Source organism: Lactuca serriola, chromosome 3 (assembly GCF_051521515.1).
Source record: "Lactuca serriola cultivar US96UC23 chromosome 3, Lser_US96UC23_V15, whole genome shotgun sequence".
In the NCBI taxonomy this organism is placed as follows: Eukaryota; Viridiplantae; Streptophyta; class Magnoliopsida; order Asterales; family Asteraceae; genus Lactuca; species Lactuca serriola.
This window is the reverse complement of record NC_136410.1, coordinates 208,667,249-208,739,337: the sequence shown is the minus strand read 5'-3', so window position 1 is coordinate 208,739,337 and position 72,089 is coordinate 208,667,249. Positions and strand designations below refer to the sequence as shown.

The 72,089-nt window shown below is 34.0% G+C and overlaps 1 pseudogene; it reads left to right on the top strand.

Annotated features, from left to right (window-relative positions):
- The first annotated feature begins 29,406 nt into the window (after positions 1-29,406).
- On the top strand, positions 29,407-34,367 carry LOC145094792 (ceramide synthase 1 LOH3-like; annotated as a pseudogene).
- Positions 34,368-72,089: the final 37,722 nt, after the last annotated feature.

Sequence of the window (72,089 nt, the reverse complement as noted above, 5' to 3'; positions counted from 1 at the left end):
CTTCACCAAATACTTCATTCTAGCTCTATAAATGGTCAACAAAGAATTGGAAACCTTTGAAATTCCAATTTGAGTTCATTTTGGACTAGGATTCCTTATTGGGCCTAATGGACTAATAAACTTCCAAATTATCCATCTTGAATCTAGAACTCTCTAATGGGCCCTAAATGGACCCATATACATGAAACATAATATTTTGGGCCTTAATGGGTCACAACCAAATTAATTTAGCCCTAATAGGTCATAAAAATTATACTTAGATTTATTTGGGACAAGCATCATCTAACTTAACTAGAATATGGGCTTAAGCAAAAAAAGCCCAAATATCTCCTCTTTCCCTCTCAAATCTCGGCCCAAGCCCACAAAGAAAGAAAGAGTTGACTTCTTCTTATTCCACCTCACAATTGTTCATGGGATAACCATGCATTTTTCTCATGTTCCTATGCATGGTCACTTCAAAACTCTCTCTTCTCTCCTCTCTTTCTTCCTCTCGGCCGAACCCAAACATACACACACACACACTTCACTCAAACTCTCTCAAAGGAAACTCTCTCCACTCCTCTCCAAATTTTCGAGATCTAGGAAGCTTTCAAGGAGATTTTCCCACAAACACATCATCTAAGGTAAGTTGATGTTAAATCTATGATCTAGCTACTTCATTTCATCCAAAAATCTCTTCTAAATCCATTCAATCTTGTGATCTTGCACCTTAGAAGCATCTAAGTTCGAAATCCTCCAAGAAGACTTGTTAGGATCGAAATTTCTTCTTCTATTCTTCTTCAAAACCGAAACTACAACTCAAAGTGAGCTTCATACCCCTCTTTTTCGATTTTTCATATGTTTTATGGGGGAGAATACAAGAAAATGTGTAGATTTATGTGTATGTATATGCTATGTGTGATTTTATACATGTATGTGTGTGATATTATATGTTTTTGTGATAAATATGTAACAAAAAGGGGTGATCATTCGAGATCTATGACATGAGAAAAGAAACAAACATAAACTAAGTTATTTTACACTAAACTAATTAAGAAAAATAGCTTATAAGGTTATGTGGGACGTATTCTAACATAAAACTCATTTTAGGACTTAAATTGTCAAAAATACAAAACTTGGGTTAAAAACTGTAAACTCACATTTCTTGAGGGTCAAAAAAGCCAAAACATTTTCTATAATCAATTTCCTGAATATTAGAATTTTCAAAGGACTTAAAATGCAAAAATTTAGCTTAATGGGCTAAGTTTGGGCTTTTCGGCCCAATAAGTCTAAAATTGCGTAAATTGAAGTTTTAAAGGGCTGAATTCTAACATTCTGTAAAACGGGGGACATGAAGTTAAATAAAACTATTTCAAAGGTCAAAAATGCTTTTAAATTCCAAAAAGGATAAAAAATGTAAAGTTTTTATATTTTGGGCCAAAACTGTGAAAATTGTGAAATTTGGGGTTCTAACCGAGAAACACCATTCTGGAAGGGCTAAAACTGTTTACTACATATACTTTGGGTTAAAAATGTCTTTTCAACAAGTTTATGATACAAAAGTGTCAAGAAAATGCTTTTAAGGACTAAAAATGAAATCTGTTTATATAAAGGACTAAAAGTGTTATTTTTCTAAAAGAAAGGTAGTGAAAAGGTCAAAGTCATACTTCTAAACAAATTAATTCATTAAGACAAATTACAAGATATCCGACTAGCGACAAAACGAAAAACAAATACGCCTTCAATACCAAATATCGTTATAAACGAATTGATTCGGTTTCGAATCAATACAAAACAACAAACGCTAAAACAAAACTCTCAAGTAGATATGTGATGACTAAGAAGAATAAATGTACAAACTTTGGGCTTACGAGTTTCAAATCATGCCTGTTGGGCCTTGCAAGCCCACCAACATGATCTTTGGGCCCAAAGGGATAACGCTTATATGTTATTGGGCCTTCAATGACCCAATATTTTATAAAAGGACTTTCAATAGTTTATGTGCTAGTGGGCCAAAGTGTCCCGTTAGAAAAGCTAGTAAGGTCACAGTAATCAAGTGCGCATTAAACCATTGTGTCTTTCACATCCACGACAGCCTAAGGTCCTTACGATAGTAGTGGGACATCATACTCCCCTTCTCTTCATTTGTTAAGGCTTATGAGAAATAAAAATAGACGAAAATTAGGATGATATATAATATGGATTAACCAATACTCATTCGTTAAGATAATACAAAAATCAGTAATTACGAATATATTTCAACATCGGAAAACATCGGGTTTTCCAGGGAATTCAATACTACTCGTTCGAAACTTTATAACAATATTACAAAATACCCTTCGTGTATATATATATATATATATATATATATATATATATATATATATGTTTTTAAAATCATTCATGCATCAACTTATGGATCTTCACACTTTGATAAACAAAAGTCTTTTCATAAAATATCGGATTTTATGGGTTTACAAAATACACAAATCATTTTACCACAACATTGCTTATGAACTCACCAACATTTCATATGTTGACGTTTTTCCAAAATAACTTGTATTCTCTGGTAACAGGTAAGCGGAAGATTTATAAGAAGTAATGTTAGATGTTATGTTGTTAAATGTACTCAAACTATTTAGGTTATGAATGTGTAGTGATAAAAAAATGTACTTGATGTAAACAATTCCAGTTGTAATATATTGATGCATGATGACGCTTATGTTATGATTCATGTATATTCATTGTGATGATTTTCAATTAATGTCACGCGAGCCCTCGGACGTTTCTGCCGTCTGTTTCGGGGGTGTGACACAGGGGCAATGAGTAAACGCATGTACTCACCGAGTCACACAAGTGCACTCGACGAGTCGGGTCAAAGTTTGACCGTTGACTTTTGTTACTTTTAGGGTTTAGTCAGTGTTTGGACTTATGAGCCATTAGAGGGGTAGAATGGTCTTTTACCCTTCTTAGAGAACTTATAGAGAGGGGTTAGCCTAGCCTTTAGAAGTTGTATTAATTAGAGTAATTATTTATGTGATTAGGCAGAGTTTCCCGAGCTGAGTCTTCTCACTATACTTTACCTAGAGTGGTAATTAGAGTTATGTGACAGAGTATATTGTATTTTATGTGTTATCTATGTGATTCTGTGCTATATGTGATTCATAGTTTACAGAGGGTCCAATGAGTTATGTGATAGAGTTAGGGCCAGAGGGTCCAATTGAGACACTTTGACCAGAGGGTCATACAGAGTTATAGCCTCGAGTGGCTAATATGTGTTGTATTTGGTATTTTGGGGAACTCACTAAGCATTTATGCTTATAGTGTTTGGTGTTATGTGTTTCAGGTACCAGTGAGGATCGCGGGAAGGCGTCGGCATGATCAGTACACACATGAGGAGTTTTTATACGTTATGATCTTGGGTTGTGGTATATGGATTGATATGTGAAACAATGAGATTTTATAATGTTTATGAATGAAAATATGTTTTAAAAATGTGACAAATTGTTTAAAAAATTTTGGGTGTTACACATTTAGAATAACCTAGTTATTCAAGGATTTAAACATGCTAATATAGAGCACAAGAATTGTATAATGAATGACTCATATCCAATATCTTAACTCATTACAATATACGTTGTCTTTATTGTTCCAATATCCAAATACTAAATTTGAATCAAACACATCTACTTATATCAACAAGGCCCTATAGCACCAACTTGACTTTCATGCTTTAGTTAATGAAGTAGCTTTGTTAAGTAGATTTGACAAGCTTGATTTGTATAAACTTTGTGAATACAGACATTCAGTTATATATATATATATATATATATATATATATATATATATATACATATATATATATATATATATCATATATAAAGAAAATAATTGAGAATGAATTAGATGCTTAAATATGACTTAGATACCAATACTTGTGTAATGGGATTAATCATAGTCATAATGAACTATACATTAAGCATCTTTGTATGTGGTTCTCCAAACCACAAGGTGCTCTAACTCTTATGTGTATCTGTAATTAAAATCTTCATGGAAATAGTATCCATGTAACTTTCACTTCATTCATAATGAGGAGACACCCGATTGTGACTGTGAGTCATCTCAATCTATTTGAAAATTTAGCACATATGTAACAATTTTAAACATAGCTTTCTTTCAAATACTTCGTATATTAGGAATATTTCTCTAGTTCTTGAAAGTAATTTAGAATGTTCCTATAAGTCATACAATGACTTGTTCTTAGATCATAATAGTATCATTCAACATGCTCTAAGCATACAACTTATTTGGCCTTTATGCATAATCATGACATATATGATTAATGCAACTGCAGCAACATATGGAATACAATCATCTTATCTAGTTCAAAAAAAAATTCAGATTTTTGGCAAAATCATGTCATATGGTTTTTGACAAGATGACTCTCTCAGAGTCCTTTATCTTAAGCTCTTTTAAGATCCTTGACAATTAATGTAATTTTACTTAATCCTTTAAGTTGCCATGATTTATCTATATAGATCTTTATTCCAATAATTAGTATGTCGACTACATATAAGACTAGGAATGTTACTGCGCTCCCACTAGCTTTGTAGAAAACGCAAGAGTCATATTGATTCATAATTAAATCACACTATGTAATTAACTTTTAAGAAATAAGATTCTTACTTTGAGATGTTAGCTTAAATCTGCGAATATTTTCATTCATGTATGTTTTCTCCTTTGAAAACTCACTTACTCTTTATAGTCAAACTAAATCCAGGAATATTAATCAAGCTCATACTTTATAATCATACATGAATGCATCTCTTTTGTGCTTTATTAGTTTCTGATCAACCATTGAGCAGATTCAACAACAATTGAAACGTGCTAGTTCGAAACTATGATGCATTTAGTTTATGGTTCTTTGGCTCTAAAATTTCCATGTACCTCCCACTTAGAAAAAGAACTTTCTAAGTACTTTTCTTATGGGATGACAATTAGTGGGGTTAGTAGAGACTTCATCCTAAACAACCATTTAGGATAATCTACATAAATGCAGTTAGTAGATGCTAGAGTGGTTAAGCTTATTGTCTAACATAAGCTCTATAACTCTATACCTTTCAGATAAGGATAAACCATTTTATCCTCAGCCTAATATAAGTATCTAATCCACTTGTTTGGTTGGAAATATATATTCAATATATATTTGTTGCAATAAGCATAATTCCAAAATTTTATAAAGTAAATAGTTATTTTAAAACATCATATAATAGACTGCAAGGTCTATGTTTTATCCTCTTCAAAAACTTGTACTATCGAGATTCAACCAGTGGCTAGGTGACCCTATCCCACTAGAGAATTCGAAGGCTACCTCGAACATCAAAAGATAGATACAAGTGATCAGGTGATCTTGTGCCACAAGAACCATACTAATGACAAGTGAGTGTTTTTGACAGAATGAGTTGTGAATCAATTCCACAACTCCTATGATGTTCCAAGAAGACTTAGTTCACAAAACTCATTTTCGTTATCACAACAAAAGGTTAATGATGATCTCATCAAGTTGTATTTCAATCTTCACTATGAAACAATATGAGCAAATTTCAGCAATAACGAACAAAAGTCATCAGTGAAATTGATTAAGTATCTATCACCAAATCTATTCATGGATTGAAAAGATTACATACATCATTTATGTGTAATTCTTTGTGAATCCTTTTGTTCTTTAACTACTAATATGTAAAGACACTTGTGAATCATCTTCCTATATGAATAGGATCCACATATATCAAATGAATCAAGATCATTTGCCTTCAAAAATTCCATCCTTTTGAGGTTTGTATATGTATTTCTTATTTATATAGTCATGATGATTATGACATAGATAAGTTACAATCAAATATCATTTAATCATTTAGATGTTATGATCAGAACTATCAATTTAATGAAAGCTTATAGATTTACTTCATAATTATCATTATGAGAAAGTATTATTTAGCATAAAATACATCGTTTCAGATCACGAATGTGAACATCCATTAAGCGATAAGTGAATCAAGATTTCTTCATAAATTTACAACTGTTACATGTCCCTATAAGAATAGGTACAAAACATCTAATTTTTAAATAAAGACTATAACAACACTTGTTATATCTTCAGCACGAAATGTCATTTGTTTGTAATCAATTTATTATTTCTTCCAATCTTCAACACATAACATTTATCAGTGTCACTTTAAGTATAACATACTCAAGTAAATGATGGAAAAATAAATAGTTCTATCATACAGATTGTCCAAGCCCGACTTCTTCAGCTCGATGAGATTAGAGGACAATTCCTCCTTTGGTGTCTAGTTTCTTCCATAATAGAAACAACACTAAACATTTGGTCCTTTCTTTATTTCTGGGTTTATGCTGTATCTCCCTTAACTGAACCATAAGTCTATTTGAGTACACAATCTCTTAGACTTCCTTTTATTCAATGCTTGAACCAACTTGAAGCACTTTCTAGTGTTCTGATTGAATATTTGCTTTACTTGATGAGACATCTTTTATGTTTCACAGTTATCCAAGACTTTTGGCAAGTCAAGGTTAATTACTCCAGTATGATGTGAGACACATCAATATCATCACAATAATACTTCCCTCAAAGTATCATGATCAGACTGACTGGCTTGTTAAGGTTATTCAAGTATGGGATCTTTTAGTATATATAATTTATATTCATCCTTAAGGTAGAACCTCAAGATATTATACCAATTATAGAAATTATAATCATCAAATGCTACTATCTCTTGAAACTCAACAAGAGAGTGGTTTTTGTAGGGCGTAAGAGTATTAATAGTTATTAACAAATTTTTAACAAAGTTTCATTTAGTATTTTCAATATTTAGTCTTTAAAAATTAATACATTTTATTGTTTCTTAAAACATTAATTTAATAAAGTCTAGGATCGAAGTAACGAAACAAGTAAATGTTTAGGTGACCTTTATCCCATAAACTTAATCAAACTGGGTAGCTAGCGATTACCAATTGCATACGATTTACAACTCCTAGATTATGGGATCCTAACCAATTATTACTTAGTTTGGCATGTTTATCGAACCTATTCCTCATACCTCTCATGCTTTGGTGACCGTTATCACACAATATTTCGATCAAGTCATCCTACTTGAAACAACATGTAGTATTGTAACTAACCAGTGACAAGGAGACCCTTTAGAAAACAGAAACTACAAAACTACCGCGAACATCATAATGATATCATAATGACTAGGTGACCCTGTAACACTAAGAGCATACAAATGATAATGAGTGTTCTTTAAAAGGACGGCATTGACTTGCTTTTTAAGAAAATGTTTTATATATGTTTTACAATTTATAGTTTATAAAAACATTATGAATATTACATGCATCCAACAATTCATGTACCCTTTTGTAAAATTCATATCACTTTATATGAGGTTATTTAGGTGCCAAATAAAACTTAATTTTATTTGCCATTAGCCGTGATCAATTATAAACTAAAATCCAATATTTTAAAGTTTAGTCGTAGATCGGTTTTAAGAACCAATATTTTAAATTTTATTTTCTACTTAAGACTTAGAGTTTTGGATGAGTTATAAAATTATTGTTTTAAATCTCCTTTTAACAATCAAAATTTGATGACTTCATGATTTTATAGAATAAACTCATTTTATCTTATAAACTCAATATTATGCATCTTATGATAAAAGTCATATTTTGATAAATCAAAACTTGGGTGATGATACTTATGTTTTAAATCTCATTTTGCGTGAATAAAACATAATATCAACATGTTGTGTTATGTTTGAAACACCAATATTATATATTAAGTTTCGAAGCAAAAAATAATCACTACTTTTATTGTTTGTTGTTATAACGCTATAAACCGATTTTAGTCCTTTTAATAAAAAATTCTTTATTTATTATAAATACATGGAGTTTATATAATGTTTAAACATCTTTTAAACAATTTCAAATATTTTAAAGTTGGTTATTTATAAGTTTTAAAATAAAATTATTTTCAACAAAAAAAATTGATTTTTAACCGGTAACCGGTAAAAAAACATTTTTATAAATATTCATTTATAAACATCTTATGCTATCTTTTAATATTTTTTACTCAAACTCCAAGTGATATTATCTTATGCTAAAATGTTGTTTGACATGTAAAACTCATTTGCATACACAAAACATAACATACAATAACATAAAATAGACGTCACATGCATGCATTATAATGTGTATAAATCAAGTCATGTCTAGTAATAATTTTTCTGAGCCATCACAAGAATTATTAAGTCTTTCCTAAAGGACTTAAGGGACACTTCAAAAGGTCTTCAAGCTCCCACTTGCCAAGTCAACTCTTGCTTGCAAAAGGACTTCAAATCTTTATGTTGTGAAAGTTGTAACACTTAAACCATTAAGACTATAATTAGGCCCAAAACCAAGAGTAGAAGCTCATGGTTGGGATTATGGTCTCAAGTGGTTAAGTCGTCCTCAAAATGGTCATTTCTTCATCTTGTTACATTTAAAAAAAGAAATACAACTAGTTTAAGTAATTTATTACAACATATCAACAAATGAAAAAAAATACATATTTATCTATCACATCTTATGAATAAATAAATTTCAACCAAACACAACACAAAGGTCCACATGGCTTGCTTATACACAACAACATATGAAATATAATAGCAAACAACTCTTTGTTTTTCTAAGGTAACTTTTATGTAACAGCCCGGATTTCCAGGCATCCTTTATTGTTTTGATTTTTGGTGTTTTGAGAGGGGACTTGGCGAGTTGGAGCTCAGACTCGCCGAGTAGGGTCGCGATTCTGGACGCGGGATTCGTCTGGACTCGGCGAGTCCAGGATATGGACTCGGCGAGTCAGCGCTGTTTAATGAAACCCTAATTTCTCGGGTTTGGGACCTATTTAAAGGGCCTTATGGCAGTCAATTGTACCCAACAGTCCATAGAGAGAAACCCTAGAGTGCTTTAGCGATTTGAGAGAGAAAGGAAGCATTTCTTGACCTTTGTGTGTTGTTTAGCAAAGAAGAGGGAGGTTCTAGCCAAGAGGAGGCAAAGGAGGTTGGTATTCTGTGGATTTGAAGCTTAGATCTTCGATCTAAAGGTATGATTTCGGTTCATCTTCTGTTTTGTGAAGTATGTTGGGTTTTAGGGTTTCTTGTGACCTTTGTTGGGTTGATTGGATGGCCAAATAGTCCCTTGCTAGTGATGAGGCTTTGGATCTGGATCCATAGAGGTCCAGAGAGCCTCATTCATCAAGCTTTATGAAGAACAATGGAGGTTATGACCTTGAGTTGTGGTATTTGTTGATAATTCTTCATATATGGTCATATAGAGGTTGTATGTACACCAAGATAGGGGCTTTACGTGGTGAATCAGTCTAGGAAGGCCAGATCTATGAGTTGATGGGACAGATCTGACCTTAGAAGCGAGTTTGAGTGATTGCATGGCATGGACTCGCCGAGTCCGATGAGCAGACTCGGCGAGTAGCTTGAAGATTGCCCTAGATCCGCCAGTGAGTGGTCCAGTCGAGTCATGGGTTGACTCAGTGAGTCAGGGCGAGTTAGGAAGGGTGGTCAGTGGAACTCGGTGAGCTGAGTCGGGGTGGCCCCGCGATTCTGCCAGGTGGAACTCGTCGAGTCAGGGGGAGTACTCGACGTGTAAAAAGGGAATCCTAGAGAGTTGGTGAAAACGTCTAGACTCGCCGAGTTGCCCTTGTGCACTCGCCGAGTCCGGTCAAAGTTGACCGTTGACCGTTGACCGTTGACCGTTGACCAGAGTTGACCTGTATTGACTTCTTAGGGATAGTCAACCTTAGAGATAAAAAGTGTTAATTAGAGTCATGTGATGTTATAGGAGGATTAGAGCTCGGAGGATCGAGCACGAGGGATTTCCAGGATTCGTGAGATACCGAGATACGCGAGGTGAGTCTTCTCACTATACTTTACCTTGAGTAGGTAACAAGAGTTATGTGACAGAGTATTTGTATGTTATGTATGCTATGTGTTGTACTGCATTATTTCTATGTGATTTATGTTGTGCATGTTTACAGAGTTAGAACCGGCAGGTTCCTAGAGTTAGAACCTAAGGGTTCACAGAGTTTGGGTGCACGGACCCATAGAGTTATAGCCTCGAGTGGCTAATATGTGCTTTATGTGTGGTATTTTGGGGAACTCACTAAGCTTCGTGCTTATAGTGTTAGTGTTGTTGTTTCAGGTACTAGCGATGACCGTGGAAAGGCGCCGGCTTGATCCGTACACACTCAGGGGACTTTTGATATATATTTATGTGATCTTGGGATTTGTATGATACGAATTGGAATTTTAAACTTAACGTTTTGTGAAATTAAATGAGAAATGTTTTTATATTTTCAAAAATTATTTTGAAAATTCACGGTGTTACAAGTTGGTATCAGAGCCTTGGTTTGAGGGATTCGAGTACACCATCGGGCGTATTTGAACTCAAACTCAGGATTTGAGATGTATTTTCAGAAAAAAGAGTAAAAGATTTTTGAAAAACGCAGAGCAAGAGATGTGTGTACGATCAGTCAGCACCCGAACGGTGATTTCCCAAAATACCTTTACATTATGTGATATTGATATTGATATGATGTATCTGCATGCTAGAGTAGGCGAGGTATTACTATTAGGATTAGAGTGGCCTGATTTGTGATGCCTTAGTCTAGGGAGAGGTGAGCTGCTACGAGATGCTTGAGAGTGAGTAGGTAGCAGTGAGGGGCTTATAAGAGATCTATTAGAGAGTGGTTTACGCATGATAGAATACTTGGGACTTGGGATCCGAAGAGGAGGACTTGGAGTGTATTCTGGTGCGGTGCGGACAGTAGTATTGGGCCCGTACTACTGGAAGCACCGGAGCGGTGTGCAGCCCAAGTAAGAATCTTTGGAATGCCAAGAATCAAGGAGGGAAGAGTTGACGAGTGTGAGTATGCTCGTGTGGATTCTAATTTATCGTATGTTGTATTTCAGAGGTAGATCATGGTGAGGACACGTTTGATGCCCGAGAGCAGTGGTACCAGTGAGGAGGAGATCCGCCAGATCATTCAGGAGGAGGTGGCTACGGCCATCAGGGCAAAGATACCGGAGATGTTTGGGTCTATAAAGACCACATTGATTGAGACATTTGATGAGCGTTATGCCGCTCTTTCTGAGGTTGCTGCTGCAGCAGCTACTGCAGCGATTGCTGCTGCGAGGCCGCAGGGTGGTGATGCATTGCTGTTCCGCGAGTTCAGCAACACAAAACCACCAGAGTTTGATGGTACTCAGGATCCGGTGGCAGCTATGAGGTGGATATCTGATATTGAGGGGTGTTTCTTCACTTGCTCGTCTCCTGAGCATTTGAAGGTTCGGTTCGCGCTGAACCAGCTTCGCTTGGGAGCGAAGGACTGGTGGATGTTTGTGACGGCGCATTATACGCCTGCTGAGCTTTCGGCGGTGACCTGGGAGACGTTCACCACCATGTTCCGGGATGAGTACATTCCCAGGTGGAGAGGGAGCGTTTAGTACAGGAGTTTCTGACCCTCGAGCAGGGTAGTGAGTCAGTTACAGCGATCACGAGGATGTTCCATGAGAGGGCGATGTTCTGCCCTGAGCACGTGTCCACTGAGCAGGCACGTATGAGCCGCTACTTGAGCATTTTGAGGCGGGATATTCGGGAGTTCGCTGCGAACTCCTCGTACCGGACATTTGCCGAGCTTCAGGCAAATGCCCGGAAGAGGGAGATTGAGCTTGAGACTCAGGCCAGGGAAGAGGCGGAGTCTCAGGGGAGGGATCGGCGACCGACACAGTCGCAGCCGACAGCCAAGCGGGCCAAGCCCGCTAATTCCAGACCAGGGAGCCAGAAGGCCCGCACTTGCGGGAAGTGCGGCAAGGGTCATGACGGAGTTTGCCGAGCGGGGTCTTGCTACAAATGTGGCAAGGAGGGGCACATGGCCAAGGACTGCCCCAAGGGGTTTGCAGTGTGTTTTCACTGCAACCAGACCGGACACCGGAAGGCCGAGTGTCCGCAGTTGCGCGGAGCATCTCAGGGATCTGCTCCTGCCGCCATCAGAGCTACAGAGAGTCGGCCTGTGAAGGCCGAGGCACCGAGAGCTCGAGGGAGAGCCTTCCAGCTGACTGCGGAGGAGGTCCGCGCTGCGCCCGATCTTGTGGCTGGTATGTTTCCTTTCATGTATTTATTTTGATGTTGAGATATTATGCTTATGTTATGTTATGCGTAGGTACTTTCGTTGTGAGCTCTGTACCTGCTTTAGTGTTATTTGACTCGGGTGCGAGTCGGTCTTTTGTATCTTTGGCCTTTAGTCAGCATATCAGTGTTAGTCGTGAGGCATTGGGTCGAACTCTGAGAGTTTCCATAGCTGACGATAGAGTGATTTGTGCCACGGAGGTTCTCCGGGGATGTGTGTTAGAGATTTTCGGGGTTGAGTTTCCGATTGATCTGATTCCTATTGCGGTGAGTGATGTCTGTGTCATTGTGGGCATGGACTGGTTAAGCCGATTCGACGCGGTTATCGACTGTGAGCGTCAGCTGGTGGCCATACGAAACCCTAGTGGAGGAGTTCTTTCAGTGTACGGCGAGGGTACACGTTCAGGATCAGCTTTTTGTTCGGCCGTTAGGGCGAGGCAGTGTCTACAGCAGGGTTGTAAGGGTTTTGTAGCGTATGTGATGGATACGCGAGCGACTTCCGAGCAACCGAGTTCAGTTGAGGAGGTACCGGTGGTGCGTGAGTTTCCAGATGTTTTTCCCGAGGAGTTGTCGGGTGTACCTCCTGTGAGGCAAGTGGAGTTTGGTATTGATTTGGTTCCGGGGGGCCGCGCCTATTGCTAAGGTGCCTTATCGTCTTGCACCTCCAGAGATGCAAGAGTTATCCTCGCAGCTTCAGGAGTTGCTGGGGAAGGGATTTATTCGGCCGAGCAGCTCGCCGTGGGGAGCACCTATTCTGTTCGTCAAGAAGAAGGATGGTTCACACCGGATGTGCATTGACTACCGGGAGTTGAACAAGTTGACGGTCAAGAACCGTTACCCGTTGCCGAGGATCGACGATTTATTTGATCAGTTGTAGGGAGCATCTTGGTTCTCCAAGATCGATTTGAGGTCAGGATATCATCAGGTGAGAGTGCGGGATGAGGACGTCCAGAAGACAACGTTCAAGACGCGTTATGGGCATTATGAGTTTGTGGTGATGCCTTTTGGGCTCACCAATGCCCCGGCTGTGTTCATGGATCTCATGAACAGGGTATGCAGGCCGATGTTGGATCGGTCGGTGATTATATTTATCGATGATATTCTGGTATATTCAAGATCTAGAGAGCAGCATGAGGAGCATTTGAGGGAGGTCCTTGGGGTTTTGAGATCGGAGAAGCTTTATGCAAAGTTCTCCAAGTGTGATTTTTGGTTGCGGGAGGTCCAGTTCCTTGGACATCTCGTTAATCAGGAAGGGATATTGGTCGATCCGGCCAAGGTTGAGGCGGTGATGAGTTGGGAGGTGCCAAAGTCACCCTCTGAGATCAGGAGTTTCCTTGGATTGGCGGGGTATTATCGGAGATTTATCAAGGATTTCTCCAAGATCGCAGTGCCACTCACCAGATTGACCCGGAAGGGTGTCGCATTCTCATGGGGTCCCGAGCAGCAGACCTCCTTTGAGACACTTCGCCAAAGGTTGTGCGAAGCCCCGGTATTAGCCCTCCCGGAAGGGATGGAGGATTTTGTGGTATATTGTGATGCATCTATTTTGGGGCTGGGTGCGGTGTTGATGCAGAGGGGTCATGTGATAGCATATGCATCGAGGCAGTTGAAGCCTCATGAGACGAGATATCCCACGCATGATCTAGAGTTGGGGGCAGTAGTGTTCGCCCTCAAGATTTGGCGTCACTACTTATATGGGGTTCGGTGTATGATATACACGGACCATAAGAGTTTGAAGTACTTGATGGATCAGCCCAACCTAAATATGCGGCAGAGGAGGTGGTTAGATGTGGTCAAGGATTATGATTGTGAGATCCTGTACCACCCGGGCAAGGCCAACGTGGTGGTCGATGCGTTGAGCCGCAGGGCGGAGAGCACTCCACTGCGAGATTTATGTTTGAGATTGACCGTGATAGCTCCGGTATTGGAGGCCATTCGTGGGGCACAAGCCGAGGCTGTGCAACCGGAGATGCAGAAGAGGGAACGGGTCGTTGGTTTGGTTTCAGAGTTCGTTATGGATGGTCGAGGGCTTATGACTTTTCAGGGTCAGATTTGGGTACCGTTTGTGGGCGGTACACGTACTACTTTGATGGAAGAGGCTCATCGGTCGAAATTTTTGATCCATCCGGGGGCTACGAAGATGTATTTGGATTTGAGGAAAGAGTATTGGTGGCCCTATATAAAGAGGGACGTCGCCTGGTTTGTTGAGAGGTGCTTGACCTGCCGCAGGGTTAAGGCCGAGCACCAGAGACCGCATGGCAAGTTGCAGCCATTGGAGGTTCCCGAGTGGAAGTGGGAACAGATCACTATGGATTTCATCACCAAATTGCCGAGAACTGCCAGAGGAGTTGATGCAATTTGGGTGATTGTGGATAGGTTGACGAAGAGCACTCACTTCCTTGCCATCAGTGAGAGTTCTTCAGCGAAGAAGTTGGTGGAGATATATGTGAGAGAAGTGGTATCTCGGCATGGGGTGCCGATCTCGATCGTTTCAGACCGTGATGTGCGTTTCACTTCCAGATTCTGGAAGAAATTTCATGAGGAGTTGGGTACTAGATTGCATTTTAGTACCGCATATCATCCCCAGACAGACGGTCAGAGTGAGCGGACGATTCAGACACTTGAGGACATGCTTCGAGCATGTGTGTTGGATTTCGGGGGTAGCTGGGATGCGTATTTACCCTTGGCAGAGTTTTCCTACAACAACAGCCATCATTCGAGCATTGGTATGCCACCCTTTGAGCTGTTGTATGGTAGGAGGTGTCGGACCCCCATTTGCTGGGGAGAGGTTGGGCAGAGAGTGATGGGCAGTACAGAGATCGTGCTTCAGACGACAGAGCAGATTCAGCAGGTCAGATAGAGGTTATTCACCGCCCAGAGCCGACAGAAGAGTTATGCAGACAAACGCCGGTCCGAGCTTGAGTTTCAGGTCGGCGACTTCGTTCTCCTGAAGGTCTCTCCCTGGAAAGGAGTGATTCGATTCAGGAAGAGGGGCAAGTTGGGGCCCCGGTATATTGGGCCATTTCGTGTGATTGCGAGGGTAGGTCGGGTAGCCTATCGTTTGGAATTGCCAGCAGAGTTGGGGCAGATCCACGACACTTTTCATGTGTCGCAATTGAGGAAGTGTATAGCCGATGAGTCGGCAGTGGTTCCATTAGAGGATATTCAGGTGGATGCGAGCCTGAATTATGCCGAGAGACCAGTAGCCATCAGAGATTGGAAAATCAAGGTTCTGAGGAACAAGGAGGTACCTCTGGTGTTGGTTCAGTGGCAACACCGGAAGGGATCGCAGATGACCTGGGAGCCGGAGCGCGAGATGCGGGAGCAGCATCCGGAGCCATTTTCAGAACGAGACTTCGAGGGCGAAGTCTAGTTCTAGTGGGGGAGAGTTGTAACAGCCCGGATTTCCAGGTATCCTTTATTGTTTTGATTTTTGGTGTTTTGAGAGGGGACTCAACGAGTTGGAGCTCAAACTCGCCGAGTAGGGTCGCGATTCTGGACACGGGATTCGTCTGGACTCGGCGAGTCCAGGATATGGACTCGGCAAGTCCGCGCTGTTTAATGAAACCCTAATTTCTCGGGTTTGGGACCAATTTAAAGGGCCTTATGGCCGTTAATTGTACCCAACAGTCCATAGAGAGAAACCCTATAGTGCTTTAGCGATTTGAGAGAGAAAGGAAGCATTTCTTGACCTTTGTGTGTTGTTTAGCAAAGAAGAGGGAGGTTCTAGCCAAGAGGAGGCAAAGGAGGTTCCTATTCTATGGATTTGAAGCTTAGATCTTCGATCTAAAGGTATGATTTCGGCTCATCTTCTATTTTGTGAAGTATGTTGGGTTTTAGGGTTTCTTGTGACCTTTGTTGGGTTGATTGGATGGCCAAATAGTCCCTTGCTAGTGATGAGGCTTTGGATCTGGATCCATAGAGGTCCAGAGAGCCTCATTCATCAAGCTTTATGAAGAACAATGGAGGTTATGACCTTGAGTTGTGGTATTTGTTGATAATTCTTCATATATGGTCATATAGAGGTTGTATGTACACCAAGATAGGGGCTTTACGTGGTGAATCAGTCTAGGAAGGCCAGATCTATGAGTCGATGGGACAGATCTGACCTTAGAAGCGAGTTTGAGTGATTGCATGGCATGGACTCGCCGAGTCCGATGAGCAGACTCGGCGAGTAGCTTGAAGATTTCCCTAGATCCGCCAGTGAGTGGTCCAGTCGAGTCATGGGTTGACTCAGTGAGTCAGGGCGAGTTAGGAAGGGTGGTCAGTGGACTGAGTCGAACTGGGACTCGCCGAGTTGTTCTTGGAACTCGGCGAGTTGAGTCGGGGTTGCCCCGCGATTCTGCCAGGTGGAACTCGTCGAGTCAGGGGGAGTACTCGACGTGTAAAAAGGGAATCCTAGAGAGTTGGTGAACACGTCTAGACTCGCCGAGTTGCCCTTGTGCACTCGCCGAGTCCGGTCAAAGTTGACCGTTGACCAGAGTTGACCTGTGTTGACTTCTTAGGGATAGTCAACCTTAGAGATAAAAAGTGTTAATTAGAGTCATGTGATGTTATAGGAGGATTAGAGCTCGGAGGATCGAGCACAAGGGATTTCCAGGATTCGTGAGATACCGAGATACGCGAGGTGAGTCTTCTCACTATACTTTACCTTGAGTAGGTAACAAGAGTTATGTGATAGAGTATTTGTATGTTATGTATGCTATGTGTTGTACTACATTATTTCTATGTGATTTATGCTGTGCATGTTTACAGAGTTAGAACCGGAAGGTTCCTAGAGTTAGAACCTGAGGGTTCACAGAGTTTGGGTTCACGGACCCATAGAGTTATAGCCTCGAGTGGCTAATATGTGCTTTATGTGTGGTATTTTGGGGAACTCACTAAGCTTCGTGCTTACAGTGTTGGTGTTGTTGTTTCAGGTACTAGCGATGACCGTGGAAAGGCGCCGGCTTGATCCGTACACACTCAGGGGACTTTTGATATATATTTATTTGATCTTGGGATTTGTATGATACGAATTGGAATTTTAAACTTAACGTTTTGTGAAATTAAATAAGAAATGTTTTTATATTTTCAAAAATTATTTTGAAAATTCACGGTGTTACATTTTATATAACCAAAATGCATAAAAAATGGTTATATATAAAAATAAACAACTTAATCAAGAAGTTGCCAAATAAGACAAATATGGAATTTTATTAACCAAAAGAAATCCATGCTTGTTTTCCAAAAACCAAAATCTATCAAACATAAAAAATCATTCTAACATATAAAATATGGCTCTAATACCATTGTAGGGTTTTGATACAAAATATAAGATTGTTTTTCACAAAAAACCGGCAACGGAAGTTTTCAAAACTAACTAGCTTATTTTTAGTTCATAACAAAACCAAACCATCATGGATCCATTTATAGAGGTTAGAATTTAATAAAAACAACCAAATAGTGTTTAGGATGATAACCTTTAAAGCCTTTGAAACCACTTGGTTTTGGGGCGTTGATGAAGATAGCAAAAATCAAAGAATATGATTTTTCTACAAGTATTCACCATCAAGAGTAAGGCACTTGGAATGCTAGTTCCTTCTTGTATTCTTAAGTGTCTTAAGCCTTTGAGTTCTTAGCTCAAATAAGAACTAAAAGGATACAACTCAAGAGAGATTTTAAACCACCAAACGAACTTCAAAATAAAGAAAGGGGAGGAAGAGTAGAGAGAATTTCGGCCATATGCTTCAAGAGGAAAAATAAGACCAAAAAATTACTTATTTCTCATGCATAAGGCCATCTTATATACTCCATGCAAGGTAAGGGCTTTACATTAAAATAATATAAAGCAACTCTTCTCGTTTCAAGAAGCATTGGGCAATATATGGAGGTTGACAAGCAGCCTCCATAATATAATATATATTTCGGCCATACATCGTTCTCAAAAGAGGATGGATTCCTTATTTTTTATAAACTCTAAATTTATAAAATATAAACTTTGTCTTTAGGTAAAAAAACAAAAGAATCTAACTAGTCTAAGATGTTATGCATTACTTATTAATTTATACCATATGAAATAATAACTAGTTATAGTATCTTATAATTATTATTTTCACAAAACAATGATTATTCCCTAATTATAATACAAGAATAGATATTATTTATTAATAATCATATTAATAATAAATACACAAAATGTGCCAATTGGATAAAGGTGTGACCCTATAAGCTCATATATTATTACTAATATCGCTCTATAATGATTCTTGGGCATATAGATTCAATAGTTGGTCCATCAGGTTTCTATTTTTGGGCTAATGCTTTTATATTGGGTTCTTTTGGATGAAGGCCTACGAAGGGATTTGGGCCCAATTTGGAAGATTGGGCATAATTGGGCTTTAGGTGAACATTTTGGAATTGGGCCTTTTTATGTAGTTGGTTTGGGCCTTGTCCTTAGGCCAAGTTAGGTAAAGGGTAAAATGGTCTTTAACCCTATTTTAAATTGATGATTATAGATTGGAATCCAATTATTAATTGGATGTTATTTATATTGATAGCGTGGGGATTGTTGGACCAGCAACCAAAGATTTATCTGAGTGTTTCGGCAGCTAGAGGTGAGTTTTCTCACTATATCCATGGGTTGAACACACCAATGTCGGCCCCTTTCTTGTTATATGGAATGCTTGTTTTCTTTTTGATAATTGTATGAAAGGACATTCTGGGGTAGACCATAACACTTGTGTTTATGACCGGAATTTGGCCATCGGCATCACAAGGAAAGACCATGGAGGTAGCCCATGGAATTCGTATGTAAGACCAGGATTTGGCCCTCGGCGTTGCGAGAAAATACCATGAGGGTAGCCCATGGCACTTGTACGTTTTCTGTCGGTATTGCGAGAAAATACGATGGGGGTAGCCCATGACACTTGTCTGTTTTGTGTCTGTGGTATTTTGAGGAACTAACTAAGTTTTGTGGTTACAGTTTTATGGTTATGGTTTTAGGTACTTCCAGTTCGAAAGGAAAGGGTCCGATTTGATCGCGGCACATCCACCCATATTTCTGCATTATGACGATTTTGGGATTGTACTATGATAATTGTTTTCCTATAAAGTACTTTCAAATATTTATAAAAAGGGTAATGAATGTTTGGCTTAAAGATAATCAATTTTTTGGTTGAATTAAAATGAAAATTTTGCCTCATAATTTTTGTAACCTTACAACTTGGTATCACAGCTTTGTTTTGAGGGATTCATGCACACTCTCGGGTGCGTCTAAATTCAAACTTAGGAATTGACATTCTTTTGAAAGAAAATGAGTTTCTAAAAATTTTTGAAAATGGAACGAATTACAAAAACAATTTTATAAAGACAAAAGGGGTGTGGTGCATGTAATCAACCGAGCTCAAGTAAGTGATTCCCAAAATACCATACATGTATGTGATGATTATAAGTTATGAGATTGCATGCTAGATTAGGAATATCTTTTGGTATCATTAATTTCTAAGTGTATGCTTTAAGATTTTACACGATTAGGATCTTATAGCCCTGGACTGATTGATTTGGCCTTATTTACTGTTCCTCGTGTGGTTGTGGTCCTAAGGTCGAGTCTTTTATTCGACAATCTATTTGATCCTATTTTGTGTATATTTTGCATGCATAAGGCAACCGGTAGTGACATTTGAAGTTCATAGCATGAGTTGTAGTATGTGAGTTTGAATATTCTTTGGTGATTATATGGATTGGAGTGCTACTACATGAATGTTCTTGCTTTGTGCTTTGTGGAACTCTTAAGTGATGTGAGTTAGCTATTAAGTGAATATTTTAAGCCACATGTGACAAAGGCTAAATAATCGCATAGTGATGGATTTGACCCTATTGCGCAGCTCTCGTTTGAGTCCAACCGTTGTAGGGATGAGTCTTTTACTCGAGGGAGGATCTAAGCTTTGTTGCATGTGTTTGTAATCATGAGGTAGTTAATTGAAGTTATGGGGAGTTATTTAGGAGTTGATGGCAGGGTGAGGACGGAAAGCCTAGGAAGTGAGTCAGTGGTTTCAGTTGCGCGGTTTAGCGAGCATTTCGAGTATCAGTTTGAGAATGTGACTTAGAGGATTCAAGATGATTTTGGGGAAAGTGTGGGTAGGTGTGGAAGGTAATATTTGGCCTGTACTACTGAAAGCACATGATTCGTACTCGAATCGGGGAGAGTCTTGGAGAATCTAGGAAGCCAATGGGATGAGGATTCTTGAGTATGTTCTGATCAGTTGCATGCTGCTTTTTTTTCTTCAGTGTGGTGATGAACACTCAGGTGCAGGTACTCAGCCAATTGATGAGTGGATGCGGGAGTTCATCTCTGTCACACCCCCAACCCGAAACGGCGGAAACGTTCGGGGGTGGATGACGTCATATGGAGTATCACAACAATTGCATCATAGTAATTAAAGTAAACACAACCATTACATTTAATATATATATATATATATATATATATATATATATCCAAGGTATTTACATCTATTTGATTCATATTTATATACACCAGAAGTAGCAAAATATAAAGACGTGACTCTATATGCTCTGTCTTCTCAAAAGTCTGTTGAGGTACCTGTCTCCTGACTTCCTGATAATACAAGCGGTTTTGAAAAAGAGTATCAACATTAAGCTGGTAAGTTCATAAGCATGTTTACGTAATGAAAACCTATTAATGAATCAGTGAAAAATGTTTATATGTTTCTAAGAAAATCCAATACTTTCTAATGTATGAGTTTGTTACAGTGATCTATAAGTACGAAAACCCTGGCTATCACCAGTATGTATAGAATGTTCTGTTGGAAAAACCTGGTTACCACCAATATGTATAGTAGTTTCATTAATTAAAAAGAAAACCACGTGTTGTATAGTATTGTGTCTCTCTCTACTTGAAATCGCATAAATACTTTAAAGAGTAGTGATAATTATACTTAATTAATTATTTAGTATGGTAGTCCTGTATTCAGAAAGTAATAATGTATCTCATAAACTATATTTGTCATAGTTTATATGATAGTTAATGTGTAATTCTGAAATGATAAAACTGTGTATTGAAATCCCAAACTATACCTATAATAGTTTGCGTGTGTATTAAGTACTCGGTTCATGTATTATTCTTAAAACTATGCAATTATAGTTGTTTGTTGAAAACTTCCCTTATGCTCAGCATGTTACAAAAGGGATAAAATATATATATATATATATATATATATATATATGTTATAAAAATGTGGAAACCGTATAGTTGTACGTATCAATTGCATCAGTTTTTAAAAGTTTTGAAATCCTTTTGTATAAATTCATAAAATTATTTGTGTTTGGCTTGTACTCTCCCCCTGAAAACATTAAAAATCATAAAAGCACAGGGGTATAAACTCACTGTTAGTTGCTTGAAAGTGTCGGACAACGAAACCGGAAATGAAGACCCTCAGGTTGATGTATGCGTCACTTAACGAGATCCTAATAACAATTAAATACATATATGCATTTTATTAACGAAACCATTATTTATAGTGTTAGAAAAACGCTTGCTTTTGGTTTAGGAATGTTACCGGGACTCGATTGAGTCGGAAAAATGGGTTTTTCAGCAAAGTTCACGACTTGGGAAGGTTTGCGGCCGTGAAAGGGATTACGGACATGAGTTGTTCTCGGCCATGAACGGTTTACTGCCCTTAAAGGGTTCACGGTCTTTGAAGGTTTGACCATATAAAGATGTGACCTTATAAGATCATATATTATTAGTAATATAGCTTTATAATGATTCTTAGGCATATAGATTCAACAGTTGGTCCATCCAGTTTCTATTTTTGGGCTAATGCTTTTATATTGGGTTCTTTTGGATGAAGACCTACGAAGGGATTTGGGCCCAATTTGGAAGATTGGGCGTAATTGGGCTTTAGGTGATCATTTTGGAATTGGGCCTTTTTATGTAGTTGGTTTGGGCCTTGTCCTTGGGCCAAGTTAGGTAAAGGGTAAAATGGTCTTTTACCCAAGTTTAAATTGATGATTATAGATTGGAATCCAATTATTAATTGGATGTTATTTATATTGATAGCGCGGGGAATATTGGACCAACAACCAAATATTTATTTGAGTGTTTCGGGACGTGGAGGTGAGATTTCTCACCAGATCCATGGGTCGAAGACACCAATGTAGGCCCATTTCTTGTTAAGTGGAATGCTTGTTTTCTTTGTGATAATTGTATGAAAGGACAATAGGGTTAGACCATAGCACTTGTGTTTAAGTCCGGGATTTATCCATCGGCTTCGCAAGGAAAAGCCATGGGGGTTGCCCATGGCATTCGTATGTAAGACCAGGATTTGGCCCTTGGCATTGCGAGAAAAGACCATGAGGGTAGCCCATGAAACTTGTATGTTTTCTATCGGTATTGCAAGAAAAGTCAATGGGGGTAGCCAATGATACTTGTTTGTTTTGTGTATGTGGTATTTTTTGGAACTCACTAAGTTTTGTGGTTACGGTTTTTATGGTTATGGTTTCAGGTACTTCAGGTTCGAAAGGAAAGGGCCCGATTTTATCGCAGCACATCCACCCATATTTCTGCAGTATGACGATTTTGGGATTGTACTATGATAATTGTTTTCCTATAAAGTACTTTCAAATATTTAGAAAAAGGGTAATGAATGTTTGCCTTAAAGATAATTAATTTTTTGGTTGAATTAAAATGAAATTTTTACCTCAGAATTTTGGGACATTACAAGTTGGTATCACATCTTCGTTTTGAGGGATTCATGCACACTCTCGGGTATGTCTAAATTCAAACTTAGGAATTGATATTCTTTTGAAAGAAAATGAGTTTCTAAAAAGATATGAAAAAGGAACAAATTACAAAAAGAATTTTATAAAGACAAAATGGGGTGTGGTGCGTGTAATCAACCGAGCTCAAGTAAGTGATTCCCAGAATACCATACATGTATGTGATGATTATAAGTTATGATAATTGCATTCTAGATTGGGAATATATTTTGGTATCATTAATTTCTAAGTGTATGCTTTAAAATTTTACACGATTAGGATCCTATAGCCCTGGACTGATTGATTTGGCCTTATTTACTGTTCCTCGTTTGGTTGTGGTCCTAGGGTAGAGTCTTTTATTCGACAATCTATTTGATCCTATTTTGTGTATATTTTGCATGCATAAGGCAACCAGTAGTGAGAGTTGAAGTTCCTAGCATGATTTGTAGTATGTGAGTTTGAATATTCATTGGTGATTATATGGATTGGAGTGCTACTGCACGAATGTTGCTTGCTTTGTGCTTTGTGGAACTCTTAAGTGATGTGAGTTAGCTATTAAGTGAATAGGTTAAGCTATATGTGAAAAAGGTTTAATAATCTCATAGTGATGGATTTGACCCTATTGCACAACTCTCGTTTGAGTCCAACCGTTGTAAGGATGAGTCTTTTACTCGAGGGATGATCTAAGCTTTGTTGCATGTGATTGTACTGATGAGGTAGTTAATTGAAGTTATGGGGAGTTCTTTAGGAGTTGATGGAAGGGTGAGTGTGAAAACCTGAAAATTTTTACTTTGATATCTCAGTCAGTCAACTCAACTCAATTTCAGACTCACTCCTGCTATCATTTAGCACAATTTGGAGTCTGTTTGAGTGTTCTGAGCCCAATGCACTTATGGAATAAGTGTTAGGAAGTGCCTGCTAGAGCCTCTGTTGAACTAATCCAATCTTAACCTAATCAAAAGGAGTTAACGGCCTCAAGCACTTGAGTTTACGTCCGTAAACTCAAAGAGGGCCGTAAACTCCCCTTTATAGGCTCATATTCTTCAACTTACCTCATTAGTTCATTTCCACCACAAGAACACACCATTTCTCTCTCAACTATCATCTTGATCTTCATCCTAGATCTTCAAAAGTGGTAAGTATTCTTCCTTTTCTTGTTGATTCACCTCTTAATCTAGCATCCTCTCATGATTTCCTCCATGAAAATCATGTTTTCATGAATCTTCAAGTTTCACCAAGAACACACACTAGTGTTCTTGGCCAAGATCGACCATTTCAAGCCTCTACATCGTAAGTACTCTTCCGTACACTTGATATCTAGTTAGGACTCATGCTTAGAGCCTTGAAAACATCCAAAACACAAGGACAAAAGGAGTTTACAGCCAAGCCATCTCCCATGGCCGTAAACCCCTTTAAGGGTGCCATTTTGGCCGTCACTTCCTAAGGCTTGAAATTGAGGCTAGAACACTCCCTTGTGCTTTGTAGGACCTTAAATCAACAACAAACTCATCATTTAGTGAGTTTACTGTTGGATTAATGTCTAAGTCCATAACTATAATTGGTAAGACTTGACCTGACCTGGCATGGTCCATTTGGGTTGCATGGCATCGGGATAATTGGATAGACAAGATGAGGAAAAAGGATACTAGTGATTTTATATTAATATATTATAAGTTTAAATATATTAATATATATTCATATTATTTAATTAGTATTGATCAAGAATTAATTTATAATTAATTAAGTGATCAAAAGGAACTAATCAAATATGGACTCTTAGATATATATATATATATATATATATATATATATATATATATATATATATATATATATATATATATATATATGAAGGGCCAAGTTCATTTAAGTTGGGCTAAGCTTTCATGGATAGTCCATGGAGTGTTTAACCCATGGATCATAAGAAATGAAAGGTCATGGGTATTAGGGTTTAACCCTAATCTCTACACTATATAAAGAGGTCCTTGGTTGGTGAAATTGGCACTAGTGTGGGTACACAAAAGGGCAAGGCCGATTTCACTAGAGAGAACCAAGTATCCTTATTCTAAAGGTTATTCCTAGTGTTCATGGTGTTGTGTGAACCATTTGAGGTTTCACACTTGGGGTACTAGGCACTCAAGCTTCATGAAGACAAGCTACATCAATAAGGTATGTATTCTAACTTGTCTTATTACGCAAGTATCACAGATTGTATGCTAGATAGGGTAATACCTTGGAATATTCATATTTGCATGTATAATAGAGAAAACATAGATCCAAGGTATTTAGGGTTGCATGTAAACCTTAGGAGTGTTAGGATGCTCAAAACACAACAGTGGTATCAGAGTCTAGGCTTGCTCTCTCTTATACTTGATGCAAATAGATTTTTTGAAGCCAAGAATCTGTCAGGGCCTAAAACTCGACGAGTTCTGGAAGAAAACTCGACGAGTTCAAGTATTAGAGCATGAAATCGACGAGTTTGGCCTGCATACAGCATATTTTTGGGTTTCTTTGCTGGAATTGGACTAGGAACATTACCCTAAGATGTTTTTGAACTTGTAAACCTGTTTTTGATGTGGTAATGTTCATGCTAATCCAATTTCAAAGATAATTGTCAATAGATTCATGTTTTGTATTAGTTTAAGGATTAGGCTAATTACATGAAAAAGTTTGATTTGAATTATCTTGTTCTTATGAATTGCTTAGATTAATAAAAAAAAGTTAATTGATTATGTGTCTTTAACCCATTTTAATCTAAGAGTTGATTCTAAAATGTGTTTGTGTAACTTGTCCTCAAGTTACATGAAAGGTCACATTTAAGTTTCTTAAAACTCATAAAAGTTGGCAAAGGTTACAAAATGAAGAGTCTTGTCCTCATTAAATGGTTTTATGACTCCATAACTTGTCGTCAAGTTATGGAGGTTCAAGAGTCTCTTCATTAAATAATAAGAATGTGTAGCCTTCATTAGTTCCATAAGTTACAAAAAAAAAAGAGTTACATTCTTTAATAGTTTAAAGGCTTCCATAACTTGTCCTCAAGTTATGGAACTTGAAGAGTTTTAATTAAAACTACTTTAAACTCATAAGTTACGGAAATAATTAGTTTTGAATAGTTTCAAAACTTGCCCTCAAGTTTTGGAGTTTGAAAAGTTTTCACTTATGAATAATTTAATTCCAAGTTAGCCCTTAGAATTTTAAAAGTTAAAATTGAACCCTTATACTTTATAATATTATAAGTTAATAATATTTATATATATGTATAAGAGTAAAGTCAGTCTTGCCGTTAGTAGGCCTCATTCACGAAGTCGGTCTATAAGGGGGTATAAGGTTACTGCCTATAAAATGGCAGTTTAATGGGTGTCCACTCTCACCCACCACTTCCTTGACCGATGGAGGGTCGTTAGCCAAACAGCTAGGACAAGGACTAGAATTCTCCCTTTATTAAAAGTATTAATGATAAATACTAAGTAACTAAACTCTTATGAATACCCAATCTTAGTTACTTTGGAAAATGTGAATAAGGTGCTAATCCATGAAATTACACTTTGCACTTTGTTTAAGCCGTTAGTGGAGCGTGTGTGGTTAACCGGCACACTAACCTGGACTTAACAAGGTAGGTAAAGGGTAACTTAATATTTATCATAGTATCGGTGGAGCGTGTGTAGTTAACCACCACATCGATTAAGGGGTAAATATTAAGGGTACCAAGTATATTTGCATGGTTACTTCACACCTTGTTTTGTGATCCTCGGCATCCCTTTCAGAAAACCTGAAGGGCACACTCGAGATTGAAACATGCCATTGAAAAGTTCAATGAATCTCAAAAGAATCTGGGAGTTTCAAAAACCAATTAAAACCTAATAATACATTTCGTTTATCTTGGTGGAAATTGGTGAATCGTCATTCACCTACCTTCAAATATTCTATAGCTTGGATTACGGCATCCCTCTTCCAAGTTATAAAATATTGTGTTGGGTCCTAGCCTTAATATTTCATATTGGGTGTTATATTAAGGACTTTAGATCAACTATCTTGAATATCTCCCAAAAAATGTCTAGTTCAGACATCTATGTGTTGGATTAATGTCTAAGTCCATATCTATAATTGGTATGACTTGACCCGACCTGGCATGGTCTATTTGGGTTGCATGGCATCATGCATTTGGATAGACTAAAATGAGAGAAATAACACTTAAGGTTATTAATATATTATAAGTTCTAATATATTACTAAGAGTATTTAATTAGCATTGATCAATAATTAATATTAGATTAATTAAGTGATCAAAAGAAGACTAATTAAATATATGGGTTGATTGTGTATATCATCCATACTTGTATAGTGGGCTAAGACTCCATGGATTATCAAGTTGGGCTAAAACCCATAGGATGCTCCATGGATGCTCCATGGTGTATTTAAACCCATGGATCCAAGGAAATGGAAAGCCATGACAATTAGGGTTTACCCTAATTGTGACACCATATAAAGATCATATTCTTGGCAAAATCGGCCACTATGAGATGAGTGAAAAGGGCTAGCCGATTTTCATTAAGTGTGGATTTCTCTCTAATCTATTCCAAGTGTATTTGGTGTTGTGTGAACCTTTTGAGGTGTCACACTTGGGACACTAGGCACTCAAGCTTCATGAACACATTCTACATCAAAGAGGTATGTAACTCTAACTTGATATATTCATATGAATCAATGTTATTATGCTAGTTAGGATGAATACCTTGGAAAGTTCATATTTGCATGTATAATAGAGAAAACATAGATCCAAGGTATTTAGGGTTGCATGTACACTTAGGAGTGTTAGAATGCTCAAAACCCAACAGTGGATAAGCCTTCATTTCAATAGAAAATTAAAAATAAAAGAAATTAAATATTCTCTTACTTTTGTTCCTACAAATCCTCTTACCCATTTAAATTATGACGTGTGTTATATTAGTATACTAAAATATTATTAAATGAGCAGTAAATGTTACACATGTCACTATTTAATTGGGTAGGAATAAAAAGTAGGAACAAAAAGTATGAGGATATTTAATTCCTCTTAAAAATAATACAAAAGGTTAAAATAGGTATTCTCGGAAATTTAATGGTTTACAACTTAATTTTAGCATATGATGGACCAAATGTGCAATAAAATAAATCCTCCTACCTAATTAAATGATGTCATGTGTCATATTATTATACTAAAATATCATTAAATTTCATTAAATGATAATTAAATGTTACACATATCACTAATTAATTGGGTAAGAGGATTAGGAACAAAAAGTAAAAGGTTGTTTAATTTTCTCTAAAATAAAACCATAAAAACACTGTTGGAGAATTTGATAAATGTCATCACAACTATTAGGATAAACCTGGTCCAGATGAGATTAAATGCAAACTAAGCCCTGATGGAAACTATATGGTGCACATGCTAAGGCAAAGGATTGATCAAACACTACCCATCAACAATCAACAGGCGATGATCAAATGGAGTAAGCTTGTCCCATAAAGGTAACTTGCTTTGTGTGGAGAGCTATGCAAGGACGGATTCCTTCTGCGGTGGCACTATGTCATAGAGGCATTAATCTTGACTCGACTATATGTGGTTCATGCATTGACGGGCCTGAATGTGCCAACCACATTATCATTAGCTGCCCATTTGCGGTAATGGTGCGAGAGATGATTTTCAGGTGGTGTGGGATTAATTTGAGTGAAGTAAACGAAGTGGTGGATATTGTGGAATTTGCGGCTAAATGGGAAAACAATCTAAAAAAATGAAAGTGACTAATTGCTATCTGCTATGGTCTGATTTGGATGCTTTGGAAAAACATAAATGAACGGTTGTTTCAGGCGAGATTCTTTAACCCGCGTTAGGTTGTCGAGAACGTTAAGTCCACACTGTTTATCTGGATAAAAAAATAGGGGCAAAGGTGAATTTTGTAGTTGGGAAGATCGGATTGTCTCACCTTTTATTTGATGTAACTGTAATTCATTTACTGTCTTCTCTATTTTCATGTACTTGGTTTGGGGCCTCTATTAGCTACTTGCTATTGAGGTGCTCCCTTTATAATATCATTGCTGTTTCTAAAAAAAAAGTTAATAGTTTGATTGAAGTTGTAATGTTTACTATACCGTAAGGACCAGTTTTGTAACTTACACTTCTAATTATGAATTCACACCAAATCAAAATTTTCAATTCGTGTGGTGTGCAGATGTTGCTCGAAAGAGATTCATTGGCCGGAGACTTAGGAAACCAAAAGTAATTTTTATTAAAAAAAATAAATGTTCTATTACTTACTCCCACCGCTTTCCCCGCGCGTAGATTATTTAAAATCATAGTTTAAGCAACACCCTCTTGGTAAATCGCGACATAGCTGAATTCGATTGAAATTAGGAGTAAATAAATCATCTTGGAGAACATGGGTTTGGTTGACGTTTTGAAATCGATTGATTTTGAACACGAATCGTTCCCAACTTACCATGATTTTTTAATTCTTCCTCTGTTTGCCATATTCTTCCCATCCGTTCGATTTTGTCTGGACAGACTTGTTTTCCAGGTAATTGTTGTCTGATTCCATTAATTTTAACTAGTTGTTTAATCGAATTAGTTTACAATGACTAGTAGATCAACTACATGATTTGTGTTGAAATATTTTTTTAAAATAAGGTATGTAATTCGATAACATGCAACTTTAACACCAATAATATAGTACTCCATCAATTGTTTCCCTATTTGCGAAGCTGAATCAACGCCATGGATGACCATAATCTATAAATATGTAATTATGACTTTAAAGTTAGACCAACCCTTTTGCATAAACATTTATATAATCAAGTTATATGTTGCAGGGTGTGGCAAGGCGATTAATAATTAGTAAGGGATATGATATAGATCCAGATGAAAGAACAAGAAGATAAAAAAATTTAAGGAATCAGCATGGAAATTTGTATATTATCTTTCAGCAGAAATCCTAGCGTTGGTTGTAACTTATAACGAAGCTTGGTTCACTAAAACATCCAACTTTTACATAGGACCTGGCAACCAGAGATGGCCTAACCAGAAAATGAAGTATGTTATCTTATTACCAATATAAAAAACACGATTCATAGTAACACAAAACAAAAATATACAACTTTCAATTCCAATATAGATTGAGCTCATATTTCAAATGATATTATTGGGATGGGGCTTAACTATAGTAATTAGATTTTTGAATAATTTTGAATTTGATCTTTTAGGTTTAAATTGAAAGCTGTGTACATGTATGCCGGAGGATTTTACACGTACTCAATATTTGCTTTGATATTTTGGGAGACAAGACGATCTGATTTTGGTGTGTCAATGGGCCATCATATTGTAACACTCATACTTATCTTAACGTCTTACATATTGAGGTACTTTTTGTGACAATCAGTTTCTAGTTTTTATCTTTGGTGGTATCTTTGGTGTGTCAATGGGCCGTCATATTTACATTCTATATCCGAAGTACTAGTAGTATGGACCCGAATAAATCTGAACAATATTTTCTACTAATATTTATGATCCCATATGTCTTCATATATATTTTATTATTTGTATGTTCCTCATAGGTTTGCTCGTGTTGGATCGATTATTTTAGCTCTTCATGATGCTAGTGACGTGTTTCTTGAAGTAGGGAAGATGTCGAAATACAGTGGAGTGGAAGTGCTTGCAACGTTTTCATTCCTTTTGTTCGTATTGTCATGGTTGGTGCTTCGGCTTATTTATTTCCCGTTTTGGATTCTATGGAGTACAAGGTTAGATACGATGCTTATAGCACATAATTTAGAAATTTGACTATCTTACATGTGTTTTTACTTAACAAACTTATTGGAGAAATTATTTAATTCAAATCAGTTTTATATTAATGCTTTACACTCAATCTAGTAAAAACGACTTAAAAACAAACTCAATGAGAGATTTCTCATTAACTTCTATCCTTTTGATGAAATAGCTCTCTCTCTCTCTCTCTCTCTCCTCTCTCTCTCTCTCTCTCTCTCTCTCTCTCTCTCTCTCTCTCTCTCTCTCTCTCTCTCTCTCTCTCTCTCTCTCTCTCTCTCTCAAATATTATTTATCCAATTTAAATGCAAAAAGGGAATTGTTGTTGTGTGACCATGAAAGTTGTGAATCCTTTTGTCTTGTGAAAGTTAGAACCTATATCAATTTATTTAAATTATCGGTAATTAAGGCTACATATTTGTATATTATTAGAGGTCAAATAAATTAATGACGCTGATATTGGTCCACAAGTTTCATATAGTTTTATTAAAACTTATTTTGATATTCAAAACTAATGTTTAAAAAAATCTGGTTTTTAGTTTAATTATTTAATGATAGTTTTTCACTTCAGTTATAAAAAGTTGAGTTTTTATAAAAAAAAAAAAAAAAAAAAACGATGTATACAGTGATAAAAGTAATAAATCAGACTAATTGGGCGAAAATTTTTTATATTCAAAACCAACGTTTTAAAAATCTAGTTTTCGTTTCATTTTATTAAAAGATTCTGGTATTTGTTGGAAACGGATTTTGTTAAGGCGGTAAAAGATTTTTTCTCCTCTTCTCACTTCCCGAAACCATGTAATCCTTCATTTATTATTCTTATTCCAAAAGTTGTTGATGCTAAAAACGTGAAAAGTTTTCGCCCTATTTGTCCGGTTAATACAAGATAGTGGAGGATTTTACACGTACTCAATACCGCCTTAACACTAAAAGCAATTCTAAAAAAGTTTTTTCTTAAATGTTATGGAGTATACGAAGTAACATTTACATTTGTATATTTTTGTTGAAAATAAAAACTAAAAGATCTTACTCCTAAGTAAAATTGGGATTTTTTTGTTAAATCTAGAAGTTAAAAAGCTCCTAAAACGTCCTTCAAACACGCCTTTAAATTTTATTTTTATTCCTCGTCTGTAACGCCCCAAATTCAAATACCAAAATAACTTAACATAGTCCAAAAACTTCCAAAATTCAAGATTTAAATACTAACGTAATTATTAATAATAATAGCGGAAGCAAATAGAAATTTAATTAAACACTTGGTGCGCTACGTCTTCCTCAAAACTTGTCGCCTTCTTCAAGTCTGAACTTTATCATTTCCATTCCCGCTGTCACTTGCTACGTTATTTCCTGGGTTGCGTGCATTTAAAGATTCTAATGGGTAAGCTTAGGGCCTAGTGAGTTCGTGGTCTTCATGCATATTGACGTCAATAAAATAAAAATAATGCAACAATTTATCAATATAAATCTTTTCATTTCTTTCCACTCTTGATGACACATTAGGGAACTACTATCATTTCCAGGGAACGAGTCCCTCCGCCGGGCACAACAAATATGTTTACGGCTAGATAAACAGAGCGTAAGCTCTCCGCCGCGTACTAACACCATGTACGACGACTAATAATAAGACCGTGTAAATACATCTGTTCCCTATATGTCACCCACCATTTTCACCCTTTTATATAAAATAATTCACAAAATTTCACACATATTCATAGCAATAACAACAGTAACATATAATTGCAAATAATTTAGAATCAACTTTTCATGCAAGCAACCACAAAATTCACACGAAACTCACATTGTTGGCGTTAGGTCTTAACCAAGCTTGTCATGCTACTTGTACCCTACATTTCACCAACAATTTTTTTCTAAGACTATGATCCTAGAAAGCATCATATGAGTTCATTTTGATTCCATTGTCCACATGTATCGTTCGGCCAAACAATAAAAATCATTCATTTACAATGATTAAAATGCCCATAATATTTTTTTTTGTACAAATATAATATTTTGTTATATTAATTTTTTTTTCAAATTAATAAAGTTTCTCTCTTAAAAGTAACATCTAGTATCAAAACAATTAAACCGTTAAAAACATGAAATATTGATTTCAACAAAAAGTTGGACCATCTTTGAATTTTTTTTCGTAACAGTTATAAAAGCAATTGGAATTGGTCAAAGTATTGATAGTTCAAGGACCGTTTATGTAACTTTAGTTTCAAAGAAATTGAGAAACTGTTGTACAACGGATATGGAATTAAAATAGATAAATTTTATAAATAAACTATATATTATCAAACATTAGGTACGGAAAAGTAAAATCTACTTTCTTGAAAAGGATGCAGCTCCGAAGCTCAACGCCTCTTGCACTAAATCAGGTGACCTATATGTTATTTAACAGCTTTTACATTTTTTTTTAAATTTAATTTTCGTTAAGCCCATTTGAAAAAAAAAGAACCCAAATAGTCATCTTCCTTACCCGAAGCTTTCTGTTATTTTCCATAAAACTGTAAACTGATCTTTATCCAAAACTTAATCAAATAAATATCTAAACTAACCATCGATCGTCTCCACTTTCTTATAACATATATTCATTACCAATTATCGAAATCAATCACTGACAAGATGAATTTCAACTTATGCTTTTTATTTTATTTTTTTCGTCAAACTCACGAAAATTGGGCCGAACGGACACATGAGGTGGAACCAAAACATGAAAGACTCGTATATAAACCTATCCAAACAACCAATTCGACCTTAAATCCAAGAACATACCTCAATTCAAAGCAAAAGACTGAAAATCTTCACGAACTTCCACACCTTATTTCTCCCTTGATTATCAGTCGATTGTTGCAATTCCAGTGGGGTTTTCATAGGATTTTTCGAGCTTTATATAGTGCCTAACATTGTAACTGCTAAAGACTTATGATTTGCTTCAATTTACTCCTCCATTGAAGATGACGGGTTTTAGGATTAAACCTCATTATTTTTTGCCTAATCAAGACTAATTACTCCTGCTTTTATTTACAGAAAAAGAACTTATATATAAATTAATTATAATCTGATTATATATATTTGTTTATTTTTATATATATATTTTTTTGTGAGTTATTACATCGTCAAAATCAATGATTAAGCTTTTTATAGAGAGACACGCCTTTAAAACATATAAATTATATAAAAATAATTATTCTCTTATTCGTTAAATATTATTTTATAATTTTAAAAGTATTAACGGCAGAGTCAATTGTTTTACAAATTAAGAGATGATTGTAATTTTTATTCTTTATGCAGTTTTGAGATTCTTGAAGCTTTGGAAAACTTTAAGGGCAATGAAGAAGGACTATACTACTATTATTTGTTTAACACTCTACTTTTCTGCCTGTATGTTCTTCACATATATTGGTGGGTGTTAATATATCGGACACTCCTTAAACAAATCCAAGATAGTGGCAAAGTTAGTGAAGACGTTCGTTCTGGTAAGTCACTTTAAGCTACTTGATTTTGTTATTATATGTAATTTCAAATTATGGATGCTCCCACACGTACATAATGCATGTTGCTACTCCTTAAATCAAAGGATGTGTATATGAAGCATTTTTCCCTAATGTCACATCATCTTTTTTCTTACTTTTTTTTTTCTCACTAAAACATAGAAAATTGTCATGTTACACTACATTTCACTAAATTTTATTTTTTTTATTTTTCTAAAAAAATATATTTTATACAAATATTCATTTTATAGGGAATTAAAACCATGAATTTTGATATATATATTTTTTATAATTTTTAGTAGATATATAATTTAATAAATACTAACAAAAAAACTAACCATTCAAAGGAAGAGAGAGAATGACGGAAGCATTCCCCTCACCCCCTTCCTGCACAACCATTCCCACACCCTAAGTGTAGTGTCCCAAGGTGCGAGTTCGGTTCCCGCATCAACTTCGCGCTACACTCCTTGTAGCGTGACGCCATCTTAAAAGAATATACTCTAAGATTAAAGTTTAAGAAAATGTTAACATAATAACAATGATTATAAAAGAATATACGTTAAGATTATTTTTGAATAAGTTAACTTGGGTTAATAGTTTTAATTTGACACTTTGAGTTTATAAATTAAAGTACCATCAATGACTTTTATGTGATTAATTTCATATATTATTAAATAAACAATAAACAGTATTAAAAAATTATTATGTAGGTGTAAGAATAAGAAATATAATCCATTGTGTAAATATTATTAGTCTGGTTAAAAATTTATCTTTTAGGTTTATTGTTTTTTTTATGGAAATGACAAATAAATTATATAAAAAGACGCACACCTAGCAAGGAGCTAGATGAGGTAAAAAAAACTAGGTATACTAGAAAGTGTCTGACAAAATAAGGAAATGGGAATAATATCAATCACTCCACCTACATGCATTATATTTTTCTCTATCTTTGCACAAGATATATACTATCAAAATTACATCATCCACTACAATTGTAGGAAAATGAATTATTACCTTGTGGTAAAACTTTTTCGTTTCTCACCTTCTAAATAGGCTATAAGAGACCATAAATAATCAAAACAATAATCTTGCATTTTTAGGGCAATTTCCCAACCAGCGGCAAACTTAAGTATGTCAACAACATTAACAAACTGTCTTTGAGGAATTTCACACCACCGAAATGTCGAATTGATTACAGTTTTCGCAGAAGGGCACCTAACAAGCACGTGATCAACTGTTTGATCGTTTGTGTCGCAAAGATGACAGTTTGTTGCTGACAACTAAATAATTATTTTCGCTAGTATGTTTGCCACTAGGATACGACCCAACATTGACTTCGATATGAAGCATAACAATTTCAAGGGGCCAACACTTGTCCATTGAATCGAATCTCCACCCAGGTGGTAATTCATAAGATCAATAGATTTTCTGGCGTCTTCCACCTTGAATTTACCATGTAATGTTCCGAATTTCAAGGCAAAATTTTCATTTATATTTATTAAATATATGATAGTACGATTACATTGTGCGGAAACATGTTGTGACTGCGTGTATGTACATTTAACCCTTGCCCTTCTCACAAATCACTAAAGTACCTGAAAAACTTTTTTATTCAACTGGGTAAGCATGAGGCTTAGTGAGTTTCCCAAGATATTATATACCACAATGCATATACATGCATTCAAAAAGGTCCCACCCCAAACTACCTAATGGGCCCCGCCCAACATAAATAATGGGCCCCGACCAAACTACATGGCAAGCCCCACCCAACGTATATAACGATATATAGAGACTAGACATTACATTATATTGATAAAGGAACATACAAGCTATGCAATATAAAGGAAGTATAATATTTTTTCCACCTTTTATAGGTGTTGCTCTAAAATCACATAAATCAGAGCGGATTAAGCCAAGTATTTCATTAGATTTATCAACTGATTTATGAGGATGTTGTGAAAATTTAGACTCTACACAAACCTCACATTTTATGTTTTTTTCAAATCAACATTTTGGTAACATGCCAAGTTTTGCCATTCTTTGAATAGACCGAAAATTAAGATATCCCAATCGAGAATGCAACAAAATTGAAGGATCAGGCGTATACATAGAAAAGGGGCTAGTAGTGCCCATTATTGCATAGTATAAAGGTAAGACACTGAATTTGAAGAGACCATCACTAAGGTATCCCTTTCCAACATACATCCCACCCTTGGTGAGAACAAACTTATCATACTCAAATACAAGTTCGAATCCCTTGTTACTAAGAATAGGACAAGAAATCAAATTCTTAGTAATTTCAGGAACATGCAAGACATCACTTAAAACAAGTTCTTATTTCAGAACATAGTTATGGCTTCACTTTTCCCTTTCCTTCAATTCTTGCAATAGTGTCATTCCCCATAAACATTGGTTCAGAATCAAACACTATCTGGTATGTAGAGAACATGGTTCGATAGTTGCAAATGTGCATTCTGTCTCCAGTATTAATCCACCAATCCACACAATTGCTAACCATGTTAGTTTGAATCACAACGACAAACTGATTTGGTGATTCAACCATATTGTTTTGACCAAAAGTTCCTCCACTAGAATTTCCACCATTGTTCCCTCCTTGACCCCTCCTTAATCTGCAATCTTTGGCCTTGTATCCAGTTTTGCCACCAACAAAGCATGGATCAGAATTCTTCTTGGTTGGGATAGGATTTTTGCTATCTTTTGAAGAGTTTTTTTTAGCCTTTTCCCCTTCTTGTTGTTATGATTGGTCCTTCTTATCTTGCAGTAGGAATGGTAGAGTATATATCATAGAGGGAATCATCCAGGGCATTAAGAATATAATTCCTACAATTATATTCATTTGTGTTCCATGATTCCACAACCCTTTGATGTTCTGCTAATTGGGTTGCAGTTAGTGGATGTGTCCCTTTTGAAGTGGTTGCACTAGTGGGAGGGGATGGAGAATTATCGATGAGAATATCGGAAAAATAAAGAGTTGTTAGATAAAACAACATCTTCCGTTGTCATCTCCAAAAAATTGAGCCTTTGAATTTTTCTTGCTTTTCCGCATGTGTTTTGATGATGGATTGTTGATCCATTCTTCACTTTTTGAATTGTGTATTAGAATGTTATGAAAGAAGTAAACAATCAATAGAATAACAAATATTTAAAAAATGAAATTCAAATCAAATATTAATACAAGAAGTAATTCACAAGAAAATCATAGTTGAATGTGTTATACACAACACAATACAAACTCGAAATTGTTGAAGATTGAGGCTTGCAGGTAGTGTCCTAAGATAGAAATTTTCAGGGTATGGATCTGTCTTGAGGATACAACAATCAATCCAAGAAGTGAGACTGAATCTGTCGAAAATTTCTATGTCCCCTTCATCTTCAGAAAATGGATTTGCAAGTGTTTTTGTGCTGTGATATGATTTCTTTAACCCTCCACAAATGACTGAAAACAAGTATTTTTAGGCTTTGATTATGACAGTTGGAAACTGTCAAAAACCAAAAATAACTGCTATAATACCTGTCAATTCAGTAATTACAAATTTAATAAAAATAAATTTTAATTTTGGAATTAAAAGTATTTAATTAATCAAGAGGACCCCAAGATCCCCAAGGCATAAGGCCCATCTTTTGACCATTAAATGTTCTCTTGATATTAGTCTGATTTGACTCCAATTAGGCTAGTGCAACACCACAACCCAAAACCATCAATCTTAGCCCAATGCTTTATCCCTATTGATAAACTAATGAGGCTTAGACATATAAGGAGGAGTTTTTTCTTTCTTGTTTCCAATGTAGGACAAGTCCCACAATGTAAATTATTAAACAAAGTTCCAACAACAACTATATTTTATACATTAAAATAATATGGTTTAGAAAACATCTTCTATCAATGAGCCTTATTTAGTATGTTTTGGTCTCAAAAACTTCCAATTGATTTACAAATACATTTGTAAAGCTTTCAATTTGGTTATTAAAACTGATACAAATAAATCGTAGTAAAACAATAAGGTTTCTTACGTACTGAAAAACTATATCTAGATTTTATAAATTAACTCTATATTATAGGTCTCAACATAGACTTTTATGCTTCAAGTCAATACCTGTAATACATGGCATTTAACCAACGAAAACACCTTTCGAGCTATTTATAGGGGCAAAAACACGAATCACACATTGTGCCCTTATCTAGGACGCGGGGCACACATGGTTATCGACTACCACATCTCATTTTCATATACCACGTGTCATATATGTTACGATGGTCTACACACCGTGTTTTGTAATGAGACATGGGTCATCCATGACGGTCGACTACCGAATAACATCCAACTTTAATTTTTATCCTTCCTACATTCAATATAAAAAATACTCAAATTTTTGGTTTGATACAATCTCTCCCCCTTAAGAGGATTTCGTCCTCAGAATCTTTATGGAATACCTATAAGCATTTTCCTATCCATAATTGGTTCACAAATTATAACTATCTACTTTATTATTTTCTTACATCAACAATCTGACATAATGTTCTCTTATCGAAGCATTCACAATGGATTTCATACACCCGTCATATTGATTGTGCTATCACCATTTCTCAATGTATCTATATCACTTGTACCATTTCTAACCAAATATTTTATTCAAAATCTTATTAATCTCAATTTCACCAATTAATCTGGCATTTGTATCACCATATTGCGATTTCAAAGTATTCAACCCTTTTTTTAGTACTGTAGTTACTACTATAATTCACGCATAACTATTAGTTTTGATTATTCTTTCCACGGAACGATCTTCTATTTGCATTATCTGTCATTAACCTGTTGACCTACTCCATATAAGGGAGTTATTCTCTCCAGATTCATAACATGTATCTATTCATGTATTTTTATCCCTTACCGAACTGATACCATGGAGATTTCGATTAATTGATTTTACTTTTAATAGAAGTGCATGCATTTAGCTCTTCAAACATATTCATGAACATCTAAGCTTTTCCTTTAAAGACCATTATACAAATAAAGAGTGTAGTGATTTCTAACTACAATCCAAGAGATTCAAAGAAGAATCTTAAAATTGTCTTTATTATAAAATACTTAGATTAATCATAAGTTAAGTGACACAAATTTTAAATATCAACAGAGGTTTAGTATCGATCTTTCCATTAGAGCATAACCCTTCTACTTGGAATTACTCTAAAGATGGCACTTGCCGTAACTATCATCCTATAACATTTTGTAGACGTACCCAACCAGAATATGTCCTTTTTCTTGGGTCCATAACCCTCTTTTTTTTAAGTATTTCTTTTAATCAGAATCTCAGTACCGAATCTTTACTTACTTTTGGTACCCTCATTTTATAAGGAAGTTTCCATTGGTAGTAACTCTAAAATGTTGGTAACTATCTATTGTTTCTTAGCTATTTCAGGCAACTCTACCTATTTTATACCCTCATGTAGCTTAATACTCCACATTCTCGCTCATATAAAGTCTATTCTTCACTTTTCTAGTCTTCGTTATTGAGGTTGTCCTATAAAAGAAGTTGATTATCATAAAACTTAAGTGAGCTTAAAATCCTTCTATTTGTTCTATATTTGATATGCCCGATGAAATTCTTATTCCAATTGTAATCATCACGACTAAAGAATATCCTATTATGGCATAGTATAATACTTCAATTATCACCCTCTGATAGAGAAATACTTGGGAAGTCATTCTTTCTATTGGTCCCCACGACCAACATTCTAACACTTGTTCAAAGCAATTCCTCCAACTGAGTCACCATACTAATGGTAGACTCTTTATTCCCATAATCATTTGCCAAGAAATAACCATCTTTTTGATAAATATTCATTCTTTACTAGGTTCTTATAACCCACGTGTATTGCAACTACATACTCCTTGAATCATTTCTTAACATTTAGGAAAATTGTACAATTTACTCTTACTACTCATGAGCTTCACCTCTTTTCTAAACTAAGTAAAGAAAATTACCTTCCATATTTTATTGTCATTATCACCACATTTATTCTTTATTAGACTATTCCATTCCACATCAACAGTGTTGTTAGTCTGACTAGGTATTGTATGTATATTTATTATTTTTAGTGGCGTTCTGTCTCGAACCCAATCGATATATGATGATTTCATAATTAGAAAATGTCATATATCTTATTACTATTTCATTGTTACCATAACTTCCCTATTACAGGTCTTCCCCTCAATTATTTTATACTTATAATAGTGTTTCGTGTGCACGATCATGCCCCAATAAAACTTAGAAACACTATACAATTACTTCCTGGTGGGTCATAGACCCACTGCGCTACTATAGTTCCATAGGTGGTCATACCACCAGTTTTTACATTTCCTTCTAAATTCTTTTACAACTATTAAACAAGATCACTTTACATTTGACCATAACTACCACATTTACCTATGACTCCTTAATGTTCATACACCGAACATTTTATATACATTACAATATTTATGAGACCAAAAGTGTGTATCTAGATATTCTCAATATTCCAACATACCACAATAGAATTTTTCACCCCAACTTGATCCTCAGGTAACTTTATGGTTTTGTGAAGTTACAATGAGTAAAATGTATCTGTAGCGATACATGCACCATGGAACTGTAGGCACACTATATTCATATGGTCCCATCATTTCTATTTCATTCCCTGATTCACAAGTATTACCATATCATTTTCTCCTTCTCCATATTATGTTCTTCACATTACAATTTAGAAATCTATTCCTTTAGTTACATATTGATCATTAATCAAATTTTAACAATTGCATACTTTAACTCACGAGATCTATAAGCAATGCATAAGAAAGATCTACTTTAATATCTACACAAATCTCTCGTATCAGGGGAAACATACATCCCCAATGTTTCAAATTTCTCATTTACGCACGTCTATCGGACATCAAGTTCTTTACCAAAACCAACGTTTGGTAATAGATTCTCATTAAGAGTCAACCAAACTTTCACGGATATATGACTCTGCATATTATGTCACTCTAGGAGTCACAACTTTTTTCTTATTTTGTTATGTTTGCTCATAGTTTTCATTGTAGAAAAATTACTTAAATATGTCCTGTATTACAATGTGTACTACATCTTACTTCCTTAGAAATCTTGTTGTATTTCCTTTTTCCATTTGACCCTTAGTTCCCTAAATAAAATTTTTAGCATATTTCTAAAAATATTTTTCTCAAGTGCCTACTATGACACTTCTCGTATCGGTTCTCTTTATCTTCATGCATATTCTCTTTTACTTTTGGGTTTCCCTTAATAGAGGCCATCACCGTATCATTAAACGATATGGTGTAGGTTTTACCTAATGCAATCTTTATAAGGACATGCCTTCTACATATTAGTATATCTTCCATTCCTTTAAGATTTGCATACCATCCAGTGACACCACCTGAATTGTGAACCTACCGGTACCCTTACTGACCATCATGTCCTAATGAAAACCCTTCCATAGGACAATTTCATGCCATCCTTTTAACAAGGTGTCAAGACCTATAAGCCATTTTAAGGTTTAACTCCCTACTCAATTTTTTTCAATGGTATAAATACCATAAACATAATTAATCTAATTGTTTTTGTTAACAATTTATACTTATTAACGCTTAACAATGTGGTAGTAACATCTAATCAAATTATTATATTGCATTGTTATGGAAAACGGTCATATGAAACTAACATCAAAGGTTCCTATGTAATGATAACTCATCATATCCATAACTTTACAATCCAAAATTAATTATGTTATTTCCTTAGGGGAACATGCCCTAACTACTGTTTGTACATATATGATATATATCACCTTTGATGTGTTATTCTATCATAATAATTATGATATCAATAAGTTTTATATTCATAGTATATTTTATGGAGAAATCCAACTCGTATGTCATTTAACAAAATGACATTTCATTCTCACATGAGAGCAATCCATGTTAAGATTCATAGGAAATACTAATATCACTAGTAGTGTCCTAAACTACTCTAGTTATTTCATGCACCTCACATTTTAACCCTAGGTATAGATTGTTGAGGTTATTTTCAAAATAGGTTTCTAAAAACACTAGAAACAACAACGAAATCTATCAATATGTTAATAAACTTAAAACTATTTTAATCAACCAAGGGTCATTTATGCAAACATGGAAATATTAAAACAACCACACATAGAAAATAATACAACCTTTGAATTCTTTGATTCCTCTTGGGAGGTTAAAAGTTTATGAAGAATGTAGAGTACAACCCTACCTTGAGAGAAGCACCAAAACAAGTAATGAATTCTTTGATACGAATCCTAGTCCTTCTTGTAATAATAAGAATACTCTTAAGCTTTAAGACAAAAACAAGTAATGAATTAAATAGATATTCAAGTATCAATTTCTTCTTTTATAATTTTAACTCTTTAAGAGACAAAACAAGAGAGAGTATTGAGAGGGAGAGAGAATTCAGAATTTTCTAGCCAACAGAATGAGATCAAAAGTCCCTTAAAAAATTTCCAAGACTCCTCTTTATCCATTGAGGTGATAAAGTATAGTGATTAAAGTAGTATGGCTTTTGAATTAACAAAACAAGCATCTCATGCCTCATGTCTCTTTAATTCACGACAATTTTAAGAAAAAAATGAAGAAATTGGCAGCCCTTGGCATGTAAGAAAGAAGTCTTCAAATCCCATTAAAATACTTATTTTATTACATGTACTATCATTTCCATTCTCATACTTAATCATAGATAAAGTGTACATGCTTTCTAAAGTATGTAGAACTCATTATAAAAAGTATTTATGGACAATATGAACTAGCATATCTAGTTCATGTTGTTTTTACTCTCAAAGATTGTGAATGAATTACTTTAAATTACTTTATTATTTACAAAAGATATACATTTTATTTATATTGAAGACTCATCCTTATTATATAAAAGTGTGTAAATTACTTATATAAATTAAACCTGATAATTTTATTTGATACTTGTTATTGAAATTTATTAGTTTCATAAAATAAATAATTTATAATTTATATAAGAGATATAAATATTTATCAGAAATCAAATTTTTATATATAAATTATTTACATCAATTTGTTATTAGTGTGACCCTTTAGGATCATATATTATTAACAAATATCATTCTACAATGATTCTTAAGCATATAGATCTTCCAGTCTCCTACTTGTACAAGACTCATTCTAGATTAATATATATATATATATATATATATATAATGGTGAATGTCTAACAACATTCACTGTCTGCAATAATATATGACTTAGTTTCATTCTATCAAAATCCAATTCTCAAAAGCTTAAAGCTTTAATTGATGTATAAGGTAAGTTTATAAGTTACCCTTTTGTTACATACATCATATTTAACATGAGATATGGATCTTGTTCAATGTCATTAGGTTTTACATTTTTGGTAACCCAAATTAGATGTCTAACTCTTAACACATAACAAAACAAATCTCATCTTGACTACATATGCCTCTTTTATAGTTTATACCACACCTGATAGTGACCTTATAACCGCATGGCCAGGGAATAGTGGTTAAAGATATCAAAGCATAACATTCTCTACACCCAAGCCCTAATTTGTATCTCATGCATTAAGGATACAAACATATTACCTTTATAAAGTCTCACTCATGATAGTGATCCATGAGGTGATCTTGAAACGAGTCATGTTCAACACTTGTTCTATGACAAGTACCTATGAATCTTGGTTGCAACCTTTTTCCCACATTCATCTTATGATAGTCAACCCATCCAATTCATATTATTCTTACTTGATAATTGTTCCCATAATTATGATCGACTATGGAATTTTAGAATAATTACAACATACAAGGATTAAACATGTTAATATAAATCAAAACAAGTATTAATCTAAAGATCATATCCAAATATATAAAAACATTATAATAGTTGTTGTCATAATATTCCAATATCCAAATACTAAATCCAAATCAAGTCCTATTTCTCTAATAACGAAGTCTTATAGACGAAGTGTGACCTTTCATGCTTTGCTTAGAGAAGGCCTTCGTAAATGGGTCTGACTAAATTTAATTTGTGTGGATTCTACAAATATCTTGGTGAATATGATTAGTGTTCTGATGTGACCTAGAGTTCTTAGCTTGACTAACTACACTCTTGAATTCATAAAAGATTTCTAGGTGGTCCTTAAATGGAAGGACTCAACCTAGTTTTTCAATGCACTTATTCATCTGGTCATATCAAATTGTAACTTCTAGAGTAACAGTGTATTCTTATTATGTAGTAGATTGTGAAATTATGGTTTGCTTGGAGCTAACTCCAACATATCTTATCTTCGTTCATAATAAAGTCATAACTCGATTATAATTTATAATTATTTGTATTTGTTTTGTAGTAAGCATCTTATGTAACAATTTACATAAATATCTTCTTCAAAACTTATTAACTCATAAACATTCTCTATTTTTAGGAACTACTTCAACAATTTCTACATATTCATCTAATGACTTGTCCATTTATTCGATTGGTATTTATGATATGCTCATAACATCATCATATACATTGTCTTGTGTATATGCCATAAAATATGGATTCATTTATCAAAACAAATGGAATACAAATCATTATATCTAATTCAAACCTTTATGGTAGGTCCTTTTGAGGTGAGCTAAAAATGGTGCCATATGGCATTATCAAGATTCCTCTTCGGAGTCTTGCATCTTGATCTATTTCAAGATATCGTTAACATAGACAAAAGATGTAAAACTTTAACATTCATCTTTATCTATCTCTAAAGATTTTACATTCCAAGAATGTATTTGGTCTTTCCTTAATCTTTCATTTTATAAATGCTTTCTGAGTCAATATGAAACGCTTCACATGATCAGAACGTAATTTCCAATGATTAAGTATGTCTTATTCATACGAGATTATGAATATCATTATGCTCTTACTAGTTTTTTTTGTAAACACATATGTTATCTTCATTTTGATGTAAAAACATACTTTGTGTTTTCATCATTAAAATGGTGTTTCCAACCTTGTAATGTGTTCTTTATATCTGTAAATGGATCTCTAAAGCTTAAATAGTATGTTAGGATATCTTGGATTAAGAGAACCTCCAGGCTAAACTATATAGACATCTTCAAGTAGGTGTCTATTAAGGAACACGGTTGTCTTGAAATCTATTAGTCATATCTCATAATCATAATATTTACTTATGGTAAATAATATCTTTGTTGATATAATAATAGCTACTTGAGAAGAGGTTTAGCCATAGTCAATAACATGAGTATGAGTAAAACGTTTTGCAACAAGTCCTACTAAATGTGTACTGATTTCTATGTCAGTTTTCTTTATACAAGAATTACTTACTCTTTCTAGTCACACTATTGGAACATTAATCAAGCAATAATTTGGTTATTATACATGGATAAAATCTCAGTGTTCATGATCCCATTTCATTTGTTAGAGTCTAAATCTGATATAGCATTTTGGTAGGTAATGGATTTTTCAAAAATTATCAAGGAAACTCATCAATAAGAGATTACATATTTCTCAGGTCGAAGATGATTTCTACCATATACGCAAACAATTTGAATTTCTAAATATCTATTAAGCATATTTAATAGTTTCTTGTTAAAACTAGCTAGTGCCAACTTTTTCTATATCAGGCTATGGTTCTTAAGCTACTTCAAGTTCCATGTTCCTCTAACTTGTTTTGTCATCAAAAGCATGTTTTCTAACAACTTAGCTTTTAAAGTAATAAGAAACCTTATTATTGGTGGGTTTGTATAAACAATAAACTAAATAAAAAATTTAGAACATTCTACAAATATGTATTTAGTGGATCTTGGGTTTAGAAACTTTTGTCCTGCATAAGCTTCATATCCTCAAAACATTTAAATAAGATAAGGATGGAGCTTTTCCATGCCAAATCTTATAAAGTGTTTTATATACTTATGAGTTGGAGTTCGTATTTGAAATACAATTGATAGCGATCAAGCCATAATCCCAAAAGGATAAAGGAAGATTATCTCTACTCATTAGAAGTTAAACCATATCTACTAAGGTTTAGTTCATCCTTTTTTTTATTATTGAGGCTTTTAATGGTTCTATTGATTGGTATCTCAACTTTATATTTAAAAACTTTAAAAGGTTTCAAATTTATATTTTATTATATAAAATATAATTACAATGATTATACTCGTTTATAAATTTAATTAGCTATCATGTACTAAATCTAAACATTAATTAGAAAGGAAGTCATACATTACATTATACATTTCCTTAATAATTATTTTCTCTACTATTTAGTGAAAATATCGTTAGTAACTTTTATAAATAAATTAATAAGGTTCACACACGTCAAATAAACTATATCTATTTGCCTTCAAATATCCATTTCTTGAAGTAGGAATATGTAGTGACCCAATTATGATGACATGTGTGGAAATGTAAAGATCAAGTAAATCAATCAATCATGAAGGACACAAAGAGTAAATAAAATTGTTTAAGCTCTATCAGATCTAGTAAACTATTACAAGTGGGTAAGTAATAATTCCCTCACTAGTCTAATCTCATATCAAATGGGTTCGATAATGGTTCTTACATAATTGGGAGTCACCCAGTTCCTATTTATAGGAAAGACTCAACCCATTACAGATCACAAGAGGGTAAGCCACATCGAAGGAGAACTTTGCACCCTAAGATTATCCCCATTAAAGTTAGGATTGAATGTCCCGACTTCAATTTCCAAACGAGCTCGCGATCAAGACCAACTCCTTCTTGAAGTAATATTGGTCTTCAAATCCGCTTTGAAAAACAATATCCAATTATCTTCAAATACCCATTTCAACATTCTCCCCTTTTTATAATCAACAAATGATTATAAAACCCATAAGGGTATAAGAAGCACTTAAGGAATAAACGTGACAAAACTCCCCCTCGATGTGTGAAAAAAATGAAACCACGAAAATCTTGCACCAAAAACAATCACGAAAAGCTAAGAAAAACTTCCAAATTTTTGTGAAAATTTAAACTTTTGGGTGAAAATTGCAAGAATTTCGAAAACTGGGTAAAAACTATCAGCTTTACAAATTCTGCAAGTACCCTTTGTGACAAATCAGCTTAAAATGTGAAATTTTACCTCAAATTCGAAATTGTGTATAAAGTGTCATTTCGCATCAACTGCAGGGACTAAATCTAAAAAATCTTCCCACTACATAGAATTATACCCCCATGTCCAAACTTGGTATATTCTGCAAAAACTCCTAAACTTCAGGGACTCGAAATGAAACACCTTCACTCTTTGCAGAAAAGTACCCCAATTCGAAATTGGGTATTTTCTGTCAAATGGCTGATAGTGCAAGGACTAGATGTGAAAATGTGTTTTCTTCCCGAAATCATTTCCAGATGTGAACACTATAGCTAACGGTGAGCATGGTGTTGTTCGGTGCGGTTTTTGGCCAAAACAGAACCGAAAATCGCAACTTTGGTTTTTTTTTTTTTTAATTTTAGAAACCGCACCATTCAGTTTTTATGCAGTTTGGTTTTTGCGGTTTTTTTTCGGTTTTTTGCGGTTCATTTATTTGTTTGCGGTTTTTTGTCAGTTTTTTATTTGGTTTTTGATTACCAACCAACACAACATATTCATGTAAATTTAAACCAAACTTTCAATATTACAAAGAGGTTGAAATATCAATTTTCCATGATCATATTTTTTTGTCTCCATAAGAAATCAAAGTTTCCCATATAATAAACCCACCTTCCAATAATAATCTATAAAATTGTTTCTCATTGACTTTGTATTTGACATCTTAAATCATCACGATCCAAGAATCATAACCCAAATACACTATCTTTGATCAGTTAACAAGAAATATCACAAAAACTTGGATATTTCTACAGAGAGAAAGTGATTATGAATGAAATCTCTCTCGAGAAAGAAAGTAATTTCGAATGACTTTCTAGAGAGAGAAAGAAAAGTTGATCAAAATTCTAGAGAGAAAAAGTGATTTCAAAATGAATTCTAGAGAGAGAAAATCGAATTTGAATGAAGATCAATGAACTAATTCGATTTCTAGAATCAAAACACTCTCAAAGATGAAGAACTTATAAAAAATTGAGATTCACCAAATCATGTTGTCATCATGGATCAAATGCTTGAAAACTTCAAGCACACTTCAAGATCAACTGCGCTGATACCAATTGTAGTGACCCAATTATGATGACATGTGTGGAAATATGAAGATCAAGTGAATTAATCAATCATGAAGAACGCAAAGAGTAAATAAAATTTTTTAAGCTCCATTAGATCTAGTAAGCCATTACAAATGGGTAAGTAATAATTCTCTCACTAGTCTAATCTCACATCAAATGGGTTCCCAAATAAGTGATTTCAAAATGAATTCTAGAGAGAGAAAATCGAATTTGAATGAAGATCAACGAACTAATTCGATTTCTAGAATCAAAACACTCTCAAAGATGAAGAACTTACAAAAATTTGAGATTCGCCAAATCATGTTGTCATCATGGATCAAATGCTTGAAAACTTCAAGCACACTTCAAGATCACCCGCGCCGATACCAATTGTAGTGACCCAATTATGATGACATGTGTGGAAATATGAAGATCAAGTGAATCAATCAATCATGAAGAACACAAAGAGTACATAAAATTGTTTAAGCTCCATTAGATCAATAAGCCAATACAAATGGGTAAGTAATAATTCTCTCACTAGTCTAATCTCACATCAAATGGATTCCCTAATGGTTCTTACATAAATGAGAGTCACTCACTTATTATTTATAGGAAAGACCCAACCTATTACACATCACAAGAAGGTAAGCCACATCCAAGGAGAACTTTGCACCCTAACAGAATATGTGTATTTTTTATATAATAAAGATAACAATGTCATAGATACGTTTGATTCAAATCATGTTTGAGTCAAAAGGTGTTTACTTATTATAGAACTTATTATTTAGAAAAGTATTGATATTTGTTTTGTATGTTAACATTAAGTATCAAGTACTTGAGTGTCAAATGAAAAGTGTAAGTTCTAACTGATAGATACCTGAAGTGCTGCTTTGGCCAGTTCTTCTAAGATAAGAGGGACAATTCATCTTCCAGTGTCCTATTTCTCGACAATAGAAACAAGACTCATGTTTTAAGGGACTTCCTTGATGTCTTAGACTTATTGGTATCCTTTTCATGAACCATGGGACTTCCAGTGTCCTATTTCTCGACAATAGAAACAATGCATCCAATAAGCTATCCTATATTTTAGCAAAGTTAGATTTTATTGAAATGCTTATTTTATAAAATCCAATTAAGTATAATTGACGCAATCAAATTGTAAATTTAATATCTTGTATTAAGATTTGATGTTTGAGCGCAAAAGAAATATTTATAAACATTTTAATAAAACATATCTTTCATATAAGCTTTGAAGTTTTATAGGTTTTTAAAATCTCAATTTTAAACTTATAAGATTTAATCATCAAAATTTGCGATGATTAAGATTTTTATAACAAGAACAGCGCTTTTGTTTTAGAACCACAATTTGTTACATTTTATGTATATAAAAAATTGTCCATAATTTAAAATTATATTTTACAAATTTGCAAAATATATAAACATAAAACAAGCGTCAAAGAGCATAAACTATGTGTGGATAAACCAACCATAAACTACTGAGATCTTGTGGGACATCACAAAAATGTCATGACAAAAATTCCAAGTCCATTTCCACGAGACATAATAAACAAAAAGATTTTGATGATGTCTTCATCCTCCTACTTGCTTAAACACTTGTAGAAAATTCATAAAATGGTTTTATAAACTTTATAAAACTTTAATAAAACTTGGTGCATGAACTTTTGGTCTTCAAAATGGCCACCATTTTCATTCTTGTTACATTCTTATAAACATAAACTATCCTAACTAATCTATTACTCAAAAAACAAACATAATGAAATATATATATATATATATATATATATATATATATATATATATATATATATAATTATTACATACCATATGAATAAATAAATATAACACCCAATTTAACAAATGAACACAAGTAACATCATAAATGGTTGATAACTAGTTTATGCACATCACACACACACACACACACACACACATATATATATATATATATATATATATATAATGTACAAAATAACACTTCGTTTTTCTAAGAAAACTTTTATGGCTAAAAAGATGCATATAAACTTCTAGTCATAAAAATTATAATTATAAACATATTAAAGTTTTCACAGTAAATATGTTTGAAATTTTCTTACGAAAAAGAATTCATGTTTTCCAAAAAAAAGATTATCCCAAATAATCTAATGATGTAACCAATGTTGCAAAAATGGTTTTGATACCAATTGTTGGGTTTTATTCAAAAATTGGTTTCTAAAAGCACTAGAAACTGCAACAAAAGCTTTAAAATTGTGAATAAACTTAAAACAGTTTTAACCAACCAAGGGCCATTTTAGAAACATGGAAAGATTAAAACCACCATATGAGGAACATACTACAACCATTGAAGTCTTTGATTCCACTTGGTAGGTTGGAATTTGATGAATAATGTAGAGTAGAAACCCACGTTAGAAGAAACACCAAAATATATCAACATGATATGAATTCTAGTCCTTCTTGTAATAATAAGAAAACGCTTAATCTTTAAGTTAAAACCCAAGCAATCACTTAAAGAAAGATGCAAGTATCAACTTCTTATTTTATGATCTTAATTCCTTAAGAGACAAAACAAGAGAGAGTATGGAGAGGGAGAGAAAATTCATATTTATCTAGCCAAAAGTGTTGGAAAACAAAACAAGTTAAGAACTTTAAACAAGTGTAAAAACAAACTTCGATGAAACTTGAGGAAAAAAACTTCTGAAAAACATAAATAAATATGAACAAAATATCTAATGTGGTTCGGTCAAGGTGACCTACATCCACCAATGGGTTTCTAGCCTAACTGTATCAGGTGTTGCCGTCTCTTCTAGAGGTTGAGGGTTCAAGTCCTATCATGGACATAGGTGGAATTAAGTAGTAGCTTATGAGTAGAATATATTTTCGTTTAAAAGAAGTGACCTGTCTCCATGGGCATATGAGAGAGAGAGAGAAAGGATTTTATTAACTTTCATGAACTACTACAAATTCTCAATGTTATATCACACATTGAGCACTCACTAAAAACTAAACTAGAAATTTACAATGATGGGCATATGAGCTTATTTATAGACATGGGAAACCCTAAATCTGATAGGAAAAGCCCATCCATAACTATCCCGTGAAAGGGGTGCCTTAATTTCCATCCAATCGGAAATACCATGCAGACGCTTCTAGAACCTTCAACTTTATACACATGTAACATACATAAAGTATGGTCCCAAAAATTTCATTTTTAATTTATTAAATAAACAACATTTGTCGAAAACATCCAATCATGTTCATAAACCAAAGTATCCAAATCAAAAACATCAGAGTAATATCCTAGGCAAAACATCATGGTGTGTGCAGTGTAGTCATCCCAAGCTTTTCCCCTTGCTACCAGAGGTACCTGAAACCAAAAATGAAAATCGTAAGCACAAAGCTTAGTTAGTTCCCCCAAAATACTACATACCAACATATAGTAAACATATAGTGGGCCCCGCCCGGTCATCGAGATGAGCTCGATATACATATAACATATATCAAATAAACACAAACACACATGCAATAATCAAATATCATACAACTAGTCTTCGGGCCTTTCCCGACATTAGGCCTTAGCCTAGAAGCGTATAAACACATACACATGTGAGAGTCATGAAGACAGTTAGCATACTAACATAGCATAAACATGGGTCGGCCTTTGTAATAAAAATCTGATGAATTTTTTTTCACTTATGAATAACGAGAGCTAAAACTCTAAAAAAATAAATTTTGTATTTTATCTTAAAACTATATCAATATGGATGTCTATTTATAGAAAATAAAAAGTTATGAACTTTGATATATTTAATATAATTTTTCGATAAAAATAGCTTTATAAAAATAAAAAAAAAAATTATATGTTTTTGGGTATATTAAGGTAATGATTACCATAGTTTAAGGAAACATGTTTTGTTGGAAACACATGTGTATCCGTTATCTATTTCCGCCGGTACGCCTAAGTGTTTTGCGGCAAAATAAATGTCTGGCTAGAATAATTCCTTCATTCTCAACCTTTTTTTTCTCAATTGAACCCTCTTCTCTCTCTCTCTCTCTTTATATATATATATATATATATATACTAGTTGTGAGACCCATGTATTACATGAGTTAATTTAAAAAAAAATTAAATATAAATGTCAAAATATTTGAGAATTTTGAATTTATAAGAAAATAAGAAAAATAATGATTTATTCTAATGGAAATGTTTTTTTATCTTTTAAATTAAAAAAAATTAAATAAAGAAAAGAATGTAAAGAACTTTAATTTTGAGAATTTTAAAATTAAAAGGTAAATTTATTAGTGAAATTAATATCCATTTATTACTACATTTATTGCAATTATTACATTAAAATATTATGTGGAATTTAATAAAATATAAAAACTAATAAAATGACATTTGGAAAAAAAAAATTAATTCAGAATAACCACAAAATGACGTTTGGCAAATTGAATGAGAGAATGACAGGTGGCAAAAATTACTTTCATTTATTAGAGAGGATATATATATATATATATATATATATATATATATATATATATATATATATATATATATATATATATATATATATATATATATATATAGTTTATCTAGAGAAAGAAAATGATTGAATGGATTTGATCAGTAATGAGTTGAACATCAAATTAATTTCACTAGTGGAAAGAAACCCAAATGGAAGATTTCTCAAGCATTCCCTTGAAATAATTATAAGATTCTTTTTAATTCGATTGCATGGCTATTAAAGTCAGATGTAAATCTGATGGTGTATTCTGTATTTGCTATCCAAACAATTTAAATAACATTCTTAGTCATTTAAATTTGTTCCTATGTAGTTGTCATTAGCTCATTGATGGGTACTAGCGGACTTGTGAGTCTTGGTAAAGTCTAGGGTCCTCAATCTATAACGGACATATCCTCTATTTGTGTTAAATTTTAAACCTTAAAACTTTGCTCGAGTGGTCATGTAATTTGATTAGGACTTTAATGAAGGCAAGTGAAAATATGACATGTATTTCCTCTTAGTACACTTAATGACTTAAAGTATAACATTGGAGGTTGTCAGGTTGGAAGTTCATCTAGATGAATGAAGATGGACGGAAGCTAAGTAAACTATAAAAAAATCCTCAATGATAATCACTTTGTAGCTAGATGGCGCAAACTACTATTTTGTCCCTCCTTAGGTTCCTTTTCGACCACTGCCTTATACTTGTGGTTGGCTTTCATCAAGACGTGGTCAATGCACTTTCGAATTTTATAATTCATGGTTATTTTTATATGTATCACAGGAAAGCATTTTGAGGTCTTATAATTAAGAAAAACATTAATTACCATTAACTATATTTAATAAAATGACAGTTTTGTCTTTATTTTCATTTAATGTTCCATTAAATGCTTAGTTGGTTAAGTAATAATGAGGAGTGTTTTGGTAAAAATATTATTTATTTTTAGAAATTGACTATTATTTTGAGACAACCAAAAAGAAAAGATGGACTATAATTTTGGGACGAAGGGAGTATTAATTTTTACTTTTAGTAATTTAACCAAACATTTTGAACAATACACTCTCTTAATAGGATTTGTAATGTTTCATTCATCTTCCTTATATATATATATATATATATATATATATATATATATATATATATATATATATACACACACACACACACACACTATGGGTGGGAATTGATGAAGCTGATTTTGACTAGTCTCCTTTTCCGTCACTGGTCAATGGACGATCATGATGTGCAGGATGGATCTTGCGATATGGAGAACTCGGTGGAGATGGATGATTTAAACCCTGAGGGAGACGAAGATGGTATTTCAGAGAAAACTGACTCGTCAAGAAGGGAACCTACTAATGGAGGTTTGTTCAGTGATGAGTTGGAAGCAGGAGAATTCCAGTCCGATGGTAATACTGAGGCTGAAAAGACGGTTGTATCGGAGTTGATGGTTGTGGAGTGTGAGCCTTCGTTGGAAACCAGGTCTCTGGTGGGTGAAATGCCGGTAACCAAAGCCCATACATCCGGGGTGGACCTAATTCATGGGGAACTTCAACTGTCTCCCGGGATTAAATGCCAACATGTGAATAGAGACTTTGACCATCCTGTTGACTGTTCAACTGATGTCGCGACTTCTGAGGAAAATAAGGTGAATAATCTTTGTTTAAATTCGGAGTTAATAAAATCTGGGTGTTTTGGGCCATTTAAAAGTGAGCCGGTAAACAATGGTGCTAGGAAACTTCCTAAATATTTTGGGCCTCTAATTGGGAATATGGATGATTTGGATCCGGATGTTGAATCTCTAGATGATGGGTCTAACAGGAAGAAGACGCAACGCTCCTCTCCTCCTCAGTTAGATTTGAATTGTAACCCCATCAACTTCTTTGCTTCCGATCACGTTCCGGATGGTGACGATGATGGTTCGACTTCAAACCCCTCCACTCATCCATGGGGTCTGACTACGCATCCTCATCGTCTTGTCGATATCACCAAGACTGCCCTCACAGTGGAGATTGGTAAATTGGTCGATGTAGACATTGAAATTGGGAATAAAGTCTTAGAGGAGGTAATGGGTATGAATGGTGAGAACAATATTCCCCAATGAATATGCTCTCTTTAAATGTTAGAGGAATTGGTGAAGCCCTAAAGAAAATATGGGTTACGAGATTATGCTCAGAGCACAGGGTCTCGGTGATGTGCCTCCAAGAATCCCAATTGGGTTTCGCCTCTTCACTCCAATTAAATATTCGGAACTGCTAGATAAACAATAGCTTTGGTTTTGAATTAACTGAAGCAACTAGGTTATCTGGAGGTCTGATTACAATTTGGGATGATGGGGCTTTCAGAGTATCAGATACAATAAAAACAAGGCACTTTTTTTTTATTGTTTTTGGTCGATGGGTGGGCATAAACATCGACCTTGCCATTGAAACATTTATGCGCCACACACCTTGATAGAGAAAAGAAGAATTTTGGGAAATCTAGCTCAAATCAAATCTAGTAGAATGGCGATTCGGACCCATGGTGGAGATTTTAACGTAGTCCATAGAAAGGAGGAGCGGGTTAATTCTAGATTTTGTCATGTTTCTGCTGATGACTTCAATGAATTTATTCTCTATGTGCTCTACATGATTTAAGAATGGGGGGATACAAGTTCACATATTTTAGACCTGAAGATGGTGGTAAGATAAGTAAATTAGACAAATTTATAGTATGTGATAATTTTATGGATTCCTTTCCGGGATCCTCGGTAACGGTCCTTGATAGGGAATTATCGGATCATAGCCCCATTATGCTGAAAACATCCTATGAGGACTTTGGTCCAATACCATTCAGATTTTTTAATTCATGGATGTCAAGGGTGGGTTTTCATGATGTGGTGATGGAGGCATGGAAGAATTTTAAAGGCCATGGGTGTGCTGATGCTTTCCTGGCTACTAAGCTTCGATTCTTAAAGAAGGAAATTAAGAGATGGCGGGAAATTGGTCTGGCTTCAAAAACTAAGGAGTTGGAAGAGTACAGGAATAAGATATCACAACTAGATGTTTCAGCGGAATCTAAAGAGTTGTTTCCCCAAGAGTTGGGGAATCAGTCCAACTGTGTTCGTAGGATTGCAGATCTCGAAAGGGTGGCAACAATGGACTTGAAGCAAAAGGCGAAAGTGAAATCGGTGGCTGACGGGGATGAAAACACCTCCTTCCATGGTTATGTGAATAACCAAAACAGGAGGAATAAAATACACGAGCTGGTGATTAATGGTCAATGGGTTTTGAGTCCTGACGCCATTAAAAGTGAGATTTTGCAGTATTTTTCAGGAAAATTTGAAGAAAAATGGAAGATTCGGCCAAAAATTAGAAGCAACAGATTCAAAAAACTTTCTCCGGAGACGAGCTCCTTCCTTGAGTTGCCTTTCTCTGTTGAGGAAATCAGGAATGCAATATGGTGTTGTGGATCGGAAAAGGCCCCGGGACCGGACAGATTCTCCTTCAAATTCTTTAAAACTTACCGAAATATGCTGAATTATGATATTATGAGATTTGTTAGATCATTTGAAGAGCAGGGAAACTTTTCTATGGGATGTAATTTGTCATTTATATCCCTTGCTGTCAAGATAAAGGATCCACTCTCTTTAAACGACTACAGACCAATAAGTCTTATTGGTGCTTTATATAAGATTGTTGCTACAACTTTGGCGATCCGGGTGAGAAAATATATTGGTGTGTGCATTGATGATGTGCAATCTGCTTTTGTGGAAGGAAGAAACATTCTTGAGGGTCTATTGATAATAAATGAGGTGTGCTCCTGGACGACAAAAAGTGATAGGAAAGCACTACTATTCAAGGTGGATTTTAACAAGGCGTTTGACTCCATGAATTGGGAGTATATTGACTCGGTTATGGAACAGATGAAATTCAGTTTAAAATGGAGAAGATGGATAAATGGATGCCTTACGCCGGCGAGGGCATCAATATTGGTCAATGGCACCCCAACGGTGGAATTCCCTTTGTCTAAAGGGGTGAGGGAAGTTCAAATCAAGCCCTCAAACTCTCTGGTCCCAAATTCTAAGTGGTTTCCATAACCCTACAAACCGGCCTTGGTATTGCTTTGCAAAACATAATAGGGGTGGGTATGGTCAAGTATTGACAAAGCTAAGAATGGATTTTGGATGTTGAATATAGATGTGATGGAGATAATGAATACGCATGATGGGGGGTTAACGTGGAGATTGGACTATGTGGTGAATGGGAATTTTTTGTGTGGCGGGGTTGCAAGGTAGACTTGACAGAGCATCTTATCTGGTTTGTGATGGTGAGTTTTAGTGGTTGAATTCAGTTCCTAAAAGGTGGTGAGTTTTATCTGGCGTGCAAAATAGGGAAGGATCCAATCGGCAGAGGCGTTATATAGGAGGAACATTCCTGTCCCATCACCAATGTGCGGGTTATGTGCAAACATAGAGGAATCAATTGCCTACATTCTCACCTCCTGCAGTCTGGAAAAGGATATTATAAGTATGGAGAATCATTGGTGTGGAATTCCCCCCCCCCCCTTTAGTCTCAGAGGTTAATGAGGTGCTAGCCTTCACCAGAAATTAAGGACATTGTCCGAAAAAGAAAGAGGTCCTAACCTCTATTATTTACGGAACTCTTTGGTGTTTGTGGAAGGCCAAGAATGATCAGATTTTTAGAGGCGAATCATCGAAACCGGCAAATATCGTGGATTCTATCAAAGCCACAGTATTTACTTGGAGAAAGTAAAGGAGCCAAATAGGTGATAAAATGTATTGGGTCAAGTGGTGCGTATCACCATTGATTTATACATAATACTATATGCCCTCTCTTCTCTGTTTGATGTTTAACCTTTGTACTCCTGGCCCCTAGTATCTTTTTAAGATGCTTCATTAATAAAATTGCCGATTCAAAAAAAAATTGAGTAGCATCAGCAGATTTACATTCAAGGTTTTGTTCAAGATTATTGCCCATCGTCTCAAGAAATTCATTGATTCGGTTATCAGCTTTGAAAAATCTACCTATATAAAAAGTAGGGACATTCTTGATAAAGAGTATTACTCCCTTACTGAGAGTTCTTAGACTTGGTGATGGAAGAAATGACATTCATGTACTAATGGAGAAAATTTATATAAAGATGTCTCATCTCCGATATAGCCTCAATCTTGATCAACGATTCTCCCACTAAGGAATACTAGATTACAAAAAGGGTTAGACAATCACACCTTTTATTTGTTTTTCTTTTTATGCATGCCATGGAGGGTCTCCATATTTTCATGAAATCTACTTATGATAACTTGAGCTTTTATGGCATTTCCCTTCTGAAAATGGGCCTACATTCTCTCATCTGATGTACCCGAAGAATTTGTGTTTATATGTTAATATTTATTTAATAATGTGTTTAATCTAATGATTTTATCTTCCGTCCCGCCAAAATATGAATTTCCATAAATGAAAAGTTTATGGCATTAAGGTTGACTCCTGGGTTTCTTTTCTTGCTAACTTCCTTAATTGCGAGCCTACCTCCTTTCTATTTTCTTACAAGGAACTTTCATCAAAGCCTCTAAAACTATCTCATATTCGATGAATCAAACATAGGGATAAATTGTGATGATATCAAAGTACAACTATTCACATGGATCAAACATAGGGATAAATTGTGATGTGCAATTGGCACGATTGATCTTGTTACCCTTTAGGTGCCTGTAATTTTTAGTTAGGATTAATGTCACTATTGTCGAATTAAATTTGGTAGAAGATATCAAAGTACAACTATTCACATGGATCAAACATATGGATAAATTGTGATGTGCAATTGGCACGATTGATCTTGTTCCCATTTAGTTGCATGTAATTTTTACTTGGGATTAATGTCACTATTGTCGAATCAACTTTTTGGTTTTGGTTTAAATGGTCCCCAAACTTAATTTATTAATTTTTAGAGGTATAAAGTAAAGTTTGTTGGGTTTAAAAGGTCTCTTTAGAGAATGTGAAGGGGTAACCTGGTTACCCCATATCATATCATTAAATAAATGTTCCACATAGATATTTTTTGGAACATCTTTTCGTTCGACACCAACTTCTCCTTGTTACGCTTTTCTCTTCTCCTTTAAAACCCTACGCAACATGTAGGACACCGCACAAGGCACATTCGGCTTCATTCTTATCATTCTTATGATTACGCCAAAATTAAATCATCTACAACCACCGCCTTCTCCATCCATCCCCCACCTCTGCTGTCGTCATCAATCTTCCACTACTATTGTCGCATCCAGTTCTAAGAACTACCTTCTGATTCACCTCTTCATTTGTGAAGGGAGAGCTCATCTCCATTTAATCAACCTACAATGTTTTTCTTTGCATTTAATTTAGGTCAAATTGAGATCATCTCTTACTTATCGTTGATTACATCTGCTACGACAAAACCACTAGGCGATTCCACCACTAATTCTCTCTCTCTCTCTCTCTCTCTCCATATGCTGGAACTATTCTAGGGATCAGTTTTTGTGGGGTTAGATTTTTTTAGAAGTCTGATTTGTGTTGCTATCTATTACTAATATCTCTGCAACGATTTTTGACGGTTTTTATTTTTGTTGAGTTTAACTTTTGCTAGGTTTGATTTTTTTTCTTCGATCTTCAAGCATTGTGACCGCATGTTTTTTTGGTTGGTTCGATTATGTATTTTTTTAAAATCAATTGCGGTGGAATAAATTCCCGCAATCTAATTTTGTTTTCACTAGGAAATCAGTTTTGTTTTCACTAGTGGAATCGATGGTGGTGGAAATGGTGAAGATGATGGAGATGAAATATAAATTTGGTTTGATTTTTTTTTGTCATTAGGAATGCATTCTTGAAGGTATGATTAAAATCTGAATGTCGTAGGAAATTGACAATGTTGGCATGTAAAATTGATAGTGATAGGTAATTAACTTGATTCATCTTCTGTAACGCTGAGTATGCATGTAGGAAATAAATTATAAAAAATGAAACTAATAAATATATCTATTTGGAATTCATATGGTTTAACTAGATAGCAACATCGTCGTTGAGTAGTGAGCCATTTAGCAAGAATGGTTAGGTCGAAGGGGTAACCGGATGCAATAGGTAATAGTGACCAAATAAACAGGTCAATATTGAATTTGTACTCCTAAAAAGCAAGAAATTATGTTGAGGGACCATTTAAACAAAAACAAAATTGATTTTACATTAACATTTTTATTTGTGTTTTTATCTTAGCACCTTGCCGTTTTATATTCTTTTTTCGTTCAATAAAATATTGCCTCGTTAGGAAAAAAGGACCTTGTACATTTGTTAATTATAAGGTTTTAACTTTTTTGTAATATTTTAAATATCCTTAATAGAAACAAATAATAAAATCTTTTGGGCCTTTTATAAATTACCTAACATTTAAGTTTAAGATGTTTTATATAATAATGTCAAGATAAATTAAATATCATTTTATATTTTCTTTCTACTTATCTTCCTACCATAGTGACAAATGGATTAAAAATACTATCAATTTCATTAAATATAACACATCTCAAATAATGGTAGGATGATAAGTAGGAAGAAAATATAAAACGATATTTAATGTCAATAAACCACAACATCATTATTTGTCATCATTTTACACTTCAGTTAGGTATCAAGGTAGACATTACAATGCGAATGTATTACGTATTTCACTGATGATTTGATTGTTTTTAGTTATACAATAAGATGTCAATACATTAACATATTACATATGTATCATTTATGTTTCATACTTTTTTCCTTTTGCAGATTCTGAAAGTGATAACGAACATAAGGATTGATCGCTATTTAAATTCTATTGCATTGGAATCCATAAGGTACTTGAAAGTCATTTGAGAAATGATATAATATCACAGAGAACCATGACAAAATGTAAATAAGGGATTGTGAAAGCTAAGGACATAATGAAAAATACGTCTTTTTCCTTGAAATAGTTTCATATATATATATATATATATATATATATATATATATATATATATATATATATATATATATATATATATATATATATATATATATATATATATATATAAAAGTTCAATAGAGAACCATAATTATTGGTCTTTCAAAGAACCAAATCTTTTTTTTTTTTCAATTTGTATAGCTTATTCTTTATCGAAAAAAATCTAAAAATATCTAAATTCATATATTAACATTATGAAGGTGAAAAATATTTTTCAGATTCACCGTGTGAATCCGGATTCACGTTGTGAATTGTCAAAAATTCACATTGTGAATTTGACGTAAAAACAAATCGAATTTGATATCATTGGAAAAAGAATAAAAAGTTATGAAAGTCTGTATTTTTAGTTTTTTTTTTGATAAAAAAAATAAGTTCTAAAAGTTTTAAAAAAAAGATTGGTTCTTTGGTTAATTATGATTTTCTATTGAACCTCACCATATATATATATATATATATATATATATATATATATATATATATATATATATATATATATATATATATATATATATATATATAGAGAGAGAGAGAGAGAGAGAGAGACGGAGAGAGTTACGTTCATATATAAACCTTAATTATTATGTGAATGTGTGAACCAATGAGAATTTAGAAATAAAATAAATGATTAATTAAACAAATATAGGTATAATGGACATTTTCCTTTTATCTACCCAAATTAAAATAGTAATATATATGGAAACAATTTAACAGACGTTTCAAATGCTAATAAAATTTTCAATCATTAGAATATCGGATAATATGTCTGCAAGAATTTAACTTTCATAAGAAAATAATACTAATTGTTAATCTTTTCAGAATATTTTATACTAGGAAAATGCGATATTACTTAATTCTTTAAGATTTAAGTAATATTATTAATCATTACAACCTTATATACCTCATAACATATCAACATTCTTTAGGAATCTTAAACTATAAACAACTCCTTTTTAAATAATGTCTATTACAAAATTCCAAAGTTGATTATCATGTTTGCATTCTAACCTCACTACCAATAAATAGAAATTTATGTAATAATTCTTTATGAATCAATTTAGAAAGAAAAATTAACAGTGTATAATGTTTTATCTCCTCCTCCGCAAACTCTCTTTCAACCTTTTCCAACTCCTTATTTGTTTGTTACTACTTACATCTTCATGCTCATCATCTTCTCTTCTTATAAACTGCTTCATCCCAAGAGCATTTGCATTCAGTTAAAGTCCTTGATCTGTTTCAACTTATCTTTACTAACATGTGTTATAAAAGGAGTGTTTTTCAATTTAATGCTTATACTAATGCAGATATTAAACACATAAACGCATTACGTAAAAATTTGTAATTTGATTGAAAAATTTAATACACAATATAAACTAATAGTCAATTGTATTTAAACCATTTATAATTAAATTCATACCAACAATTCAGTAATAGGCCCTGAGTAATAGCAAAACTAGTCCTCCTGATTCCACAATTGTGTCCCTGTCATCAAGCTTTCAACAATGTATTGACACAGATAGATACTTGAATAGTCTTTTAACATGGTTAACTGTCAACAACTTCTATTTGACATGTCCCTATTTTCTTTGAATCAATAAAAGTGTTGATAAACATTATTATAGAACTAAGTCTAAATAGAAGTTCATCAACTTTCGACTCCTTTATTTTTCATAATATGATGTACTTGAATACTTTTTTCGGGATATTGACCTCTCCATAGATATACCCATAATCTCATATATCATTTCCTTAATTATGGTCCATTGACAAATAGACTGTTGTTGCTACATCACACTTCATTTTCGATCTAATTTCACCAACATTTCCACCATCATCTTTTCTTTTTTTTTTTTTTACCTTTTTTCCCTTCTTTTTTGATTCTACATTGTGTTTCTTCCTTCTTTATTTCTAATTTAACTTCCCTCTTCTATCATAGCTCCATCCTTTTCTACAATGATTTCTACCTTGGGTAATTCTTCATCAGCTTCCGATTCTTCTTGGAGAGGTTGTGCTACTACAACACCATCTGTTAATGAAAACAAGTTAAAAATTGAATATGAACTTACTTGAACCATATGAATTCTTTTAGAATTCTATAAACTATACCAATATACGACCCTACTTTATTTATTTATTCTACAAGAATACCAAAGTAAATAATCAGTGCACATCAAAAAACCAATATACTGACCCATCAATCAATACACAAGCATAAAATATGATTTTACGCAAATAATACGTGTATATTCTTTCAGAATTTTTTTTGTTATCAGAAATTATGATGTTATACCTTATTCTAGAAGAATAAATCATAAACAGTACAAACACCTCCAAGAATCATAACTACACTCAAACCCTAAATTATTATAAAATAAAATACACTCTATATATTCAACAATTCCATGTGCATTCTGACAGAATGTTTGATTATTATAATTATTCTTGATGAATACATTGATGATTATACTTATTCTTACAGAACACATCACAAACAATGAAAAACCTAGAAGAATCGTAACTACACTCCAACCCTAACTTGTTATTAACTGAAATTCAATCTACGTTCTCAACGATTACATGTGACTTGTCACAAAATGTGTGTTGCTTATCCAAATTCTTGAAGAATAAATCGTAAACAATAAGAAATACTGCTATTGGTGGATTGACAAAATCATCGTCTTTGTCGTCGAGCCATAGTGGCGAAGATGTTGTGTTTGTGAGCTTCGTTTTGATGTTTTGTCCCAATATTGAGCTTGATCGCCTTCTCATTCTTTGAATTTTGACTTACTAGTTGTTTCCATTCTTTGATTGTAAATTCTGTGGCGATGGTTCTTATACGTCTAGAGTAATGTCAGTAGTTGGAATAAGAAATCTTTTAAAAATGATAATTGATTTGGTTTGAAGGAAAGCATATAATCATACGATAATATCCACAATCTTACCCCCCCCCCCCCCCCCCCCTAAAAACATGGAATGTTATTAACCGGTGGCACAAAAGAATCTGGCTCTACGCTTGTAATATGTTGAATTCCATTTTTAAAATAGTAATAACGCTTTTATCACCAATTTAAATAAAACAAAAAATCATTAATTAATTAAATCAGGATCCATTCTTAACCACAACATTCTCTAAATCCAATGGTCCACATTGAGTCATACACTTACACTATAATTACCATTCACATTTAATCCTAACCTTATATATATATATATATATATATATATATATATATATATATATATATATATATATATATATATATATATATATGTTCAAATGAGAACCAAAAAAGATTAAGAACCATAGAAACCACTTATTTTTTGTCTATTCTTTCTAACTTATTTTGCAACAAAACTTTCCAAACTCTCTCACACTCTTCCGACAACACTTTTATCTTTTATTATATCAGATTTACACACTACACAAACTCTATCTTCTCTCTCATCTCAAACTTGAAGAACACATAAACATTGCCACCAGTTGCCACCAACCACCACCCCCTGCTGTCGCCGCCTCCAACCACCGACGAACCACCGCCATCAGATCCACAAGCTCTGATTGGCTCTAGATCTACAATTTCTGCTTCAGATCTACAATTTTCAGCTTCAGATCCACGATCGCTACCACCACTGACGTCACACCACAACCTCCTACTATCGACATCATGTTAAAATCTAGTTAGATTTGGTGTGTATGGTTCGATTTTTCTAGATCTAATTTATGTTGTGTTATTTCATGCATATATCTAAAGCTATAATAGTGACACGGGTAGCTGATGGTAGTTCTACCACCTTAGATACGTTCCAAAACTGTCACCTTCTCCATCTTTTTCTCTCTGACCTCCAATGAAACACATCAAGTATGTTGATTTTTTATTTTTATTTTTTTCCTTCTGTTAAGCTGTGAATTTAATGTTTTAATATCTCATTTATTGTTTATTTTTGTTAATCATTGTTTTTTCTCTTGTTAAGTTGTTGATCCATGCTTTTTTCTTATTTGTTATAACATATGCATCAAATTGTTGGTCATAGTTTATGTTTGATGGTTGTTATACTATGAATAAAAACTTAGAAGATGGGTTATTATGTTAATGTTTTCTCGAATAATATGAATTTATTTTTTTAAGCCATGAATTATGATTTTTAATGTTTCAACTAATGTTCTGGTATGTTAAAGTTCGTTTTAACTATTAATGAGTGAATTGATATGGTTTTAAGTAGTGAATACTATGAAAGAAAGTCCTAAACTATTTTTTTGTTTTTTTTCTATTAAAAAAATCATTAAAAATCAAAAAAGAAAGAAGAATAAGATTTTATCCAATATTAGACCTTGAAATAGAACCTTGTTGAACAAAAAAGATGTATTCGAATACAATGGATATGCTCTGGTACGGAAGGATTCGAACCTCCGAATAGCGGGACCAAAACCCGTTGCCTTACCACTTGGCTACACCCCATTTATATTGTTATTGGACACTAATACTAATAAAGAATAATATTGGTATTAAGTGTTCGTCAATTCCAACCCAACTATCTATTGAAAATCTTTCTTCTTTATTCTTCTTAATAGAATATATTATAGATTCGTGCAAGAATTTTGACATGTGTATATCTAGAATTCAACTGAATTTATTGATCATTACATACAATTCAATTAAGATATTGTATGAAAGTATACCATGAGATGATCATCTTAGGGTGATCCTTTTGTCGATGGATGCTCCTATTACACTCGTAGTCTCTGAAGGATGAGAACCAACTATGTAGCATCTACACCGAGAATTCAAGTATTGTATATGTCATTAGTCTGATACTTTGTAGGAACTACCCGTAATAACGAACTTGCAAAACAGATCTGTTTATCATAAAGAGATTCGTTGTTCCTGACCTGCTTCACCTTAATTGTTATTTGAACAAGTAAAAGTTCTGTATTGGTCCGAGTGGGAATAGCAGCATCATTGTGGTAAAGGTCGTAATGCCAGAGGAATCATTACCGCAGCGCATAGAGGGGGAGGTCATAAGCGTGTATACCGTAAAATAGATTTTCAACGGAATGAAGAAGACATATATGGTAGAATCGTAACCATAGAATACGGCCCGAATCAAAATGCATACATTTTTCTCATACACTATAGGGATGGTGAGAAGAGATATATTTTACATCCTAGGGGGCTATAATTGGAGATACCATTGTTTCTGGTACAAAAGTTCCTATAAAAATAGGAAATGCCCTACCTTTGAGTGCGGTTTGAATGCTAATATAAGATGCTCAGCTCCGCACAACGTAGGGATTAGCATGCTTTCGGGAAGAACATATAATAGTAGCGGATCCAGCATGCTGAACATGACAATCATTAGAAATTCACGAATTAGAGATGCTGTAATATACTCTTTCCCATAACTTCTCATACCAGACCAACCCACTAAAATGCAAATAGGGATCAGAAATGTGGTCAATATCATGGAGAATAAAGAGATACCGTCTATACCCAAATAAAAATGGATGTTTTCATAAGGAAACCATCGAAGGCTTTCCACAAATTGAGATTTGGCCATAGAAGGATCGAACTGTGTCTAGAGGTGCACATAGAAACCAGATCCACCAAATGAAACCGATCCGATCCGAAAACCGGTTTTGGTCAAAACCGGTTTTGACCAAACCGGATCGGATTAAACCGGTGACCGGATTCAAACCGGTTTGACTTTTCGGACTCAAAATTGGATTTACCCCCGGATCACAAACCGGATTCTACATAAACCGGTTCTTAAACCGTTGAAAAATCTGGTAAAACTTAAAAAATCCGGATCAAACCGGTTTCAAATCGGATTCGGATTGTTGACCAGATTCGGATCGGATTTTGATGGATTTAGATCGGATTTTACCGGATCAGATTATTGACCGGATCGGATTCGACCGGATCGGATTGTTGACCGGATCGGATTGGAGCGGATCCTGGGTTTGTGCATCTCTAATTGTATCCGAAGAACAGGGGAATACAAAAAAGTAATAAGAGAGGCGCATAGACCAATCAATCGTATCGGTCGTATTCTTGAATTCGGAATGAAAAGAGGAGTAATGCTTCCTAGCACGAGACACAGAATAAGACCACTTAGATCAGAATAGCATTCACAGAAATGTTCTAACATAGAGTAGAATCTAACATTGAAGAGATCAGTTGACAATAGTCAAAAGATGGGCGTCTAATTCCAAGACAATAAGGGTCTACCAGTACAAGTCAGCTGAACACCGTGATTGATGAGTGGGTAGGTGGGTTAAGTGCACCTCTCGCCCAGTGCGAAGTCATGAGGCTAGTCTCCCCCCAGAATGAAGAAGTAGTAAGCCCCCTTCCCGCGTATGCGCCTTGATTTAGTATTTAGTTTCTATTTTGATTCTTTCTATTTTTTAATGGGAATCTTTCTAAAAAAATATATCTAGCAAAACGCAATTCGTCGAGTTCAATCCAAGGTGCACCTTGCCTTTTTTCAGGTAGCTTTCTTACGCCTATTCAGCTAGGGGGCCATTGGTCATAGCTTCAATTCGTCGAAGGAAAAAAAAAGAAGAGAAAGAAAGGGAAGTTTTTTCTTTCTTTCAATCCAAATAAGAGAACAAAGAAACCACTCAAAAATGAAAGTTAGATAAAATCAACAAGTTTCAGTAAGAACTAGAACTAGACTTCTTCCCCCCTTTTGACTTTTCCTCTCTCCTTTAGTTTGTGCTTCCACCCGGGCTTTTACTTCTGTTTTATAGAGACGGAAATTCTTCTAATAATTCATGTAGAAAGGTGAGGCATTTTCCCTGGCATACGGAAAAAAATGAAAGGATGACGCAAAAGACGAGTAAGGGACGGGGAGGGGGAGGCTCTTGAAACCAAACGAGACTAGAAGGAACATGGGAATTAGCACCATTCATATGAGTATTTTTGTCTCGAAAGAGCCAACAAAGGGGCAGCCCTCTATCTCTATCTTGGTCTCCATTTAGCATCATATATTGATCTGGAGAACATTTTGATTGGTTGTAGTGCAGATTAAGGAGCTGCTACTCCATGCTTTGACTTTGGAGGTGGGGGCTGTCGCCGCCTGATAGAGACAGAAACGGGGGCCACCGGAGTTATCTGCGTCGAGTGTGTCGATTGAAAGAAAGAAGAGAGACAACTCAAATGTCAGCGCAGAAATAGAAAGAGTCGTGCCGAAAAAAGTGGAATTCTTCTAAGATCAATTGCTCGATTTTTCTGCATGCTCTGCTTCCAAAATGTAGAGAAACTTGCGAGGACAGATCCGGGTTGGTTGGTCCGGAAAGTCATGGGAGAGGCAGGCTAAGTGAAATAATATACTGGTTGTACTATAGATTCTTATGAATCAAGCACGACACACTTTATATATCTCCTCCGTCTACAAGGTGCACAACTTAGCTTACAACAGAGCGTGTTCGCCACCACACTGCTGATGCATTGGGTTTTTCTGTCCAGGTGCAGGTAGTCCGCATTTTCACAGACATGTCTATTTCACCGAGTCTCTCTCCGAGACAGTGCTGAATTTGATGTTTAATCCCTCATTTGTCGCATAATTTTGTTAACCTTAGTTTTAACTCATATTAAGTTATAAATGTAATTTTTTTTGAATTACACTTTGAAATTATTATACTAGTTTGTGAATTTTCTATATTAAATTGTGTATTAATGGTAATAAGTGTTTTAAGTTGATAATATGGATGTGAATACCATTTTTTGTGTATTAAAATGTGAATTTAGTGTACTAAGCTGTGATTTTTGTGAACGTACTATTTAAGTTATTAATGCATGACTTTATTTATAGGTCCGTTGACAACTCATAGTTTTCGAGAACCCAAGAACTAAAGGTGGAGTGTTAGATCAAAATTAACTCATTAAAACCATGATCGTCATCTTACCAATCTCATTTCATGTTTAATTTTTTGTGCTATTGAAAAATTAATAAAAATGTCTAAAAATTAACATAATAAATCAAATTTTTGATTTTTTTTAAATAACAAATTTTTGTTATAAAAAAATTCAGATGTTTTAAATTTTTTTAGAAAACATGAGATTTAAAAAAATTGAACAAAAAAACTGCATTTTTTTTAAATAGTAAATTTTAAAAAATCAGCAAGTTTTTGAGAAAAAAACTGGAATATTTCAAAAAAAAAAACTATAAGTTTTTTTAACCAAAAAATCACTTTTTAAGTGCATATATATACATATTTTTTTCAAGTACATGTATGTATATTTCTTATACTATTCTTAAGTAAATTATAAAAAAACTCATATTTATTTACAAATCTATAAACTCAATAGTACAAGTATTCTATTCGATACAAAATAAAATATAAAAAACAAAAAATACAACAAAATTTAAAAGTTTTTTTCATGTATTCCTATCTAGATTTCGATATTTTCTTATATTTATCACTTTTTACCTCTTCAATATTTTCCACAATTTCTTCTAAATCTACAAAATAATTAAAAAAATGATTAATTGAAGAACACTCACAAAAATGCATGTGTGTATATAGACATAATTCTTATGTGATTTACTTGTGATTTACATGCAAATCATATATTTACATGCGAATCACATTTAATTCATATGTGATTCACTTGTGATTTACATGTGAATCATAGGTAATTCATATGTGACTTACATGTGATTCATATGTGAATTACATTTGAATCACATACAATTTATGTATGATTCACTTGTGATTTATATGTAATTTACATGTGAATCACATGTAATTCATATGTGATTCACTTGTGAATTACATGTGATTCATATGTGAATTACATGTGAGTCACATGTAATTCATACGTGATTCACTTTTGATTTACAGTGAATTACGTGTGATTCATATGTCAATTACATATAATTTGTATGTGATTCACGTGTGATTACATGTGAATTTAATGGCTAGTAAATAGGTAAATTCAAGATTGGAAATTTTTTGATTGGAATACTACAAATGTAGATATGTAAATTCAAGATTGGAGTTTGACATGGAATCAAAATGTGAAATTTTGGTTGGCTGAAATGGGATTTAATAATAAAAATGAAATCTACCATTATATTTAATAATTTATTTGTTTATTGTAAATGTATGAAAGTAAATTTTTTATTTTTATTTATTTATTATATATATAATGAGAACATTTTGGTTTTTAATAAAAAAGAAAAAATGAAAATAAATCAAGTCTATTTGGCAACCATGAAATGGAATCCAATTCCGTTGGAATCCGCCAAATTGAATTTCTTATAAATTTATAAAGCCATGTTTTATCTTGTCATGACTTTAATTTTACAAATTTATGCATGTAAAAAATCAACTTCATTACAAAAATTGGTAAAAACTTGAAACATGGCTACATAAGTTGGTAAAATAATCAAACTTTCTTGCATAATTAAGTCATTAGCATATCTCGAAAAATAAAAAGAAATATATTTTTTGGAAATATAAAAAATATTAAGTACCTTTCTTTGATGAAAGCAGTCATGGCCAAGAAAATTGTTCCATTTGTGGAATCTTTTACACTTGTATACAAGAAAAGAATTCAAAGTTCAGTTCACTGGAGAACAAAGAACAAAAAAACTGAGTTTAGAAGTTACATTTTTTTTGTGTTTTTCTATAATGAAAATGAAGAATAATTAAATTAAAAAAGAATTTTAATATTATATATAGTAATTTGAAGTCTACATTAGTAGTTAAGTACCAAAGTAGTAAATATGGACCCTTTTAACATGTCAATATAGATCTATTTGATAATGATTACATGCATTAGGCATACATTGTTCTACTTAAGTATATGATAAAAGCTATAAAATAATACGACTAATCATGTCAATCACAACTTAACCTTAAGTATACTATATTCAACTTGAATTTATGAAATGATTAATAACTTATATGTTTAAATTTAGTAAATAATGAGATGCTATACTTTCTTTAAAAAAAATATGTTTTAGTGGGCTACATTTTCTGTCATGCATCATTTTATTGTTTCATTTTTATAGTAGTTTGCTTGTTTTTTTTTTTAATTTCACGAGAAAGATAAGACAGCCCAGAACATTATGTCATTTTGTAGTCTTATCATAGAAAAGTTTTTGATTAATCTCATTTTCAAGATCTTTACAACAAAACAAATAAAACATTTTATTCTCCACCTATTATAAAAGGGGCATATGGACCAACAAAATATGATTAACACATATGAAACGCTAATTGAAGTATTTTAAATCTTTTTAACTTTTATTAATAGCTATAGCCTATAAGATAACTAAAACTAAAGAAGTTAAATCATATAAAAACATAGCCCTTCTAGCAACAGACAACTAAATGCTATTAATATATGATATAGAATATACATTACTAATTAATCACATATAAGCAGTTTATATTGGAATATTAGATTTAGTAGTTATATTATTTCCATGATAAATAACTCTATAAATAAGGATTAGTGGAGGTTATTTTTGTGCTTCGTTAGATTGTTGAACTAAAGTTTAATTAATAAAATACATACAATCGATTGAGTAAGCAACTGCTTCAAGATGGCTGCCTCTACATGCTCTAATACCTTACAAATTATGTCATGGTTAATTAGTACAACAGTGAGCTTCTCAAAAAATCAAGTTGGTTTTCCCAATATCTTGTTGCCTTCCTTTGATAGCGTTCTTTTTCCCATTTCCTTGTATAGTCTCTTCAAAATACGAATCCCTTTGATGCGTACTGCATCTTATTATACAAATTACAAGATTATGCTTCTCTTTTTTCAAGAAATTAACTAAAAGCAAATAAAGCACAATGTTTCAGTATTGACTTTTGCCTCATTTCATTTCTAATTTTAAAATTTCTATATTAAGTCCACAATGAATTGATCTTCATATACCATTAATGAGTTGCTATATTTCATACAACTCATAATTTTGTGTTTCAAACATTGCGATTGAATTGTAGAAAGTTCAAAGGAAAATTACCAAAGAACAAAAAAAATGGAATTTAGAAATTAAAACCTTAAGGCGGTAGACGAATACT